The 72,089-nt window shown below is 40.4% G+C and overlaps 2 pseudogenes; one reads left to right on the top strand and one right to left on the bottom strand.

The window, feature by feature from the left end:
• Selenok-ps5 (selenoprotein K, pseudogene 5) lies at nt 17,709-18,378 on the bottom strand (annotated as a pseudogene).
• Nucleotides 18,069-22,524, top strand: Ppp2r2d-ps1 (protein phosphatase 2, regulatory subunit B, delta, pseudogene 1; annotated as a pseudogene).
• The last annotated feature ends 49,565 nt before the right edge of the window (nt 22,525-72,089 follow it).

The following is a 72,089-nucleotide window of genomic DNA, read 5'->3' as shown; positions in this document are numbered from 1 at the left end:
TATATTCCCAAGAGTGGTATTTCTGGATCTTTAGGTAAGTCTATTTTCAATTTTCTGAGGAAACTCCAAATTGATTTCTAGAGTGGTTGTAGCAGTTTGCAATCCCACCAGCAATGGAAGAATGTTCCTCTTTCTCCACATCCTCACCAACATGTGTTGTCACCTAAGATTTTGATTTTAGCCTTTCTGATTGGTATGAGGTGGAATCTCAGGGTCACTAGGGACTTTGAACATTTCTTTAGGTGCTTCTCAGTCATTCAAGATTCCTCTGTTGTAAATTCTTGGTTTAGTACTATACCTCATTTTTTGATTGGGTTGTTTGGTTTTTTATGGTGAGTTTTTTAAAAATATATTTTGAATATTAGCCCTCTACGGGATGTGGGGTTATGAAGATTTTTTTCTCAGTCTGTAGGTTGCCTATTTGTCTTATTGACTATGTTCCTTGCCTTACAGAAGCTTTCCAGTTTCATGAGGTACCATTTATCAATTCTTGATCTGAGGGCGTGAGCCATTGGAATTCTGTTTAGGAAATTTTCCCCTGTGCCAAAGAGTTCAAGTCTCTTTCCAACTTTCTCTTCTATTAGATTGAGTGTGTCTGGCTTTATGTTGAGGTCCTTGATCCACTTGCATTTAAGCTTTGTGCATGGTGACAAATATGGGTCTATTTTCATTTTTCTACATACAGGCAGCCAGTTAGATTAGTACCATTTATTGAAGATGCTTTCTTTTTTCCATTGTATATTTTTGTCTTCTTTGTCAAAGATCAAGTGTGCATAAGTGTGTGGTTTTTTCTGGGTCTTCAATTCTACTCCATCGATCAAACTGTCTGTGTACCAATACTATGCACTTTTTATCACTATTGCTCTGTAGTAGAGCTTAAGGTCAGGATAGTGATTCCCCTAGCCATTCTTTCATTGTTAAGGATTGTTTTTGCTCTTCTGTTTTTATTTTTTATTTTATTTTTTTTGCCTTTCCAGATGAATTTGAGAATTGTTCTTATCATGTTTTTGAAGAATTTTGTTGGAATTTTGATTGGGATTGCATTGAGTCTGTAGATTGCATTTAGTAAGATGACTATTTTTACTATGTTAATTCTGCCAATCCATGAGCATGGAAAATCTCTCCATTTTCTGAGATCTTCTTTGATTTCTTGAGGTTCTTATCATAAAAATCTTTCACTTATTTGGTTAGAGTTACCCCAAGATATTTTATATAATCTGTGACTATTGTGAAGGGAGTTGTTTCCCTAAATTTTTCTTAGACTATTTATCATTTATATAACGGAAAGTTACTGATTTGAGTTAATTTTATATCCGGCCAATTGCTGAAGTTGTTTATCAGCTGGAGAAGTTCTCTGGTAAAATTTTTGGGGTTGCTTATGTAGACTATCATATTATTTGCAAATAGTGGTACCTTTAATTCTTCTTTGCCAACTTGTATCCCCTTGATCTCTTTTTGCTATCTTGTTGTTCTAACTAGCACTCCGAATACTATATTGAACAGATATGGGGACAGTGGGCATCCTTGTTTTGTCTCTGATTTTAGTGGGATTGCTTTAAGTGTCTCTCAATTTAATTTGATATTGGCTGTTGGTTAGCAGTAACTTGCTTTTATTATGTTTAGGCATGGGCCTTGAATTTCTGATCTCTCCAATCCTTTAACATGAAGTGGTATTATATTTTGCTTTTTATACATCTAAGGAAATGACCATGTGATTTTTTTCTTTGAGTTTGTTTATATGGTTGATTGTGTTAATGGATTTTCATTTATTGAAACAACCTTGCATCCCTGGGATAAAGCTTACTTGATGGTGGTGTTCTTGGATTCTGTTTGCAAGAATTTTATTGAGAATTTTTGCATTGATATTCATAAGTGAGATTGGTCTGAAGTTCTCTTTTTTTTGGTAGGACTCTTGGGCGGTTGAAGTATTAGAGTAATTGTGGCTTCATAGGATAAATTATGTAGTGTTCCTTATGTTTCTATTTTATGGGATAGTTTGAGAAATATCTTTGAAGGTCTGGCAGAATTCTGAACTAAATCCATCTGGCCCTGGGCTTTTTTTTTTGCTGGGAGGTTTTTAATGACTTCTATTTCCTTATGGGATATGGGCCTGTTTAGAAAGTTACCTGATCTTGGTTTAACTTTGGTATGTTGTTTCTATCTAAAAAAAAAAATCCATCTCACCTAGATTTTCCAGTTTTGTTGAGTATTGGCTTTTGTAGTAGGATCTGATGATTTTTGAATTTCTTCCATTTATGTTACCCTTTTCTTTTCTGATTTTGTTAATTTGGATGCTGCCTCTTGGCCTTTTAGTATTTGTTGATTCTCTCAAAGAACCAGCTTTTGGTTTTGCCGATTCTTTGTACTGTTCTCTTTGTTTCTATTTGGTTGATTTTACCCCTGATTTTGACTAATTCCTGTTGTCTACTCCCCTTGGGTGAGTTTGCTTCTTTTTGTTCTAGAACTCTTAGGTGTGCTGTTAAGTTGCTAGTGTAAGATCTCTTTAGTTTCTTTACCAGGGCACTTAGTGCTATGATTTTTCCTCTTAGCACGGCTCTCATTGTGTCCCATAAGTTTGGGTATGATATGTCAACATTTTCTTTAATTTTCAGGAAGTCTTTAATTTCTTTATTTCATCCATGACCAAATTATCACTGGGTAGAGAGTTATTTAGTTTCCACGTGTATGTGGGTTTTCTGTTGCTTTTGCTGTTATTGAGGACCAGCTTTAGGCCATTGTGGTCTGATAGGATGCATGGGATTATCCCAATTTTCTTGTATTGGTTGAGGGTTGTTTTGTAGAAGGTACCACGAGGTGCTGAAAAAAAGGTGTATTCTTTTGTTTTAGGGTGAAATGTTCTGTAGATATCTGTTAAATCCATTTGGTTCATAACCTCTACTAGTTTTACTATGTCTTTGTTTAGTTTCTGTTTCAATGACCTGCCCATTGGTGAGAATGGGGTGTTGAAGTCTCCCACTATTATTGTGTGGGGTTCAATGTGTGTTTTGAGCTTTAGTAAAGTTTTCTTTATGAATGTAGCTGCCCTTGCACTTGGGGTATAGATGTTCAGAATTGAGACTTTCTCTTGGTGGATTTTCCCTTTGATGAATATGAAGTGAAGTGCCTTTCCTCATTACACTTGGTAACTTTTGGTTGAAAGTCTATTTTATTGGATTTTAGAATGGCAACTTTAGCCTGTTTCTTGGACTATTTGCTTGGAAGACATTTATTCATCCTTTTACTCTGAGATAGTATCTGTCTTTGTTATTGAGTGTGTTCTTATATGCAGCAAAATGCTGGATCTTGTTTGCGTATCCACTCTGTTAGTTTATGTCTTTTTAATAGGTGAATTGAGTCCATTAATATGGAGAGATATTAAAGACAGATGACTCTTGGTTCCTGTTATATTGGTTTTTCATAGGTAGCTTTATGTGCTTGTGGTTTTCTCCTTTTGGCTTTGTTGTGAGATATTTAATATTTTGTCTTTTCTTTGGTATAGGTATCTTCCTTGAATTGGAGTCTTCCTTCTAGGATCTTCTGTAGGGCTGGATTGGTAGATAGATACTGTTTGAATTTAGTTTTGTCCTGGATTATTTTGGTTTCTTCATCTATGTTGATTGAGAGTTTTGCTGAACATACTAGCCTGGGCTAGCATTTGTGTTCTCTTAGAGTCTGCATGACCTCTGACCAGGCTCTTCTGGCTTTTATAGTTTCTGTAGAGAAGCCTGGTGTGATTCTGATAGGTCTGCCTTTGTATGTTTCTTGGCCCCTTTCCCTTGCAGCTTTTAATATTCTTCCTTTGTTCTGTGTGTTTAGTGTTTTGAGTATTATGTGATGAGAGGATTTTCTTTTCTGGTCTCATTTCTTTGGTGTTCTGTAGGCTTCTTTTATGGTCATCTCTTTCTTTAGGTTGGGGAAGTTTTCTTCTATGATTTTGTTGAAGATATTTTCAAGTCCTTTGAGCTGGGAATCTTCAATATCCTCTATTCCAATTATTCTTAGATTTGGTCTTTTCATTTTGTCTTGAATTTCTTGGATGTTTTGGGTTAGGAGTTTCTTTTTGTTTTGAATTTTCTTTGAGCATTGTATCAATCTCTTCTATACCTGAGATTCTCTCTTCTATCTCTTGTATTCTGTTGGTGATACATCTGTCATTCTTTTTTTTTTTTTTTTTTTCCGGAGCTGGGGACCGAACCCAGGGCCTTGCGCTTCCTAGGCAAGCGCTCTACCACTGAGCTAAATCCCCAACCCCACATCTGTCATTCTTGACCTCTTTCCTAGGTTTTCCATTTCCAGGTTTGCTTCCATTTGTGTTTTCTTTATTGTTTCTATTTCCACTTTTAGGTCTTGGACTGCTTTATGCAATCCCTTCACCTGTTTGATTGTGTTTTCTTGTATTTCTTTAAGGGATTTATTTGTTTCCTCTTTAAAGGCTTCTACCCATTTACCCTTGTTTTCCTGTATTTCTTTCAGTGAATTATTTTTATCCTCCTTAAAGGACTCTATTATATTCATGAAATAGGATTTAGGTCCGCTTCCTGATTTTCAGGTATGTTGGTGTATTCAGGGATTGCTGTGGTGGGAGAACTGGGTTCTGATGATGGCCATGTATATTGGCTTCTGTTGCTTATGGTCTTGCACTTGTCTCTTGCCATCTGGTTATTTATTCCTAGTGTTTGCTGGTCTGAGTGACTCTGTTTGGAGTCTGCCTCTTTTGTCCCTGGGTTGCAACAGGTCTCCTGGTAGGCCTGTGGTCCTGGCTGTAGCAGTCCTCCTGTGGGGTCTTCCAACTGGAGGGTCTTCAGAGGGGCAGAGAAGCTGCTGATTTGTTGCCCTGGCTGCAATAGATCTTCTGGGAGGCCTTCAGACTGTTGGGTCTTTAGAGGATGAGTCAAACTGTTGTCCTGTGTGAAGCCATTCTCAGGGGTGGGGGTGGGGTGTCAATAGACTGTGGTTTCTGTTTCCTTGTGTGCAGCCATACTCCAAGGAGGCTTTCAGTCTTTTGGCTCAGTTGGCCTGCATGCCACAGAGCCTCTAGGAGGTCTTCAGACTATAGTGTCACTTGCCCAGTTGTCCTGTATACAGAGGAACTCCTGGGACACCTTCAAGCTGTGGTGTCCTGGGTGCAGTAGATCTCCTGGGATGTTTCTGGTTGTGGTGTCAGATGCCCTGGGTGTAGCAGATCTCCTAGGATGCCTCAGGATATGGTATCAAATGTAGTGGTTCTTCTGGTATGCTTCAGGATATGATGTCAAGTGTTCTGAGTTCAAATCTTCAAATGCTGAGTGTAGAGGATCCTCTGGTAAGTCTCAGGATATAGCCTCTTCCAAGAAGTAGACTAGCTAGCAGTCTGTCCCAGTACAAAGGACCAGGAGGAAGGGGATTGATATTTGGAGGTTGGGGGAATTGGGGAGATGGTGGGTCTCTGAGTCCACTGAACCTTAGCAGCTGCTGTGGGACTTGGGGGTGGGGGATTCTTACCAAATGCTGAGTGTAGCGGATCCTCTGATATTTCTCAGGATATAGCCTCTTCTGGGGAGCAGACTAGCTAGCAGTCAAGTGCTGAGTGCAGCAGATCCTCTGGTATAGTTAGACATTCTTTTAGTTTGTCAACTAATGAGCCACTACCTTTAATACATATGCCCAGTACTACTGTTAGTATAATCTGCTGAGTGCTACTAGGCATATGGCTTTATAACTTAGCTTATCCTGAGTCTTAGTATCCCACTGGCAAAATTGAGAGAGGAGAGGGGAGAAAAGATCAGTAACAGGAAATGATGTGATGATTGTGGGGTAGAGGTTACACCACACACAGAGTAATCTTTTGTAACTGTGGTTGTTTTATTGGGGAAGGTGTGATTATTTTTTTCATGCATACAATAAAAGTCACATTTCTTCATTTTTCTTTCAAATACCTTTTATTTATTAGTGTACATGTATGTGCATGCGTGTGTGTGTATGTGTGTGTGTGTGTGTGTGTATGGTGTTTATGCATGAGTAATAGACACACATGAGGAAATCAGCAAATAAGTTGTGGGAATTGATTCTGTCCTCCATTGTGGGTTCTAGGGATTGAACTCAGGTAGTCAGGATTTAATGGCAACCACTTTTATCAAATGAACTACCTTGCTGGCTTCTTCATTTGTTCTGACTGATGTTCTCCTTTGACCATCTGTATTCCTTAGGGTAGTATTCAGTTTCTGTGATATTCTAGAAGCCACAGGACTTCCCAATGAATGGTGAGAGCTCTGTGATTCTTATGCAGCTCTTAAAATTTGGAAAAGGCTCTCCGGACTCCAGTCCACACAGACATCTCAAGGAACACTTCCAAGGCTTTTTTGGGCCCTGATGGTAGATGTTTCTGCATCTTTGCAGCTCAAGTTGGGTTTGAGATTCTTCAGCTGGGTTTGGAGGAATTAAATGGCCATACTCCCCACTCTTCTAGGGCTGAGGAAGTTTCCATTCTCTCTGTTTGGATTTTTAATCTCCCATCTACAAAAGACTGGTTTGGGCTTTCTTCTAGGAAACTGAAGGCTTCTGCTTTTGTTTAGTTGTTAGCAATTCCTTCTAAAAACTTTGCCGTGTAAAAGCTTTTAGTGTCTTAAAATCATCCACAGCATCCTGACCGTGACAAACCAATTGATGTCTTTTCGGCTCCTAAATGTAGATTTCACCCCAAGGCTTTGTGTTGGCACTTCTCTTCATACAGCACATTCCCACCCGCTCACAATTTGGTTCTTTCTTGTCACATCTTAGCTGAAATGTTACTTCTTCACAGAGATCTTTCTAGAATGCCAGTTCTAAAACAGATTATTTCCAACCTCATCCTCCTGTTTGTTCTTCAGCACCCTATTTGTTATGATTGTTAACCTCCTTTGTGTGATAGAGTGCTTCATTCACCATTGTGTCCTTAGCATTGTACCTGATGTGTGTCAGGTAGGAAAACTAAAACAAAACAAACAAGCAACAACAAAACAACAGCAACAGCAACAAAACAGCAACAGCAACAAAACAACAACAGCAACAAAACAATAGCAACAGCAACAAAACAACAATAATAACAAAACAACAACAATAATAACAAAACAACAACAGCAACAATACAACAACAGCAACAATACAACAACAATAACAAAACAATAACAATAATAACAAAACAACAACAGCAACAAAACAACAAAAACAACAACAATAAGAAAACAACAATAGCAACAGTAACAAAACAACAACAAAACAACAACAGCAACAAAACAACAGCAACAAAACAACAACAATAACAAAACAACAACAGCAACAAAACAAAACCAACAAAACAGTTCTTGAATAAAAGAAAGAATGATTTTTCCAAAACTGGGATGCTCTTGGCGGCAACGATACCCGTGTAGGAAATATGCCACAACCCATCTTATGATTACTTAAATGATTAATTACTATTCAAGACCTAGTTTGAAGACAAACCCAAGAGTTGGAATAGTAGGTTAAAGTACTTTATAAAATATGTAAGTGTATATTACACACAGAAATGTATATAAAATAGACATGACAATATAGTTTGAAGAACTCTTAAAAAGTTCAAATGATATATTAAGAAAAGTAAAGATTGATGAAAATTTTTTTAACATTTATAAAGAGAAGATGTGGATTTAAAAAAATGTAGAAATATTAATTTAAGGTCTAGACTGAGTGAGTTCAGCATTGACCCCATCAGCATTAGCAGGCGTTCAAGGACCTCACCAGAGGGAGGGATTCTGACTGAATTGGGAAAAAGACTAACTGGGTGATTCTGCTTTGTAACTAAATTTGGGGGTGAGTGATTATTTCAAACACAGTGGATTTAAAAATAAAGAGATCTATGAGTAACACAGAGCTTCTCAGAGAGGACAGATCTCCAAAGAGCCACTCTGGAGCTCAGTGGTGAATTTTTAATACAATCATAAAGTTTCATCAATCCTGATGTTATAATGCATAATTCTTTTCAGACCTTAAGATGAATGGTCATTCTCAAGTTTTCCTTTATTCTGGTTTCATTTAAACACAATCTTTTTTCTAATGAGACATTTTACACATACAGGAGTAGGATAGCATAACAAATCCCCGTGTGCCAAGCAATGTGCTTACTTCATCTGCATCTCCATTCACTGCCACACTGTCTTCATGTTATTTTGATGACTCTCAAAGACATGGCATCATTAGTTGGGCAATTATTTCAATATGTGAAAGTGGGAGCTTGCTTTAGTTATGGCTAGCTATGAAGAAGCATCATGACCAAAAGCAATGTAGGGAGAAAAGGGTTTATTTGTTTTACATTCCCACATCTGTAGTCCACCGTTGAAGGAAGTCAGGACAGGAACTCCAACAGGGCAGGAACCTGGAGGCAGTAGCTGATGCAGAGGCCATAGAGTTGTCTTGCTGACTGTCTTGCTTAGTCTGCTTTCTTATAGAACCCAGGCCCACCAGCCCATTGGTGGCACCATTCACAGTGGGGGAGAGAGGAAGAACCTTCCTCTAATGGATCGCTAATTTAAAAATTCACTACAAGTTTGTCTGTTTACAGAAGCATTTTTCTCTTTTGTGGGGCTCCTAGTTTTCAGATGGCTTGTGTCAAGCTGACATAGAATTAGTCATCACAGAACTCTTTTAAAAATACAGTCAACCAGCATAATATAAAACAATGATTTAAAGTTCTCGGGTATCAATCTTAGTCTTTACACTTCCTCAGATGCTGTAGAAATGCTTTTTGAAAATTGCTTTGACTTATGATTAGAATAGCACCCATTCATTTTAATTTTATACGTCTCCTAAGCCTCCTTTGATCTATATATTTTTTCTTAGTCTCCTTGAAACTTAATTGTTGTGAAAAAAAACCTTCATTTTACTTTATTTTTGGAAGGGGTTTTCTCAGAGTCTGTATTTTGATGATCCACCCCCCTCCCCATCACTAAGTGTATTTGTTGGACATCTCTGTTTTGCATGATACAAGAAGCAGATTTAAAGGCTTGGTCACACTGAGGTTTTTGTTTGTTTGTTTGTTTGTTTGGTTTTTTTTTTTTTTGGCATTCTGTAGATGGTGATGATTATTTACACCTGGAAACACTCGGGTGCTCTGTTACGCTGGGCTATGTAGGAGTGCTGCCATCAGTGTTTGTTGCCCAGAACCCTTTAACTCAGGGTGGCAGAAACCGTGGCCGTCTAAATTTATCTTTGCTTCTCATTTATTCTGGGAAGCACTCCTATTGTAGATAGCAGGGTCACCGGTTGCTCCCTTCTTTCTTTTTACTTGCTAATTGGTATTCCTCAAAAACTGAACAATAGGCTCGTGGCCTCCCCCATCCCAGTCCAATTTAGCATGTCTATCGTTGCTGGGTTTGTTCAGCTCCGGTTTCCATAGTCATGCTGGTGAGACTTTATGGGTGTAGGATTACATTATAATCTCAAAAAAAAAAAAAAAAAAAAAGAACTAAGCAGGGCTGAATGGGGATTACAGAGACTGAACTGACAAGCTGGGAGCCTGCCTGGGTCTGCATTGGTCTTCTGCATTTATATGAGGGTTGTGTAGCTTGGTGTTCCTCTGGGACTCCTAACAGGGAACAGAGAACTCTCTGACTCTTTAACCTGCTCTTGGGACCCATTTCCTCCTACTGGGCTACCTAGTCCAGCCTCGATTGGAGGGTTTGTGCCCAGTCTTATTTTAACTTGTTTTGTTGCTTTTGGTTGATATCCCTGGGAAGCCTGCTTTTGTCTGAAGGGAAACAGAAGGAATGAATCTGGGAGCGACAGGAGAGGGTAGGGATGGACTGAGGCTAGTGGAGAGAGGGGTAACAGGGAAACAGGGAAGGGTGTATTGTATGAGATGAAAATGAAAAAAGAAAAAGAAGTATTTCTTTTAAAAGTGGCCAACAGGTTGTTTTATTATTGTTTCTTTAATATCATCACAAACTAAAGTGTTATTCTTCATTCCATTACAGGTATTCTTCTCTCTCTCTGTCTCTCTCTCTGTCTCTCTCTCTGTCTCTCTCTGTTTCTCTCTGCCTTTGTCTCTGTCTCTCTGTCTCTGTCTCTCTCTGTTTCTCTCTGCCTTTGTCTCTGTCTCTCTGTCTCTGTTTCTGTCTCTGTCTCTCTCTGTCTGTCTCTCTCTCTCTCAATACCTTTTCCTCTTCCTGGTTGATGCTGGAAAATGTAGACCCCTGGGCATGCTTGCTAGTCACACACCCTATCACTGAGCTATATCCATCCTCTAATATATTCACATTGATTCATATTTAGAATTCATCAAATATTTTCTCCAAAGAATCAAAAAATAACATATATGCCATTTTTTGAAACAACTCTTTTTAAAAAAAGTTATCTTGCAAGCTGCATAAACAGGTAGGATCCGTCTCACCAGCTACAGTGTGGGCACCCCTGAGCTTATGTCAATTTGAGTCTATTTGAGTTTTGCAGATTTACGGATATAACTTCTGCCACACTGAACCCACTTTACCACCTATCGTTTGCTATTTTTTAACAATTGGAATGGAGTTCTAGAAGTGAGCTTTCTCAAAGGGCCAATGAGTATTAATTTTGCTTGATACTATCAATTTTTTTCTTAAGCCTTTGTTCCATTTTGTACTAGCAATATAGGAGAATGCTTATTTCCTAGGGCCTTGCTTGTAGATTATTGGTCTTTTAGACTCTTCTAATGCTGAGTGAGTAACAAATATAGTCTTGTTTTGTATTTCTCTTTTTGTAGGGAGAGGAGCCATTTCCATTTCTTTCTCACAAACTCTGATTATATTCCTTGACTTGTTTTTCTAAATTATTGGTTTATTTCTTTTTTTTGTTATAAAATATTCATTTGTTATCAATACAAATACTAAATGTTTTTCTCTGGGTGGTCATTTTTTTAAATTATAGAGTTTTTTTAATTTGGTAGTTTTTAGTGTTAAATTTATATCAAACTTATTAAATTCTTTCTTCATTACACTAGATTTTTTTGGAGACAGTGTCTCATTATGTACATCTGGTTAGCCTCATGTTAAATTCAGAGACCCACTTCTCTGTCTCCTGAACATGAATTTATGGTGTTCATCATCATACCCAATTTTTGAATCACAGGAGTGTTTCCCCACTCTCAGGTTTAAAGGGAGGTACCTCTAGTCTTCCAATACCGATTGGATATCTGACCTATTTAGAGTTTATATTTGGTCCATAGAGGAGAAATGGATCCAATTTTCTTTTGTTTTTTCCATGATACTAAGTATTCCCCAGACACTTATTAAAACATCTATCTTTCCCCAACTCATTTAGATGCTGAATTTGAATTAAACAATCATATTAACTTTAATTATTAAAATTCAAATGTTCTTGTACAATTAGATATGCCTTCACATTTTCTATTTGATTTGTCTTTTGCCTGTTCTTATGCCATTGCACATTTGTAGTGTTGAGACCGTTTACACTTAACCGATAGGAAAGAGAGGATTGGCTCTAAATACCTCTTTCATCTATGCCATTGTATGAATGTGTGCACTTATTCACATGTGTGTGTGCCCGTGTGTGTGCGTGTGTGCGCATGCAATATTTCACTATTTGCTTTATTTGCTTTTCTTCCTCTTTTCTTTTTGATCTATCTATTTATCAATACATCCATACATCCATCCATTTGTCTATACTTCGTTTCTTTTTGTCTTTTTCTTTTAGTTTTTCCAAGACCGGATTTCTCCATGTAGCCCTGGCTGACCTAGAACTTGCTCTGTAGACAAGGCTGGGCTTGAACTCATAAAAGATCTGCTTCTGGAGTGCTGCAATTAAAGGTGTGAGCCACCGCTGCCTACATGGTGTGTGTGTGTGTGTGTGTGTGTGTGTGTGTGTGTATTATCATTGAGAAAAATCTGGTATATGTATTGAAGAAAATCTGGATTTTCAGTCTAATGGTTACATTTATGTAATTGATTTAATGTGTTTGCTTCTCTACAAAGAACAAGATAGAGATTGTTTAGTAATTCCACCTCCACCCCCAAACTTCTAACATATTCATAAGCTGTACTGCTGAAGCATCTCCTTTTCTTCCTGTGAGTCCCCACGAGGCAATCACTAGCTGAATGTTCTTTGTTCTTCCTATGTGGCAGCATGTTTCCTGTCTTTACAGCTCATCTTTTGTCTTTTCCACAGGACCCATCAATGGGGAAATGAGACCAAAGTAAAATATTTTTCTGGTTTTATTTTTGAAATTGCAATATAGTTACCACATTTTCCTTTTCCTCCATCTGGCCCTTCTCATGCACCCCTGCCTCTGCTTTCTCTCAAATTCCTGGCCTCTACTTTAATTTTCACATATATGCATATATATGCATATGTATGTATAAATATATGTATATTTCTAAATATGTAAATACAACCTGCTCTGCTCACTCAGTATAATTTTACTTATATGTATATTATTTAATGCTGACCACTTGGTGCTCAAAACACTTTGAGGGCCCATTCCTGGGAAGGACTATTTCTCCCACTCAGCATTCCTTCATTGCCTATAGTTCTTTGTCCAGGGCTAAGGCCCCATGAGATTTTCCCCCCCATGTTAGTGCTTCTGTTGATGTCATCTGTATTCTCTCATGCCCTGTTAAGGCAGCCATATTGGTGAGACTTCGTAAGTATACCTTCTCTGCTATCTCTGCTAACACAGTTTTGCTGAAGGTATTTAACAGGTCCATTGTTTTTGTCCCTTTTTGGGAATTTATGTTTTGGTGGCAGTTTTCATTCTTTCCTTGCCAGGTATTAAATAAATAACTATAAAAATTGTGTAATGAAAGCAGGAGGGGCAGTTGGTTATGGAGTTCAGGAAGTTAGATATATTCACTCATATTTTGCCTCTTCTCCATATCCAGACAAGGAGCATACTGCATATCCAAAGATTTGTTCCCTGGGAGGAACAATGCTATGACCTAGTTTAGTTGTATGGGTTACTTGGGCTTATTTATTATAATATGTGAGCCTGAGTTGAGGTTTTAAAATATACTTTATCTTCATTCTTTTTAAAAATGTTTTTTAATTGAAATAGAATTATATCATTTCCCTCTGCCTCCTTCCTCCAGCCCCTCTCAGATACCCTCCCTTGAACTCCTAGAAATGGCTGCATAAACAAGATCAGGACCCTAACATTATCAGCGGCCATGGTTATGTGGAAGGGGGGGAAATTTTGTAGGGTCTCATGTCTAGACAAGGAGACCAGGTTTTGACAGGCCAAAGAGAAGGATTGCAGTCAGCTGTTTTTAGTAATGTTTTTAGTGAATGAATATCAGATGATGAATTGTCAGCTCTAAGACAAATAAACCCTTTCCTCTATAAGTTGGATTTGGCCAGTATTTCCTCAGAGTGGAAAAGGTATTAATATAGATGGTACCAGTCTAGTGGTTTGTTTGTTTATTGGTATGTGTGTATTGCTTGGGGCCTTGATGATTTGGGATGAGGTAAAATTTAATGGAGTATCTAGTTTTTAATTTTATTTTACAGGGTCAGTAATTGAAATCAAGGCTGGTACCTTCTTCCACCATATAGTCTCTTTTCCAATTCATATAGTCTGTTACCTGAAGAAGGAGGAAGAAGAGAGTGTGTGTGTGTGTGTGTGTGTGTGTGTGTGTGTGAGAGAGAGAGAGAGAGAGAGAGAGAGAGAGAGAGAGAGAGAGAGAATATGAAAATGAAATATGGACGAGGAAACACGCTCTTGTTACTTGAGACCTTTCCCCCTGTTGGGAATTCTGAACATTTGCTTGAAAAGATTTCTTGGGCCAAAGCTGCTTTTAGATTTGGCCTTTTGAGATTCATCCTGTTGCTGCCAGCACTGGTAATAGGAAATGCCAGTTCTCCAAGAGGAGCAAAGGTAATGTTAACAACTAAAGTAAAAAAAAATCTCAGGTTGCATCTCTCCAGACATGGTGAAGTGTGAGAGTCCCTGATCCCTCTTCACTTTCTTGGCTGCTGAAGACAATGATGATGAGGATTGCATTGAGCACTGTGTTCCTTGCTATGCAGCTCAGCTGCTGCTCTCTTTCTCTCTCTTTCAGGTCCAGCATGGAGAATAGACAACACATCAAAGCTTTGTCCTGAGAAAGAATGAGAACCTGTGAGGGTTTCGGTGGGAGACATACTCTGCTTGATTATTGATGTCTGCTGCGCCCGTAAATTACTGGTGAATGGTTTGTCTGCCATGGACTCTGCACAATGCTTGGGACATATTCTCCTTGATTCTTTTTGTCACATACAACCAGGCTGACAGAGAAGACAGCTATGATCTGCAAACCTTCAGCATTCTCCACCATAGCATCAAATAATAAAAAAGCAGAAAGGAGTGAATTAATGAACAGAATAAAGATTTGCAAGAGGGAAATCCAATCCAGTAGTGGGCTTTAGATGCCCTCAAAATTGATATAGATTTCAGAGATGTATTTGATCTCAAAGTTTCATGGTGGCCCTGAGTTCAATGTTGTTTAATGAGGCTCAAAAAGCCAAACACTCCTTGTGATTTTTCCATATCAACACCACATCTACTGCCTGAAATCTGGATAGCAATAGTTTCTAACCTTGTCTACCTCAAGTCATTCTACGGCTTTATTTAAAATTTGGCTCTGTATGAAGACAACTTTTCTGCGAAGAACATTTCCGTAGTTATGGGAATTGGGTTTGTTAATAATAGCTTCCATTTCTGGGCTAAATGTTTTGCATACATTATCTTACTGAATACCATAAAAATGTTCTGAGAGTAGAGTTGTTACTCTTACTGCAGAAGCAACTGACTCTCAGGAAGGTTATGTAAGCAACTCGGCTGGTTTGTGTTTCATATATAAAGTTTCCACTACTACTGATTGCCACCTTTAGGCTCTCAGTCATACACTACTCCAGTTTATTCCCTCACTTTCTTATTTGTTCTTTGCAGCGCACTTTAAGGAATTGAGAAAAGTACAGCTGTTGTCTTGCTCCAGCTGCTGACATGCATGGATCACAAAAAGATCTTAGAAAATATTCCCACTTCTTATAATCTTTCCTTCTCCTTCCCTCTCTATTTTTCTTTCTCCCTTTCTTCCTCTTTTTCTACCTCCTCCTCCTTTCGCTCCTTTCCTCCATCCCTCTCTCTATGTGCAGAGAGGAAAATGGAGAGGAAGAGGGAAAGGAAGGGGAAGGGGGAGAGAGAGGGGGAGAGGGAGGGGAGAGGGAAAGAGGTCTTAGGAGAAGAAGGGAGTAGAAAAAGTGGTGTTGTTAGTGCAGAGACAAGGTATTATGCTGGAGGGAAAGGCAGGAGAGACACTGTATCCTCAGACTATGTTCAGGGTTTTAGCCTTCATCCCTATAACAATGGTTGGTACAGAAGGATTTTAAGTGGGTAAACAGCATGAATAAACTCAAACTCTATATTGATCATCTGAGAACCAGTGGGAAACAGAGCAGAACACTAAAAAGGTGAAAGTTGTTTAGATTTGTGGCAACTGCAGTGGAATCTTTATCCAAGTACAATGATTGGCTCTCAAGAGGATGAATTAATAGCAGTATTAGAATTCTGGGTTGGTATCCCTGAGATATCGTTATCTGACCTGTGAGATAAATCTACTACACAGTTAAGTAAACTAGTGAACAATGCTTCTTTTGGGCACAACTGTGGTTGCCATTTACTGATATACTGGCTGCTACAATCACTGCTGTATACTTGCTGCCAACACTTGATCTGCCTCTTTTCCTCCCTTAAAGATTGGTTCATGTCAAATAACCTTAGTTTACTAATTTAAAGTGTTACTGTGCATCATGAGGCTGGAATAGTCTAAGGGTAATTCCATGGTTTCCAAAGTAGTTGATTTAGCAATACATGTTGATGATGAAGGGTGCTAAGGAGTATGGGACTGTACTCCTGAAGAGAGTTTCTGTCTCATAAAAGAACTTTCTAGGAAGTAAAGCTGGATATGAAGCCAGGAGCTAGCAGCATCTGTGGGTAGTGCAGTTGGGAGATTGGAAGGAATTTTGGACCTGATTTTAACAGCACCATTAAGCCACCAGTCAACTAAATCAATCACTTTCAGGTCTCACTGTCTCTGGCTTCTTGTTACATGGGATGGTCAAAGCCTTAGTTTGAACTTAGGTATCTTCCATTCATAGGCAAAAATTTTGAAACTAAATAAGTCAGGTGCTCAGGCTTGGGAAAGCTGATTGTTGCCTTTGAATCACTTTTCGTATCTATAATGTGGATGATAGTTATATTTGCTGCATTGAAACTTAGTTGTTAGGTTTATATCATGTAATATAGCTTGTGTGCTTAGTCTAGTACCTAAAATGAATTCTTTAAGTCTGCTGTTGCTATGGAGATGGTTTTAGTCCTTTCTTATATTGGAGTCAGTGACAATGGCCAATTGTCCAATTACACATGGCTCCATGTCTATAGGACGTTCACCATCTAAGTGTTTGGAAATAAAGTGACTGCTATTTTTTTATACCTAGATTTATCTTAATTTTTAGTTTTATCCGAATGTATGCCTGGGACTGCCTGGTATGCCTCTCTCTCTCTCTCTCTCTCTCTCTCTCTCTCTCCTTTTCTTTCCCTCTCTCCTTTCTCTCTCTTTCTCCATCTTCCTCCATTGTTATCTTGATAATACATTTTAATTAGATTAGATTGATTTTTCTGATGATTCAATTTGATTCTTAGGTTGTCAGAACCACCACCTGGGTAATCCCAGAGCTAGAACTTTCCCTTGGCTGTAGTCTTCCTGTCTTTGAGAAGGACTTCCACATGATTGGCACTGTGTAAGATTTGTCTTGTCAACTCTTACTCACTCATTCTGTCAGGGAATAATGAGTCAAGCACCTTGTTATTTCTTGAATGTCCAGATCAACAGCTCAGTTTTTTCCTTAAATCCTAATAGGATGTTTGGACCAATGGCAATAGTTTAGAAGTTGTGACATCCAAGATGAATTTATGTAATTAAAGTCCCAAATTATTTATTTCCTTAGAATACTAAGACTGAAAGAAAGTATCATCTGTTCAATCCCTCTCCCACTCCTTCTTTCCAGGATGGATGCCTACAGGAAGAAAGGTGACATTTGAGTGTGACATGTGGTACCGGGGACTGATCTGATGTTACTACCTCCATGAAGCAGACGCAGACCTAGAATCAGATGCAGTAACACACCTAAGTTACTAGTTGGCAACTAGTAGAGGTGGACTTTAAAATAAGGCTTGCTTCACTACCAACCCATTTTCTGGCAAAACAGAATTATGTAGCAAAAAGATGTGGTCAAAAGCATGACCTTCCCTTGGTATTAGGTGTTAGGTGAGTTTGTCTAAAGTGGTCCTATCACTTACTAAGGTGCAGTTCTTAGCATGTTGATGAGCCCTGGGCCTAATTGTCCTCTCATGTGTAACATGAGTAATAGTGCCAGCATTAAAGACTTATTGTGGGGGATGGAACACCCAGAGGCTTCCTGGGATATTATAGCTACCAAAGGTGCATCTTTATTTTTTTAAACATTGATTTATTTATTTTATGTATATGAGTACACTTTTGCTGTCTTCAGATATACTAGAAGAGAGGATTGGATCCCATTACAGATGGTTGTGAACCACATGGTTGCTCAGAATTGAACCCAGGACCTCTGGAAGAGCAGTCAGTGCTCTTAACCACTGAGCCTCTCTCCAGCTCTAATTGTGCATCTTAAATGAAGTAGTATAACATGTTCTTTTCTTTTCTTTTTTTTCCAGGACTAACTACATGGCCTTTATTTCTTCCAGATCAAAGATTTTGGGTATAATCATATAAAGATGAAGAATCAAGTTTTGCAACCTAAAAATATTTACTTCTTAAATCTATATTAACTTTAGTAAACTATACAAAACAGATAAGGAGACACACATGTACATTTATAGAACTGCACATCAGTCAGGCCAGATCCTGCAGAGGGAGTTCCCAGCATGACCTCATTCTTCTGTGAGGACACAGAGCAGTCCTTGTTTGGACATACACCATCTTCTCCTCATGAGCCGCTCCTCACCTCTTGATGGTTCCCTTCTACGTGTGTATGTCTAGTTGTCTGCTTCTCAGAGCAGACGTTTACCTTCCTCATCCACAGACCATTGGAGGAGGGCTGGGGTCACGAAGGTGACTGATCCGACCCATTCTTCATGGAGGGTTTCCTGGTGGCCCTCTTCTATCATTGTATCTGAGGATGTATCAGAGGAGCCCCCATAGCCTCTTCTTTTCTTCACATCTTGCTGAAGCAGAGTTTTGAAAAAAAAGCCACAAATTCTGCTATTCCTCAGAAGAAATCTGTTATGAAAGACAATCTCCAGGGGGACTGACTCTGGCTGTCCAACACCTGACCATTTGAGATGTAAACCATCTTTCCTCCGGTTGCCCGCTTCCTAGCCAACATGTTCTTTTCTTTTCTTTTTCTTCTTTTTTTCGGAGCTAGGGACCGAACCCAGGGCCTTGTGCTTGCTAGGCAAGCACTCTACCACTGAGCTAAATCCCCAACCCCATGTTCTTTTCTATTAGGTATATGTTTCTGGGTTGCTCATTTCCACTTGGAAATTGCCTTTCCTACACATAAGTCATCACACTTTGTTCTTTTTTTTTTTTTTTTTTTGTTCTTTTTTTCGGAGCTGGGGACTGAACCCAGGGCCTTGCGCTTCCTAGGTAAGCGCTCTACCACTGAGCTAAATCCCCAGCCCCTGTTCTTTTCCCTTCTCACATGGCTCTCTCCCATCAGGCCTCCTCTTCTTTTGCTGGTCACCAAAACTGCCCCCACTTCTGTTTTTGGGACACTGTGTGTTTTGTTACTTTCTCTTGTTACCCCATATTCTCCTTCAGAAGGTTCCAAGTCCACAACTTTCAAAGTCCTATTTACTGAGTCTTTGAAACTACAATATCTGTGTGTTTTCTACTATATCAAGCACAGAAAGAGACATTTCTAAAGATGCAGAGGGAAAATCTCACTGAAGATGTTAAGTAAAAAGTCAACATCTCTACAAGCTTCTTAGACATCTCAAGGATTAGCTGTGAGTTTCTAGGGCTTTACTTTTCATGTAAGGCTTAAACATTTAAGTATAATTTCAATCCAAATAACATGCACACATGCACACATACATGAGCATGTACTCTCACACATAGTTACACACATGCATACAATTTTCATCCCTTTTTCTTCTTTTATCTATTAGCGGAGCCTACCTTTTCCTTTTCCTTTTACTGCCCTCATGTTTTATCTCTGTGGTAGCTTTACTATTTTCAGTTGGTTGCGTATAAGCAATTATGTAATGAGTGAATTGGTTTGAATCAATGCTGTTAATAAACCTCTGAACTAAGATACATTTCATCAGAAAGTAAACAATATACATAGAACACTCCACATAAGTTCCCTTCTCTGCCTGTCAAGCAGGGACCGGAGAAATGCTTGTCTCTGCAAGCAATATAAGACTCATAAATGGCTTCATAGAATGAGGAAATATTCCATAAACACACAAAATTAATAAACATGTTCTCTGGGGCTGATGAAGGCCTTCACACTTCCACCCTTGTCCTTTTAGAATTCTGCCCTGGGCACCACCGAGCAGTAGTATGGGTTCAGATTCAAATAAAAATGTAAACTGGAAGGTTTCACTTTGTGTATATATGCATTTGATATTCTTCATGCTTAGAATTGATTCCTTATTTTTCCTTCCAAGGACAAGTCCAACTCTCCTTTATAGAATCTACTCTGTCCCAGCAGCACACAGTTGAGTTCTTCAGGGATCTGACTTAACAGGAACCTGACTCATCAGAACATTGCATGCACATGATTGGTCCAGCCATTATGATGCAATTCTGTGCCTCCTGTTGGAACTAAAGGGAAAGAACACTCCGTAAACCTGCATCTAGGTGACTACCAAGGGTGACTTGCCTGCTTGGAAAAGAGTTGATGAGTTATAGAAATGAAGGAGACAGCTAGGAAGACATCATTAGAGCATTCTGATTTACTGCTTGGTGTCTCTATGCCCCAACCTTTCACTAATATGCAGTAATAAGGAGTTCAATTGTTTTTAGTTTTTCCTTAGTTAATTTTGTTTTTATGATTTCTAACAAAAGGTCTTCACTAATTAATTAAACTGAGGTACAAAACATATAATACTTGTGTGAGTAAGAGACCTTAGGGACCTAAGATGGACAGAGTAGGAACTTGAATTGACATTGAAGGATGCATGAAATTTCACAAGGGAAGTAAGGTGAGAAAAGGCATGCCAGGGAGGAACAATGCCATGTGAGAACAGGGTGAGGGATTTAGGGCAAGTCAGGCTGTAGTGGGAAATGATGAGAAAAGACTCCAGAGATAGGCTGGAACACAGATGTCTTGGGATTTATACAACACACTAAGGAACCATCGAAAGCTGGTATGATGGGTCATGAATATTAGATTACTAATTATGGAGAACGACAAGGCATATTTTGCTCCAGAAGCCATGATAAGAAGATGTACTTGAAGGTTGTAGCAAAAACACGTGTGAGCAGTAGAAGGTTCGCTGAGTCTTTTGGAAACATTGACGCACTTTTTTTGCGATTGCATCTAAGACAGGTGTTGCTGGCTGACTGGTGGCTCCTCTTCCCGTTTATATTCTCAAAATCATGTTCCACAGAGCCAGTGTGATTATTAGTTAATATTGACACTCTGTTTGAAACCCGCCTGCCCATCCAGGCTTTTCAGTAAGCAGTTAACATGGGTTGGCTCTTGCTTTAGGGTCCTGGGATACATGTGGGATTCCATCTCTTTAAAACAATAAGTATGTGTGTGTGTGCATGTGTGTGTGTGTGTGTGTGTGTGCATGCATGTGTGTGCACGCTTATGTGTGCACGCGTGTGTGTGTGGTGGGGGATGCTGTGTCTGAGACCTCAGGAACGTAAGAGAGGCTAACTTTTCTTCTGTCAGTGCAAACAGCTTTGACGGGGCAGCCAGAGCAAAACCGATTGGACTCTGAGGCTGGCACACTGAGTTCTGTGTAACGGGATGTGAGGCATGTTGTGTTTCTTTTAGGTCACAGCTTTAAATCTGACCCATGGTTGCAAGAATCGCTGTCTGACAGCTCCTTGGTGGCTGCTGTGAAGTGAATTATGCATCTCAGGGCCATTTCCAGTAGCACAGAATTATTGCTGGGAGATGTGGTGAATAATAGAGACAAGGCTTTTTTTGTTCTCCTCCCACAGGCTTTCTTGCAGCCATTGCGGGGCTGGGAGGTGGGCAGCACTGGGTTAAAGGCTACAATGAGAGCTTTCATTAGAGGAGGATGCCGGACGCTGTCCAGGGTTCTGAACTCGTCCACCAGCTCAGTCATACAGTTGTAAAGAGTAGGAGTTAGAATGGCTTTCATGAAACATATCTCTCTGCAGATGATCTGAGAATTAACCTATGGCATTTAGAAATCACAGATAGAAGCTTCACCTGCTAACATGGAGGAGCTGACAGAAGTCATCACTGCCGCGGAGTTCCACCCACACCAGTGCAATGTATTCGTCTACAGCAGCAGCAAGGGGACCATCAGGCTGTGTGACATGCGTTCTTCTGCCCTCTGTGATAGGCATGCCAAGTTTTTTGAAGAGCCAGAAGATCCCAGCAGTAGATCCTTTTCCTCAGAAATAATCTCATCTATATCTGATGTCAAGTTCAGCCACAGTGGTCGATACATGATGACCAGAGACTATCTGTCGGTGAAGGTATGGGACCTCAACATGGAGGGCAGGCCTGTCGAGACCCACCAGGTACATGAGTACCTATGAAGCAAGCTCTGCTCCTTGTATGAGAATGACTGCATCTTTGACAAGTTCGAGTGCTGCTGGAATGGTTCAGACAGTGCCATTATGACGGGGTCCTACAACAACTTCTTTAGAATGTTTGATAGAAACACTCGGAGGGATGTTACACTGGAAACCTCAAGAGAGAACAGCAAGCCCCGAGCCAGCCTGAAGCCCCGGAAAGTGTGTTCAGGGGGTAAGAGGAAGAAGGATGAGATTAGCATGGACAGTTTGGACTTCAATAAGAAGATCCTTCACACAGCCTGGCACCCCATGGAGAGCATTATTGCTGTAGCTGCCACCAATAACTTGTATATATTCCAGGACAAAATTAATTAAGGAACTGACTGGAGGACCAAGTGTTGTCTTGCATACATACATAAGCCGGTCGTTTTCCTGTCCAAAAAAGGCATTGTCCTCTCCATTGAGAATAGTGACGCACTTTTACTTCCCTCATAGACACAGGAGAAGAAGGGGTCTCAGCTGGAGTCTTGGGAGAGATGAGTGCTGCTGCTGAAGGGAAAACCTACTTGAAGCTGAATTGGTGGACTCTGCTCAATAAAGGCCATTTCTCAAATGTAAAAAAAAAAAAAAAAAAAAAGAATGGCTTTGTAGTTGAAAATGGCCACCTTCTTTCCTCTAGAAGAGAGAAACTGTCTCCTCCAGATCTATCAGATAAAAGAATATTTAGAATAGCATCAAATTTACACTCCAATTAAGAGAAATTCCATATTAAAAGGCTACTTGGAAGGGATCTGGTTTGATATTTTCTGAAAGTCTCCTCAGTGCCATCTTGTTTTTGCTCAAGTGAGAAGGACTACACACAATTACGTTTTATAGTGAAGCAAAGTGGATCTAAAATAGAGGAATGTTTGGGGTTTTCACATTTCAAATGCCTATTAGTATCTGCATTTTCAGAAAACTGGAAAAGAAAAGTGTGATAAAATACCATCTGTAAAAAGAATAGCCACCTCTTAAGCAACAACCACCAGCAATAGTTTATATCACCCCACCACAAGGGCCACTTAGGCTGATTCCCTCGTCTATGAAGGAAGTGAGAGTCTAGTGGAATAGCTGGCCCGGAATAGTGGAATAGCTGAATTGACAAAGCCTGATTCCATCCCTTGTCAGTCTGATTGTTAGGACAACATTGTTTTTCCTTGCCTTATTCCTTCTTGGTTAGTTTTGCTTTTTAAATCACTCTGAAACATCCACAGCTCATGTATGTCTCTCTTCCTATATGAAGCTCCTATGAATCCTAACAGCCCTACTCTCTGTACCACAAAGCGAGACATCTTATCATTTTCCAGCCATGGCTATTATTGTTTCTCTTCAGTGAAGACCAGGGATGGCAAATGCATTTCAAATCAGATATGAACTCTGAAAGATTGAGAGCAGCTATTGAACTGCTGGTTCCAAAGTGTTCTGAGACTTCATATAAGATAAGTAGGAAAGGTCACTATGATCAATTAGTGATGTCTGTCATGAGGCAGGTTGGAATAGAGGAGGTCTATTCACCTCACTTTACTCCTAATTCTGCAAACATGCCCTTCAAGAAAATGATCCCTGGCTTCTTCAGTCACAGTTCTCTCAGTATGCTACTTATTTATAGACCTACTGGTTCTGTTTGTCATCTCCCCTGGAGACTGAATCTGTAATTCCAAGAGAATCAGAAGCCATTGTATTAAATTTCACTGCAGATTATAGGCAGAGTCTGCCCTTCAGGTTTGAAGACAAAATAGCTGCTTTCTAAACAGCAACTGTCCTTTCCTTTCTTCCCATCCTGTAACCCCGCAAGTGTTAAATGCGAGATTTAATACGGTGGCACGAAAGTCAGGGGAGGGAGTGGGTTAGAAACACAGCACCTTTAAGCTGAGATCAATTCTCATGTCAGCACTAGTGAGATCGGTTTTTCCCTTATCCAGTCACATTCGACTATTCCTTTTCTTTGATATAATAGTGTCTGGTTTTCTTTTTGACTCTCTTATTGTCAGAGAGCATCACATTGGATCTGGGGGGAAATGATTGGTAAACAGAGGTTAGTGCCTTAACAAAGCTGTGAGGTCGACATGGTTACAATGCTGCTTCTGTCTCTTTCTCCTGTAGTCGCATGACACCTTTTCCCTTTCCTGCTATGGGATGCTCATGGCCTTCCTTTCTTTTAAGAACAGTATTAAATGTTTCTTAATTACCTCTTTCTTTCTACCTCGCATTCTGGCTTATGTTCCCACAGAGTCTTCACTCTCAGCTTCACTTCAGCTAGAACAGCAGTTGGTAATCAACCTGTGGGTCATGACCCTTTGGCAAACCTCTATCTCCAAAATTATTTACATTACAATTCATAACAGTAGCAAAATTACAGTTATGAAGTAATAATGAAAGTAATTTTATGGTTAAGAGTCACCACAAGATGAAGAACTGTATTAAAAGGTCACAGCATTAGGAAGGTTGAGAACCACTGGTCTAGAATAAGTTAGACAGCCAATGCATTGCCTCCTTTCTTGTCTTAGTTTTCTGTTACTGCGATAAAACACCATGAACAAAAGCAATTTACCAAAGAAAGAGTTTATTTTGGTTTATGACTCCACAGAGGTAAATGTCCATTATAGCTGGGGAACACAGAAGCAAGTGATAGGCATAGTGGCCAGAGCAGGACACTGAGAGTTCATGACATTCACCACAAGCACAAAACAGAGAAAGGAAACTGAAGTAGGCTGAGAGTATACATTGCTAAAGCCCACACTAGTGACACAGCAATCCTCACCTACTAAGTTTCACCAAACATCACCACCAAATTAGAACCAACTGTTGAACTATGGAAGCTTATGGGTGACATTTCTCATTCAAACTACCACAATATCTTTTTCTACCGCACTTAATTTTGTAGGGGTGGTAACGTGGTGAGACAGGGGAATATGAAATATCCCTGGAAGTTGGGATTCTTCTGTTCAACCTCTTGAGTGCTGGAAATACAAGTGGGCACTACTGACCATCCTGTATTTTCCCTTCAAAGTACTAAGCTCAAATCGTTGATTTGGGTGGTTTGTATAATTTTTAATGTCTTGGCATGATTTCCATAGGTGTGACTCTCAGGCAGTGTGAGAGGACAGAGGAAGGTATGTTTATGGTCCTAGCAATTTCCTGTGAATCTCACAATGCTATAATCTTCTAGCTGTGGTCCAGCAGTAATGGTGTGTGAGTTTACATTTGCCGTGTCAGAGTCCATGTGGCTGAAATCACTTTTGTTGGAATGAGAGTGAGGTAGGTCATTCAGTGCTGTCTCGGATTGGGTGAGATGTAGTGCAAATGAAAGACATCTAGTGTGATGTGTTGTGGTGGTTCGAATACGCTTGGCACAGGGGGTGGTACTATTAGGAGGCATAAGTAGGTGTGGCTGTGTTGGAGAAAGTATGTCACTGTGGGGGTGAAATTGCAGCCCTCCCTCCTAGCTACCTGAGAGTCTTCTCCTGTTTGCCTTCAGAACAAGACAGAATTCTCAGCAGCTCCAGCACAATGCCTGCCTAGAAGCTGCCATGCTTCTCACCGTGATGATAATGGACTGAACCTCTGAACCTGTAAACCAGTCCCAACTGACAGCTGTGTTTTATAAGAGTTGTCTTGGTCATGGGGTCTCTTCGTAGCAATGGAAATCTTAACTAAAACATGTGCCAAGGGAGACTCCATCCTTACTGAAACATAAAGGCAGGCAGACTTTGTATACAAATCCTAAAGGCAAAGTTAAATAAACAAATGCTAGACCTGAAAATCACTGTTTGAGACTGTGTTGTCCCACATCCTGTTTCTGGAATGCAGTTTGATGCGTAGCATAGGAACATTCTCAAGACTATTCACAATTTACAGAATAGGACTTAAGTTTCTATTGCTTACCCTCCCATGCCCAGCACATGGAAGATTTGAACCAAGTAATCCTGTATCTTCCCCACAAAGAAATGTTTTTCAAAGGTTTATAAAATATTTTTATTGATAATTTCATACATTTATGTAATATGTTTTGATTGCATCTATCCCTGCCCCCATTCCATCTACCCCTTTTGTCATCCACAGTTCTTTTTAAATAATCCCTCTGAGTTTACTTAGTGTGGTCTCTACGTGTTTGGGTATAGGAATATCTTAGCCCTACTGAAATATTTTTAAAACTCTAATTAGATAGTATGTTTCAATACCCAGATGAAAATAGTTGCTGACCTATAATGAACATTCATTTGATTTATCACACAGACACTTGTAATTTCAGTCACATATTAATTTAAAATGCTGATCTCCATTTTAAAAATCTTGAGACAATTTTCCTCAAACTATCCATGTGTATTTTGGAAACTTAGTCTCATTGACATTCTCCCCCTTCTCTTGATCCTATTTCTTCTTTAGATTTAGCTGGTTCAAAAGAAACTTAGGCTGTTGCCCAAAGATATTTCAAAGTTGACAGTGTCACACTAAATTATGCAGAGCCCCATTGGCAGCAGTCAGCCCGATGCTGGTTCTGGCACCCATTAAGTCTCTTCAAGGGGCCTTTTGGTGGCTTAGACAACTTGAATACTGCTCTTTGTGCTGTGCTGGGGCCAATAGGTGAGCACAAAAGCCCTGGAATATGGCAATATGCTTTCTTCTTGGGTTTACTTTGAGGTTTATTCAGAGTAGAAAATTATGGGAAGGACTGGGAACTGATGCAGGGGAATCAGAATGGGAAAGAAAGACACAGTGGTTCTTGCCCTGGGCTAGAACTGTGAAGCCTTTGGAGCACCAGGCTAGAAAGGCCTGTGGAGAGGATTGAATACAAGCCTTCATAGTTCAGAAAAGAAATGGGCAAACAGTTTTGATTAAGTATGTTTTTTTCCAGGATGTCTCTTTCTTTGACTGTGGAACCAAACTCTTATTTTTCTTTTAAATTGGATATTTTATTTACTTACATTGAAACTTTATCCCTAGTTTCCCCTCTGCAAATTCCCTTGCTTCTATGAGGATACTCCCCCACCCACCCACCCACTCCTGCCTTAGTGTAGATCATTTCTCTATACTGGGGCATCAAACAGGACCAAGGGCCTCCCCTCCCACTGATGCCAGATAAGGATCCTTCAGCTCTTTCAGTCCTTTACCCAGCTCCTCCATTGGGGTCCCTGTGAACAGTCCAAATGGCTTTGAACATCCGCATCTGTATTGGTCAGGACATGGCAGAGCCTCTCAGGAGACAGCTATATCAGACTCCTGTCGGAAAGCACTTCCTGTATCAGCAATAGTATCTGGGTTTGGTGTCTGCATGTGCTATGGATTCCCAGGTGGGGCAGTCTCTGGATGGTCCTTCCTTCAGTCACTGCTCCACTCTTTGTCCCTATATTTCTTTTAGATAGGAGCAATTCTGGGTTAAAATTTTGGAGATGGGTGGGTGGCCCCACTCCTCAAAAGGGGAGAAGGCATGCCTAACCTCTGGATATGATCTGGACAGATTATCCCTCCATTTTGCAGTACATTCCAACTAATGTCATCCCTGCGGGGTCCTGGGAGGCTCTTCCTTTCCTGGCATCTGAGACTTTCTGGTTGTGACTTCTAGTTTCACATCCCTCATCACTACACACACCTGTTCAATTTCCTGATCCTCTGTACCTTTCCTCTCATACTTGATTCTGTCCCCCCTTTTCTCCTCGCTCACCTCTCTTCTTCCCAAGTCCCACCCACACTCTACTTCTCTTGACTATTTTGTTCTACCTTCTAAGTGGGACTGAAGCATCCACTTTTTGGTCTTCCTTTGTCTTGAGCTTCATGTGGTCTGTGAGTTAAATTGTGGGAATTACAAACTCTTTGCCTGATATCCACTTATCAGTGAGTGCATACCATGTGTGTTTTTTTGTGATTGAGTTACCTCCCTCGGGATGATATTTTATAGATGCATCCATTTACCTGCGAATTTCATGAAGTCTTTGTTTTTGATAGCTGAGTAGTATTCCATTGTGTAAATGTACCCATTTTCTGTATCCATTCCTATGTTGAAGGACATCTGGGTTGTTTCCAGTTTCTGGCTATTATAAATAAGGCTGCTATGAACATAGTAGAGCATGTGTTTTTGTTATATGTTGGGGCATCTTTTAGGTATATGCCCAGGAGAGGTATAGCTGGGTCCTCCGGTATTAATATGTTCAGTTTTCTGAGGAACCATCAGACTGATTTCCAGAGTGGTTGTACCAGCTTCGATTCCCACCAACAATAGAGGAGTGTTCCTCTTTCTCCACATCTTTGTCAGCATCTGTTGTCACTTGAGTTTTTGATCTTAGCCATTCTGACTGGTGTGAGGTGGAATCTCAGGGTTGTTTTGATTTGCATTTCCCTGATGACTAAGGATGTTGAACATTTCTTTAGGTGCTTCTTCACCATTCAAGTTTCCTCAGTTGAGAATTCTCTGTTTAGCTCTGTTCCCCATTTTTAAATAGGGTTATTTATCTCTTTAAAGGCTACCTTTATTTTATTTTATTTTTTCTTTTACTTTCTTTTTTTTAACACTCTAAATTTTATTCCCCTCCCTGTCCCTCTTCTGACTGTTCTGTATCTCATACTTCCTCTCCACCCCTCCCCCTGTCTCCACAAGGATGTCCCCATCCCTCCAGACCTCTAAACTCCCTGGAGCCCCCAGTCTCTTGAGGGTTAGATGAATCTTTTCTGAATGAACCCAGATCCAACAGTCCTCTCCTGTATATGCGTTGAGGGCCTCATATCAGCTGCTGTATGCTGCCTGGTTTGTGATCCAGTGTCTGAGCTATCTTGAGAGTCAAGGTTAATTGAGACTGCTAGTCCTCCTATAGGGTCACCCTCTTCCTCAGCTTCTTCCAGTTTTTCCCTAATTCAACCACAGGGGTCAGTTGCTTTTGTCCATTGGTTGGGTGCAAATATCTGCATCTGACTCTTTTAGCTGCTTGTTGGGTCTTTCAAAGGGCAGTCATGATAGGTCCCTTTTTGTGAGTTCTCTATAGCCTCAGTAATAGTGTCAGGCCTTGGTGCCTCCCCTTGAGTTGGATTCCACTTTGGGCCTGTCCTTGGCCTTTTCCACAGGCTCTTCTCCATTTCCATCCCTTCATTTCTTTCAGACAGGAAGAATCATGGGTCAGAGTTTTGACTGTGGGATAGCACTCCCATCCCTCACTTGATGTCCTGTCTTTCTGCTGGAGTTGGGCTCTACAAGTTCCCTCTCTCCACTGTAGGGCATTACTTCTAGGGTCCCTTCCTAGGAGTCCTGAGAGTCTCTCACATCCCAGTTCTCTGGCACATTCTGTAGTATTTTCCCAACCTCCTACCTTCCTAGGTTGCTTGTTTCCATTCTTTCTGCTGATCCTCAGGGCTTCAGTGCTTTTCACCCATCCAATACCAGATCATGTCACCCCTCATCCCCTGCCGTCCCCTTTCCCTCCTTCTCCCCTCGTAGTTACTTTCTTCTTCCTCCCAAGTGGGAATGAGACATCCATATCTCTTGTCAGCAAGCACTTCTTGGCATCAGCAATAGTGACTGTGTTTGGTGGCTGCATATGGGATGGGTTTCCAGATGAGGCAGTCTCTGGATGGCCTTTCCTTAGGTCTGTTCCACTCTTTGTCTCCGTTATTCCTTGCTGTGAATATTTTGTTCCCTCTTCTAAGAAGAACTGAAGCATCCACATTTTGGTCTTCCTTCTTCTTGAGCTTTATATGATCTGTGAATTGTTTCTTGGGTATGCTGAGCTTTTGGGTTAATATCCACTTATCAGTGAGTGCATACCATGTTTGTTCTTTTGTGACTGGGTTACCTTACTCAGGATGGTATTTTCTAGTTCCATTCATTTGCCTAAGAATTTCATGAAGCCATTGTTCTTGATAGTTGAGTAGTATTCCATTGTGTAAATGTATCACATTTTCTGTATCCATTCCTATGTTGAAGGATATCTGGGTTGTTTCCAGCTTCTGGCTATTATAAATAAGGTTGTTATGAACATAGTGAAGCATGTGTCCTTGTTATATGTTGGAGATTCTTTTGGGTATATGTCCTAAAGTGGGTCTTCAGGTAGTACTATGTCCAATTTTCTGAGGAACTGTCAGACTGATTTCTAAGTGGTTGTACCAGCTTGCAATCCCACTAGCAACGGAGTAGTGTTCTTATTTCTCCACATCCTTGTTAGCATCTGCTGTCACCTGAATTTTTTATCTTAGTCATTCTGACTGGTATGAGGTGGAATCTAAGGGTTGTTTTGATTTGCATTTCCCTGATGACTAAGGATGTTGATAATTTCTTTAGGTGCTTCTCAGCCATTTGATATTCCTCAGTTGAGAATTCTTTGTTTAACTCTATTCCCCATTTTTTAAATTGGATATTTTTTATTTACATTTCTTTCTTTTTTTTTTTTTTCCAGAGCTGGGGACCAAACCCAGGGTCTTGCGCTTGCCAGGCAAGGCTTTACCACTGAGCTAAATCCCCAACCCCTTATTTACATTTCAAATGTTATTCCTTTCCTTGTTTCCTGGCCATAAGCCCCCTATTCCATCCTCCTCCCCTTCTTCTTTGAGGATATTCCTCCTCCCCAATCAACTCCCTTTCCAATCCCCCTGACTTTCCCCTGCACTGGGGCGGCCAGGCTTAGCAGGATCAAGGGTTTCTCCTCCCATTGTATATCCCATTTTTAATAGGATTTTTTTTGGCTCTCTAGAGTCTAACTTCTTGAGTTCTTTGCAAATATTAGATATTAGCCCTCTATCAGATGTAGGATTGGTAAAGAACTTTTCCAAGTCTGTTGGTTGCCTTTTTGTCCTGTTGACAATGTCCTTTGCCTGACAGAAGCTTTGCAATTTTATGAGATCCCATTTGTTGATTCTTGATCTTAGAGCATAAGCCACTGGTGTTCTGCTCAGGAAAATTTCCCCAGTGCCCATGTGTTCCAGGCTTTCCTCCACTTTCTCTTCTAGATTCACTGTATCTGATTTTATGTGGAGGTTCTTGATCCATTTGGACTTGAGCTTTGTACAGGAGAAGAAGAATGGATAAATTTGTGTTCTTCTACATGCTGACCACCAGTGGAACCAGCACCATTTGTTGAAAATGCTGTTTTTTCCCACCAGATGGTTTTAGCTTCTTTGTCAAAGATCAAATGTCCATAGGTGTGTGGGTTCATTTCTGGGTCTTCAATTCTATTCCATTGATCTATCTGCCCGTCTTTGTATCAATACCATGGCGATTTTATCACTGTTGCTCTGTAGTATAGCTTGAGGTTAGGGATGGCCATTCCCTCAGATGTTCTTTTATTGTTGAGGATAGTTTTTGTTATCCTGGGTTTTTTGTTATTCCAAATGAATTTGAGAATTGTTCTTCCTAACTCTATGAAGAATTGAGTTAGAATTTGGATGGGGATCACATTCAATCTATAGATTGCTTTTGCCAAGATGGCCAGTTTATTCTATTAATCCTGCCAATCCATGAACATGGGAGATCTTTCCATCTTCTGAGATCATCTTTGATTTCTTTCTTCAGAGACATGAAGTTGTTTTTGTAGAGATCTTTCACTTGTTTGGTTAGAGTCATCCCAATATATTTTATATTATTTGTGACTATTTTGAAGGGTGCTGTCTCCATAATTCTTTCTCAGCCTGTTTATTCTTTGAGTAGAGGGAGGGTATTGATTTGTTTGTGTTACTTTTATATCAGCCACTTTGCTGAAGTTGTTTATCAACTGTAAAAGTTATCTGGTGGAATTTTTGTGATCACTTAAGTATACTGTCATATCATCTGCAAATAGTGATATTTTGACTTCTACCTTTTGTATCCTTTTGACCTCCTTTTCTTATCTAATGCTTTCGCTAGACCTTCAAGTACTATATTGAATAGGTAGGGAAGAGAGTGGGCAGCCTTTACAAGTCCATGTTTTTAGTGGGATTATTTCATGTGTCTCTCCATTTAGTTTGATGTTGGGTACTGGTTTGCTGTATAGTGTTCTACTATGTTTAGATATGGACCTTGAATTCCTGATCTTTCCAAGACTTTTTAGATGAAGGAGTGTTGAATTTTTTCAAATTCTTGCTCAGCATCTAATAAAATGATCTCATGGTTTTTTATTTTTTGAATTTGTTTTTGTAGTGGATTATGTTGATGTATTAATCCATATTGAACCATTCCTGCATCCCTGGGATGAAGCCTACTTGATCACGATAGATAAATGTTTTGATGTGTTTTTAGACTCAGTTTGCAAGAATTTTATTGAGTATTTTGCATCGATATTCAAAAGGGAAATTGGTTTGAAGTTTTCTTTCTTTGTTGGGTCTTTGTGTGTTTTAGGTGTAAGCATAATTGTGGCTTCATAGGAGGAATTGGGTAGTGCTCCATCTGTTTCTATTTTGTGGAATAGTTTGAAGAATATTGATATTAGGTCTTCTTTGAAGGTCTGATAGAATTCTGAACTGAACTAAACCCATCTGATCCTGGGCTTTTTTTGGTTGGGAGACTTTTAATGACTGCCTCTATTTCTTTAGGTGTTATAGGACTGTGTAGATGGTTTTCTAATCCTGATTTAACTTCAATACCTGGTATCTTTCTAGAAAATTGTCCATTTCAATCAGATTTTCAGGTTTTGTTGAGCATATGCTTTTATAGTAGATTTGATGATATTTTGAATTTCCTCAGTTTCTGTTGTTATGTTTCCCTTTTCATTTCTGATTTTATTAATTTGTATACTGTCTCTGTGCCCTCTGGTTAGTTTTGCTAAGGGTTTATCTATCTTGTTGGTATTCTCAAAGAACCAACTCCTCATTTTGTTGATTCTTTATAGATCTTTTTGTTTCTACTTGGTTGATTTCATTCCTGAGTTTGATTATTTCTTGCCATCTACTCTTCTTGGGTGTATTTGCTTCTTTTTGTTCTAGAGCTTTCTGGTGTGCTGTTAAGCTGCTAGTATATGCTCTTTCCAGTTTCTTTTTGGAGGCACTCAGAGCCATGCGTTTTCCTTTTGGCAATGCTTTCATTGTGTCCCATAAGTTTGGGTATGTTCTGCCTCCCTTTTCATTAAATTCTAAAAAATCCTTTAATTTCTTTCTTTATTTCTTCCTTGACCAATTTATCATTGAGTAGAGCACTGTTCAACTTCCATGTGCATGTGGGCTTTCTGCTGTTTTTGTTGTTATTGAAGACCAACTCTAGTCTGTGGTGATGTGAGAGAATACATGGGATTATTTCAATGTTCTTGTGTCTGTTGAGGCCTGTTTTGTGACTGATTAGATAGTCAATGGAGAAGGTACCATAAGGTGCTGAGAAGAAGGTATATTCTTTTGTTTTTAGGATGAAATATTCTATAGTTATCTGTTAAATCCATTTGGTTCATAACTTCTGTCGGTTTTACTGTGTCTCTGTTTAGTTTCTCTTTCTATGCTCTCTGCATTGATGAAAATAAGGTGTTGCAGTCTCCCACTGTTATTGTGTGAGGTGGAATGTGTGCTTTGAGTTTTAGTAAAGGTTCTTTTATGAATATGGGTCCACTTGCATTTGGAGCACAGATGTTTAGAATTGAGAGTTCATCTTGGTAGATTTTCCCTTTTATGAGTATGAAGTTTCCTTCCTTATTTTTGATAACTTTTGGTTTAAAGCACATTTTATTTGAAATTAGAATTGCTACTCCAGCTTTTTTTCTTGAAACTATTTGATTGGAATTTTTTTCCAGTCTTTTACTCTGAGGTAGTATCTGTCTTTGTCACTGAAGTGTATTTCCTGTATGCAGGAAAATGCTGGGTCCTGTTTCAGTGTTCTCTTAGTCCATGTCTTTTTATTGGGGAATCGAGTCCATTGATGTTAAGAGATATTAAGGACAGTGATTGTTGCTTCATGTTATTTTTGTTGTTAGATGTGGAATTATGTTTATGTGGCTGTCTTCTTTTGGGTCAGTTGAAAGATTACTTTCTTGCTTTTCTAGGGTGCAATTTCTCTCCTCGTGTTGCAGTTTTCCAGCTATTATCCTTTTGTAGGGCTGGATTTGTGGAAGATATTGTGTACATTTGGTTTTGTCATGGGATATCCTGGTTTCTTCATCTATGGTAACTGAGAGTTTTGCTGGGTATAGTTGCTTGGGCTGGCATCTGTGGGTCAGTTTGTCTAGCTTTTGTAGTCTCTGTTGAGAAGTTTGGTATAATTCTAATAGCTCTGCCTTTATAGGTTTCTTGACATTTTCCCCTTACTGCTTTTAATATCTTTTCTTTGTTTTATGCATTTGGTCTTTTGATTATTATCTGACTGGAGGAATTTCTTTTCTTGCCCAATCTATTTGGAGTTCTGTAGGGTTCTTGAATGTTTATGGGCATCACTTTTTTTTTTAGGTTAGGGAAGTTTTTTTTTTCCATAATTTTGGTGAAGATACTTACTGGCCATTTAAGTTGGGAATCTTCACTCTCTTCTATACCTATTATCCTTAGATTTGATCTCATTGTTTTTTTGGATTTCCTGGATGTTTTGGGTTAGGAGATTTTGCATATTCTTTGACTGTTGTGTCAATGTTTTCTACTATATCTTCTGCCTCTGAGATTCTCTCTTCTGTTTCTTGTATATTGTTGGTGATGCTTGTGTCTATGACTCTTGATCTCTTTCCAAGTTTTCTATCTCCAGGGTTGTCTCCCTTTGTGATTTCTTTAATGTTTCTATTTACATTTTGAGATCCTGAATGGTTTTGTTCAATTTCTTCACCTGTTGAGTTGTGTTTTCCTATAATTCTTTAAGAGATTTTTCTGTTTCCTCTTTAAGGCCTTCTACCTGTGTTGTCCTATATTTCTTTATGGGAGTTATTTATGTCCTTCTTAAAGTCCTGTAACATCATCATGAGAAGTGATTTTAAATCAAAATCTTGGTTTTCATGTGGGCTGGGGTATACAGAACTTGCTGTGGTGGGAGGACTGGGTTATGATGATGCCAAGTGGCCTTGGTTTATGTTGCTTATGTTCTTGTACTTGCCTCTTGCCATCTGGTTTTCTCTGGTGTTAGCTGGTCTTTCTGTCTCTAACTGTGGCTTGTCCTTCCTGTAAGTCTGAGTGTCAGTACTCCTGTGAGACTAGCTCTCTCTGGTCAGAATTGAGTATGGAGAGCTGCTGCATAGTGTCAGCTCTCAGATGCAGATAGAACCTGGAAATATCCTGTCCCAGGCTGCTCCTTGGTTCCTATGTCTTGCCTCAGGATGGGACCCATGGAGCAGAAGTGCTGGTCTCGCCTGTGCTCTCAGGTGTGTCAGCATTCCTGGGAGACCAGCTCTTTTTTGGTGGGATTTGGGTATGGAGAGCTGTGGCACAGGGTCAGCTCCAGGTGTGGATAGGCCCAAATACTTAACTGATCTCTTGCAGAGCAATATTTTTTTTTCAGTTCCCAGTCTTGCTCATTATTAATTACCAATCCTTCAGCAGGAGGCTTATTTAGGTACCTGAGCTTCATCATCTTCAAAGTAGAATAATAATCTCCACAGTGATTTTATCACTAAGATGAAATGCTGTAAATGAGTTCATATGAGTCTCATGCAGGGGCTTCATGTGTGGGGGCTACTATAACTTTGTCTCTACTGGTATCAGAACTTGTAGGTCTTTTGTAGACAGCAAATGCATTCTTGACAGGTTTTCCTATGTTTCCTTCCCTAGACCTCCTATGCTTAGACATAAAACCCCAAATCTAGCAAGAATGCTAGCTGTTATCATTGAAGTTAGATTAGATACTACCAACAGCTCTTAGTTTTCTTTTCCTTATAAAACTCTTATTAACCCTTTGAGTTCAGATCAAAGATTTTCTGTCCAGCATCCTTCTCTTTTCACACTGAGATGATGATGCTCTGAAGGTAAAAACATGCACTGGGGTTCAAGTGCTCATAAATGGTTACAGATTTAAACATAGCAAATAGCATGAGGTTCAACCCAAATGATATTGCCATTGGACAGTCTGAGTTGAAACAAAGTGATAGTCCAAAGCCACAAGTCTATTATTAACCCATCTTATTTGAGAGGATGAGCCCAGTTCCTGACAGAAACACTAAATTGGATATTGATGAGAACTTGTCATTAAAGTCCTAATTAACAAATGTCTCATTTCTGCTTCCCCAGTGCATCTAATGGATAAGAAATGCTTTCAGAGTCCCGGAGGCATCAGCTCAGCATAGTCTAAAAATATATCAATTGTCATTTTCCTTTCTTACCATAACTGAAGCACATGATTTCAAAACATCTTTTTTTCTTTGTTTTTATTTGAATTGCCAGATCTAGAAAAATCAAAAGTGTATTTGGCTTGAAGCTGAGTGACCAGAGGCTACATTCTGAAATTCTTATCTCTGGACCCAAAGGTTAAAAGTCATTGCAAAGGATGCTCAGAGAAATTTCTAGAACAGGTCAAGGAAGGCATGCTAATGGCTTTTCCCCCACCATACCTCCCCTATCCAAATTCAAGCTAGGAGATTCATTTTCCTTTTGACTCCTGGTAGACTGCAGATTTAAATATGCCAGCATTCATCACGCAGGTTTACTTTGGTTTTGCTAATTAACCTACTTAATATTTCTCTATCACATAATATGCCCCCGGTGGTGGTTTGTATGGGTTCTCCTTTAAGCAGAAGTATAGCATAATATGGTGGGAAAGTCCAGGGGACAAATGAAAGGGTGAAAGGGACTAGATACAAAGTTCCAGTTAGGGTGAGTGAGTCAATGCACTGAGATTAGTTCAGCTTTAGAACCTGGATGTTGGTGAGCACTGTCTGGGGTTTAGGGACTAACTATATGGTTTTTTTCCAGTTAGAAAGTGAATTGTGTACTAATTTGCTAATCTCTGAGGCTGATTCTTTTTTTTTTTTCCTAGTTATCAAGCTTATTGTGCTGTTCTCACGTTCCAAACCCAGCTCCCTCCCACCAGGGACAGCAGGAGGACTTTCACAGTACCTGTGTGTCTCCTTACCAAATTTCCCCTCTAACACCCTTAGCCCAACCATGGTCCATTTAAGTGCAGCTAGGAACAAAGGCTGAGGAGAAGCAGGAAATCTTCTGAGAAGAGGAGGAAGGGCCTAGAGAATTTGACATTCCCCCTTCCCATGCCCTAGGAGGACAGAGTCAGCAAACAGTCCATGCCATCCAGCACAGCAGGCTGGGAGAGGAAGCTGATGGAATTGCAGCACAGTTGGGCTTGCTCTGAGGCTGATTCTTAATGTCACCTCTTCCCTGGTCAGCTGGCATTGCCTAAGTGCAGCCTCAGCTAAAGTAGGCCTCCTTACTCGCTAGTGGCTGCAATCCGCAGGCGTAGTTCCCCTATACTTCTTTGCTTTTTTTGTTTTTAACTGTGATCTCAACTTATAGACCACAGGCTTCTTCTTCTTATTGTTGTTGCTGTTGTTGTTCTTAATAAAGGTTTGGAAGGGAGAACATATCATCTAAATGACTTCTCTCCCAGGACATTTTTAATCTTGTAATTCTGATTCAGTTTATTTATTTTTTTCTTAACTCCTAACCTGTAAGCATCTTGCTGCTTTTTAAAACTTAGGTGTTCTGTCCCCTCCTACAAAAGTGAATGTGAGTGATAAAACTGAGTACACTTAGTAGAGATGTCAGGGCTGATAGTCAGTGGGTGGTAACTTGTCAATTATCCTCTGGCCACCATTCCCACTGAATTCGCTATTTTCCTTTGATCTTTCTGTATATTCACATCTTCCCCCTAAGTGCCACTGGTTGTCACATTGGCATATCATGGTAACAGGGGCAGTTTCTGTCCTGTTCCTTCCTTGGCTGATCTTTTCTGCAGGGGCCTGTATTGCTTTCAACTGTAACCTCTGTGCCTGCCACATGGCTAGCACAGGCGTTGCTCACTGAAGCCCACTGCATTGTCCACCATGCGTGAACTCTGTGACTTGTTAGAAACCTTGTGACTGTAAACAGTAGTTTATTGGCTTGCAGGATATGAGAGGAGGTGTGGGAATAATTTCATATCTATTACCAAAACGCATAGGGGCTGCAGAAAGATGGTGAATTGAGACAGCTTAATACACTCTGGACATTAGCAGGGAAAATTCACAAGAAAGCATAGCTATATGCTCTCTCTTCCTTTTGAAGAAGTAACCTTGGCCATTCTGTCCTGGAGGCAAAGCAACATTTGAGGAGCCTATGCATCTGTCAGCAAATGGGAGCTCATTTCCCTTTCAGCTAATGTCTCCTTGATGAGGCCAACGGGTGGAGCCATCCAGTAAATGCCTGATCAAGCAAATGCCTGGTCTCAGTTTGTTTTTTTTTTTTTTTAACTTAAAAGTTTCCTTCCACACTAATTCCCTATTTTAAAGAAAATTCACAATTGAATCTAATTTAAGGGAAAGAACATCATAGTCACAGGCCAGAAAGCCCCAAACCAATATTATATCCTTGTATGCACGCTGTGAAGTCTATTGCACCAGTTATTATTATTGTCATTGGAGCCTCTCTTTCTAGCAGGTCTAGAGACAACCTTTGAACAAAAGGAAGGATGACAAATATTCCATTGCTTCCAGTTATTATTAAGCTGATATTTATTGAGGACTGATTACAGACCAGCCATTGTGCTTGGCATTTTGCTTATATGTTCTGTCCAATCTCTTGTGCAAAGAAAAAATCTGTGAAAAAGGTAGAGTGCTTTAGGATGTATGTTTTGCATGTCAGGTGATAGAGAACAAAGAGTTTGTGCCATTTTCAAGGAATGGATTCCAAGGAAGGTAAAACTGCTCGTTGACAATGGAAACCTTTCGGTCTCCTCCTGTTCTCCCTGGCGCTAAGCTTGGAATAACTGAGGGTCAGTCGCTGCACGCAAAGCATCTCGTCAGGAACTTTCCTTCTGTGCATACCGAAAGCTGCTTCTGAAGCTTTGCAGCCTGAAGGCCAGCGGGGTTTTCATTGCAGAGACTCCTTCCCCAGTTGGGGTGCATTTTGGTGACTAGTATCTAAGCAAAGAGGTGTTATCTGAAGTGCTTGAGTGTGGAGGAAACTGGTGGAGTACTGAAAGCTCTTACTGGAGGATTCATCTCCCTGCTTTTAGCTCACGCTCAGAATTTTTTTTTTTATTGGCTATTTTCTTTACTTACATTTCAAATCTTATCCCCTTTCTTAATTTCCCCTCTGGAGTCCCCCTATCCCTTCTCCCTCCCTTTGCCTCTATGAGAGTGCTCCCCCACCCTACCCACTCCCTCCCATCTCCCTGCTCTGGCTTTTCCTCACACGGGGCCATTGAGCCTTCACAGGGCGAAGGGCCTCTCCTCTCATTGATGTCCAATAAGGCCATCCTCTGCTACATATGTGACTGGAGCCATGGGTCCCTCCATTCATGCTCAGAATTTAACAGTGAGAAACAGGAGGCTGAGAGGATTGCCTACAGGTCCTAAGCTTTAGAGTTTTCTGTCTTGTAAGCAGGAAAACCACACAGCAGAAAGTAAGCTGTGTCAATGGAGTAACCCATTGACCTCTAGCTCTGGGCTGTCAATCTCCACACACATGGTGTTAATTGTTTCAGGAAAAAACTACAAAAGAGGCAGCTGTAGAGTTGGGGTCATCTGTTGCCATCTGACTGTGGGTCATCACTCCAAAGTTATCGTATGCCTTATGAAAGATAGAATGGAACTGATCACCAAGTCCTTTACCACACAAGCCTCCTGTCGCCACAGTGCCTCAGCGTGCCTGGGTCTAGCTTTCTCTCAAGCCACAGCCGGCTGGTATAGCACCAGGGACTGTGCGACTGTGTCTATAAGTTTCCTGATTTCCTATTCCTTGTTACCAGACCACCGGTGAGACTCAGTCTTTAATAGTAGGTTCCCTTTGAAGATGATTCTTGGCCATACCCCTGTAAGTCGGGGACCTTCTCTCTTGGGGAACTGTCTTACTAGAACCCTAAACTAGATTTGTGGCTTGAAAGACCTGTAAGCTTGTTCTGTGGGGAGGGTTGCCAGGCTTTTTGCTAAGACTTTGGATCATCTAAATGCGACATCTGCTTCCCTGTCCCTCTCCATGGATCTGCATGACTGGAGCCCTGTGCTGCTCGCCCCTTGTTGCTGTGTTGTCCTTCTATTTCCATACTCTTGCCACTGACCACTCCCCTGCCCCAGCCGTGCAATTTGTGATGCTCTTCAGTTCTCCCTCTTTGTTATCTTGAATTCACATTCTCTGTGTCATGTGGAGGCAGCTTCCAATCTGCTATCTTCCACAGGAAGTCACTGGTTTAGTTCTTGCATATTTTGCTTTTTATTTCACTATTTGTCTTTTGAAAAGTATACTTCTAAGACCAAACAGTGCCTGAAATGTGAAACACAGTTTTAGCTTGGTGGTCGACATATGGGCACCCAGGCTGGCACAGACTTTTATAGCAAGAATCTGGAGGTGTGAGCAGTGTCTACATTAGTTTTCATCAGAACACACACAGGGACAAGAGGTCAAGGCTTTCTCCTTTCTGATTGCTAGGAGTTTACAGACAGATAGCTTGCCATCCATAAGCTTTACTTATTAAAACTTACAAACGCAAAGCTCACATTATGGTAAATTGTAAAACTGTAGAAGCTTTTCCCCACATTTTTTTGTTGTTGTTATAGAATCCATCTTGCCACAAAGTCCTTCTTTTAAAAAGCTTTTAAAAATTATATTTGTGCATGTGTGTATGTAGGTGAGTGTGTAGTAGAGATCAGAGGATAATTCGAGGGAGTTGGTTTTCTTCTTGGAATATGTGGGTCTCCCAGATTGAATTCAGGTCATCAGGCTTTGGTAGCAAACATCTTTATCCGCTGAGCCATCTCAGCAGCCCCTGTAGAGACGCTCTAAAGGAAACATGAAACAATGTATTTGAACTGATTCCTTTCACCCAATACAATCTTCCTTCATACAGTCACGGAACAGTGAAAAGACTCTAGAGAGTATAATGGCCACTGTAACAAACACGATTCATTCTCCCCAGATCTTATGTTACATAGCAAGTGGCGTTGTAGGAGAATAAGAAAAACATCTGAGTAAATAGACCAGGAAGTGATTTTAAATAGTGTCAAGTGACAGAGAATTCAACAAAGGGATGGGGCAGAGAGTGTCTATGTGACAGTGAAGTTGTGTCTTAGGACAAAAGCTGTGTTGTCTCCCATGGTTACATGAATGGCGTCTCGGTGCCAGTGTGTATTAAACCGTTTGTAACTCTTAAGCCTAGTATTGCACAGACCACGTGACAATCACAATAGTTGTTCTCTTGGTTTGCATGATAAATCGTGGACCTGCTGATGATGCAGAATCTCTGGAGATGCTTCTCACATTTGTACTGATTGAGAAGAGCGAGACTAAACAAGTTGCTTTCCCGAGGTTCCTGTGTACTCAGAGATTGGGGCAGACGATCTTGACGGTCCTTTTCATAAGGAAATAATGTTGACTGCTCTGGTCTTTATGTGCCTTCTCTTCCTTAGACTTCTCTTCCAATTGATTGTTCATGATTCAGTTCACCTTCAGATAGCTTTCTTCTCCCAGTTCAGTGTATGATTCAATTCTGAGAACTGCTTTCTCAAGCAGACAGTCTCCTGAGAAGACCTGGAGGCTTGCCTAAGACGAAAACACAATAATGAAAATGTCTGGACATAGTGCAGTAAAGAAATGAAGGATCACAATTTTGAATCTGGGAAACCTAGATTGGAGTCCTGGCAATTATTCAGGGGGCTTGGCACAAGTAGGCAGCCCTTCTGCAATCCTGTTTGCTCTCCTATAAAATGGGAACATTGGTAATATGTACTTCATTGGATTTTTATTAGGTATCGAAGAAGCAGTGCACATAAAATATTTGGTGTATGCTGTCCCCAAAATGTTACCTGCTGTTATTATTTAGGTACACCCAAAACCCTTTAGAATGAATTGACTTTTCATGGTCACTTTCTGATCTGGATTGAATATGACTGATCTCCTGTGTGAGGTCTTTGGACTTTACTTGGCTCCAACAAAGACCAGAAGTGCATTCTCTGCCTGACAGCTTCCTGCTGCTGGCAGTTCACTTCCTCTTTCTGATGATAGAGCAGTTTTGATGGAAAGATAGAGTTTGAAAATAGTGAAAATAGCTTGCAAAGGGAGGAAGAGAGATATTTTACCTCCAAAAGAATTACTTGCTTTAAAAGAAAACCCTTGTAATTCGGTTATGATCTTTCCAAGGCAATGGCTTGATCTCTAGGTCAGTCTTTTTACATGTGCAAGACGTCAGAGTTTGGAATCTTTTGTGCCCCCAAAAACTCCCAGGCAATTTTCTGTAGTTTTAAAGTCCTGAAACTAGAAGGAATATTTCATCCCCCTTAGATATGGATCTCCTTCTTCTGGTGATAGAAACAGCTGTTTAATGGCTGCCTAGCAACATGCTCAGTGGCTGAGGACAGACTGTGAGGTGGTCCATGTAGTTGAACACCCAAGGGCAATTAGAAAGACAATGTAATTACACAAGTTGGAAATAGGTCAGGATTTGGGACAAGCACCCAGATGCCTGGGAAAGTGGCTCTGGGATTTGAAAAGCCCCTGGAGTGAGCAGTTATTTGGGTTGCTGTGCCTGGGGGTGGGGAGGGACTTCTTTGTTTTGTTCTAAGCACTTAAACAGAAAGAGTACGGTTCAAAGCACACTCCTTGGAGTGAGGCTGTGCAGGGCTCATCAAGGTAGGTGTCTAGGTATCTGAATGCTGGAAGATGAATGTGTGAATTATGGAGGTAGACAAGCACTGTGTTTGGTAACTGCTCCCCTCCTTAGGTAAACAAGGCAATATTGTTTAACTTCTCTGTTGTGAGTTCATTCTTATGTTGGATACACAACAGAAGTTATCATACGCAGTCATGAGGATTAAGTAGGATGATAAAAATAGTGTTTAGCAAAGTGTGAGGCAGTTGGCAAACAACTTAGCAGGGTGTGACACAACTTGAAGTCTGGGCCTCAACTGTTATTGCCTTCTACAATTCTTTTCCATGTGTACACTTTTCCTTGTAGAGATCTGATATTCCCTGGTCAGTCATCACAAGGGCAGAATATTTGTTCACCACAGATGCCTAGACTCTGAAGTGTATAGGCTGAGTGTTGAGCATGTGCATATTGGAGTTGCCCGGCTTATGGGAGTCACCCAAAGACGTAAGACTGTTGGTGACTTGTGATCTGGAAACCAGAGCAGGCATGACTCTGATTCCAGAAAAAGCTTTATGAAACTGCCTCATTTCAAGAACCAAGGGGTTTTAAGAAAAAATAAAACCTGACTTCATTCAGGTGAGCTGGGGAAATGATGTGATTGTTCCAAGCCAGGTTGAGCAAAGAGCGTCAGTGGAAAGTCTCAGGCTAGGGCCAGACCGGCTCACCACCACAGTTCAAATGTTGGGTTTTCAAATGTATGATCTTCGACAACTTTTGCCAATCAATTTTCAGTTTTCTCATCTACATTGAAGAGATACCACATCTATTCTGTAATTTTGAATACATTGAAGGTAATGAATATAGAGTATTAAATGGAAGCTTGGTGCATGATGTACAGTTAATACAGTTAACATGTTTCTTAAAAATTAATATTTTCACTGTTGTATCTTTTAGTCTAAGATCACGTTAAAGTACATAGTTAACTTGCGCACAGTGACTTCTATATTATTTAGTGATGTAAATATTTATTGGTTCTGCGATAACATTATTGTTTTCCTTAAGGAATTTACGTTTCAATTGAAGGAGCAGACATAGAACCAATCCAAGACAGAAGACCTCCAGGGCACTAAACAGAAGGCTCAAGCATCCTCCTGCAAGGAGGGAAACAAATAATTCCACATCACTTGATCTGAACAGAATCTGTTGACGAAATGTATTGATTGGCAGATCTCTGAGTGTGGGCATCCTTCTGGAGGTCACAGAGGCTGGAGGGCTGGGACATGTGGCACACAACCAGGAAATAATGAATGCTCAGTCTGACTGAGTGCTGTAGAAGAACATTATGTAAGAGATTGAAAAATTATGTAGGCCTCCACGCTAGAGATCTTGAATATGTAAATTAAAAATATCTTCTAAGACAACGATTTCATCCACAAATCCTCTCTAACCAGTCTTCACTTAGTGCCTGCTACTGCCAGATCATATTTTGGTAGTAAACTAATGAAGTAGAGTGTGATTTAGCCACGGAGAGAGACCAAGCACATAATTCCATTAGAATGTACTGGGAACATCAGTAGTCAATACATCAGGTGACCCAGCACAAACTAGGGCAGTAAGAGAGCGTGGTTTGTGTGGGGTAGCTTTAAGCTGAGATCTAAGGTAATGACTGAAGGCGAATGAGCTAAAGTGATGAAGGGAGAATATTTTGAGTAGAAATCTATCACGATTTATAGCTTAGTCATAAGATCAGTCATGAAGGTCTCAGGAATTGCAAATGAGTCAAGTATTGGTACAGTGTCACGTACAGGGAGTTAGAGTTTGGAGGGGCAAGAAGATTAAAAACCATGCACCATATTGTGGAGATACTGGATATTATATAGAAATCTGGGGAGACTTGAAATTCTGCTTGCTTTCAATGTAGGGAGTTAGAGAGGATGACCAAATTTCATTCGAATTTCAGAAAGATAAGGCTGTCAACAGATTGAAATGTGAAAACTGGCAGCAAGGAGTCCATCCATCAAGCCACTATGGTCACTCAGTCACGTGCCACAAAATGTACCAAAATATAAGTTTTGTGGATCACCCCTCCAAATCTTGCTAGTATCATGTACAATAAAGTTGGTTGTAATGGTGTGTGTGTGTGTGTGTGTGTGTGTGTGTGTGTGTCTGCGTGTGTGTGCATGCACGCGCATATGTTGGCTCTGGGTTTCTGAGATTAGTCAATGTTTCTAGCCATTGGTGTGTGTGTGGGAAGGTGATGGAGAAGGTGCTATTCGGGATTCTGCACTTTTCCAATGGGAAGAGGAAGGAAGAGGTCCTTTCTTTGGGATATATTAGAAACATGACTTTAGTCATGCAGTGTTTGCTGGATATTGGGAATGATCTTTAAAAATTACTGTAAAAGTGGTTGCTTCTCTTCCTAAGAGTCCTCAGTTTGCCTATGGAGATGGTGAGTACTGTCCATTGGCTCTAATGAACAGCAGCAGCTGTTGGAGAGAGACGTAAGCAGGGTGCTGATTTGAGAGTAATTGCATGCACTTCTGAAGTTCTTCCTTTTCCCCTTAGGAAATCAGAGCAGCAAGCAGCTTGGCATCAGAGTGGATGTACAAAGCTCCCAGACTTGGGCTTGTTGATTGGAGTGGTCATGTACTTTCATGGAAGATGACTGAAGAGGATTTCCTTGGTTCAGCGGACATGCAGCCTATCTTCTCTATGGCTGGCTGGTTACCTCTGCTGTTGTTAAGACGAAGGGAAGAGCAAATGTGAATTAGCGTCCCTGTTCATGCTAAACCTGATGTTAGAGCTGGGGAACCAGAATAGATCATGAAACAAATTGGACTTGAAAATTAGTCTCCAGGTAGTGAGGACCTTGGTTCCAGAACAGGCTTTGCCCCTTTATCTATCTATATCTATCTATCTATCTATCTATCTATCTATCTATCTATCTATCTATCTATCTATCTATCATCTATCTATCTATCTATCTATCTATTTATTTATATTTAAAAATTGTTATCACAACATAAGTTTCTATATGTTTAGTGGCTGACCTGAAACAATATGAATTTATGATCTGAAGTATGCGTATGATTCAAGAGTCTAAGTATGTGTTAACTCTGACCTCTTTTGAAGCTTGACTTGAAGAAGAACCACTTGTAATCCCCCTCAAAATTGCTCTCAAAATTAATTATATATGGATATAGTGCTGAATTTCCTGCCTTATAAATGGACTTTATAGTAGACGCAGGTCTTAAAACTCAGAGGCTACCTGTCATGTCTCACCACATGGCCCTGTCCCCACCGTGGCAATTCCTCTCTTTTTTGTTCTGTAGCAAAGTTTCTCTGTCACTTTGAGTCTCTTAATTTGCTTTTAAGGGCCTTTCTGGTTAGGCCAGGCCCATGCACGAAAAACAAGAGTAAATTGATCAGGGGTCTCAGTTCTTTCAGAAGCATCCCTTCTACCACTCAGAGCACCATAACTACAGAGTGGGAGCTGAGCTTGTTTACAACTTTGTTCAAACCGGAGGGGGAAGTGATTATAGAGGTGCCTGCCAGGGTATGCAATGCCTGAGAACTCTTTTAGGATTTTGGTTCGAGCACTACCAACTGGGTTTTTCCAGAGGCACAAGCTATAACCTTACTGGAGAGTTCCTCCTACTTTGAAAAGGGAGTATAATCTCAGTCTTGCCTACCCCTGTGCAAATAGTGTCAAAAGAAAATCTGTAAACCAAGCTTTCTGTGTATGTGAGGGATGGCAGATTTTGATACCAGGCTTTCTACATATGTGAGGGACAGCACCCATTTGTATACATTTTGCACGTGAATTCGTCTTTGGCTCTTAGAAACAGTACAGAAACAAGCATCTCTGGTTTGCAGCCTTTGAGTAGACCCAAGAGTGATGCAATAGGGTCATAAGCTCTATTTTTATTTTTGAAACATTGATATTTATTTCTGTAGTAAATACAAAGGTTTAAATTTTCACTGGCAGTTTATAATAGTTCTTTTTCTCTCCACATTTAGCCAGTGTTAGTTGCTTTTTTTTCTCTCCTCTCCTCTCCTCTCCTCTCCTCTCCTCTCCTCTCCTCTCCTCTCCTCTCCTCTCCTCTCCTCTCCTCTCCTCTCCTCTCCTCTCCTCTCCTCTCCTCTCCTCTCCTCTCCTCTCCTCTCCTTTCTCCTCTCTCCTCTCCTTTCTTTGCCCTTCCCCCATTCCCACCTCCTTCCCTCCCTCCCTCCTTTGTACTTTTCCTTTCTTTATTTGTTTGTTTGTTTTTGTTTGTTTGTTTGTTTGGGAGAAGACTTTTCTGTGTTCCTCTGATTGTCCTGGAACTTACTCTATGTACCAGGCTGGCCTCTAACTTAGAGATCCACCCGAATGCTAGTCTTTTCTTGATCATAATCATTCTGATTGCAGTGAGAATCACATTCTGATTATTGAATATTTAAGTATTTGTGATGCTTTATTATTACAATTAATGGGATAATAGGCCATGAACACTTTTATATTTTTAATCCTTGTGTGTGTATGTGCGGGCATGAGTGTCCACATAAATCTCAGAACTTAACCTCAGCTGTTGGCCCTTGCCTCTCATTTTGTTTGTGACAGGGTTGTCTCTTTTTTTATGACTATAAGCCAGGCTAACTAGCCTGTGAGCTTCTGGAGAGTCTACTGTTTCTGCCTCTCATCTCCTGTGGGAACACTGGCATTACAGATGTATGCCACCACTTCAGCTTTCCGTGGGTTCTTGAACTCATGTCTTGCTTGCATGACAAGCACTTTACTCACTGAGCCATCTCCCAAGTCCAAACATAAGGAGTTTTAAAGCTTATCTATTAGGTATAAGTAACTTCTCCTCCAGGAACAGTGCTGATGGTTGTTAAGTCTAACTGTCCAAAATTAAATGGGAGAAAGGATCACGTCTAAGGCCCAGGGTTATTCAAAGACGAGAGGACATTTTCTCAGTATTGTTTGATAGAGACAAGGGATTTGGAGAGTTATTCTTAAAATGCCTGCATAAGTACAATTCATGTATATGCACATGTTAGCAGTTTCTAATTTCTTTTAACCTCACATTCTTCTCATTGTTGGATTAGATATTATTTGTAAACAGTTAAATTAATTAGTTCAGAAAATATCTAAAGAAAAAATTATCAAAGGCTGAAACTCTCTGTTTGCAGAAATAATGTTCACCATGGAGCCTGGGATGTTTTGTATATTTAAGAGGAAAATTGCACTCTAATGTGTAATGTATACTGAAGGCCTAAATTACACACAAATGTCCACATACCCAGCATGGACACACGGAGCTTTAGATACTCAAATTTACACGAATGTTTGGGAGAGTAATACTGGTGACAATGTGGAATTCTCGTGCTTGAATTATTCATTGATTTGTGAATGTATATTACATGCCTACTGTGTGCTAGGTAGTATTCTTAGTGCTAGTGTATGTCAGTGAATAAAATAGTACTGTTCCCTGCTTTATAGTACTTGCATTTCTACAGGAAGAGGCAAAGTATATGATAAGGTGAATCTTTATTCTTTAGTGTTTGGTGTGCACCTGTATGTGTATGTATGTGCATATACTTGTATGTACGTGAATATAGTGTCAGTGAACAAGCATATGAAGATTAGAGTTTGCTGTCTGTTGTCTTCCTCAATCATCCTGCACCTTATTTCCTGAGATAGGGTCTCAGAACCAAAACACACTCACTGTTTCATCTAGACTAGATGGCCAGAAGGCCGTAGTATCTTCCTGTCTTTGCCTCCACTCACTGAGAGTATTAGTATGTGTCATCATGTCTGGCTTTTCTGTGGATGTTGGGGAGCAGAACTCAGGTTTTCATGCTTATGTAGTGTGGTGATTTGAATGAGATATTCCTTATTGTCTCATGGGTTTGAATATTTGATTATCAGTTGGTGTCACTGTTTGGGGAGCCTTGGGAGGCCTTGTTGGTGGAGGAGGCTGGCTTTGACAATTTAAAGGCTTGCTGCATTTCCACTTGATTTTCTCTGCTTTGGGTTTGTGGTCTAAGATGTGAACTCTAGGTATTCTGTTTCTGCTGCCCTGCTTCACTCTATCATGGACTCGAATCCTCTGGAACCATAATTCTAAGTAAAATGTTTTTCTGTAAGTTATCTTGCTCATGGTGTTATTTCATGCATTAGAAAAGTAAGTAATATACACTGCAAGACTTTGCCAAGTGAAACATTTCTCTCGCTTCCATCTCCAGTCTTTCTGAGATACCTTATGGACCTATGCACTGCAGTCCTATAGCATAAGAAAGGGGAGCATCATTAACCCCATTTTATAATTGTGAGGCTGAGTATCATCCCAGGTCATATAGCTCAAGGATACCCCTGAGTAGAGTATTTTTGGGAATTAGGCAGCACAGGGCCTAACATGTTCTGGGATTTCTAGGAGGAACTGGATGATATTCTGAAACACTGACTTACCACCTCATAAAGTTGGTGCCTTAACTCCTTCAAATAGGTTTTGCTGTCTGATGACACTTACTCCATAGATATCAGGCATGGGAAAAAGAGCAGTAGAGTGAGACTCCTGGAGAAGTACTTCAGAGAGGTCTGGGTACACACCAAGAAATGGAGAGTTGTATCTTTGCCTTGGTATGGAAAACTTCGGTTAAATGGTACACCAGAAACTTTCACTCTCTTCAAGGATCTGGATTAGAAATAAGTTGAGTTGGTTCAAATTATATGGCAATCAGTATCAAGAGATGTGATAATGCACAGGTAAGATCAGAGAGATCATGTCATCTGTTTATAATCTGTTTTCTCACTGAAAACCCACTGGAATTGAGAATTCTAGTAGCCTTAGGTATGATGAGATTATGCACACACACACTATGTATTCCATGTACTGTTGGTCTAAAGCACTAGATATCTTTGCAGTTCTAGATATATCTTTAAACGAGGCCACCAATGATAGATATCTGCTGATACCTTCCCTTTGTCTCATGGTGGAGTTGGGGTAGAGTGAATCTCAATTGTTCAGTCTTGTTCCAGAAAATCTTACCTGTTGAGGTTTATGTGGAGCCCAGATCTCTCAGCTAGGCTAACAAACAGGCCACTGGAAGGTAGATTACTAAGGAAGTGAAAGTAGCCTTTAAGGGACATGGGGTGTTGTTGGCTTATGCAATCTTCCCAGAACTGTGAAATGAGAGGATGCGTCTTTTGTGTTTTGCCTTGCCCTTTCATATACTCTTAAAGTAAGTAGTTTGGAGTAGGCAGGTCATGTCCAAAGACACAAAGTGAAGGGTACAAAAGGGTATCAATGAAACAGGGATGGGTTGTCCTGGTTATTTTCCATTCACTTGATTACTCTCCCCATGGCAGCAAATACTGTTTCTCCAAGTTGGAAATGACCCCAGTTTTCTCCTCCATTGCCTTTAACTGCTCATGGAATCTGTCTTTTAAGAGGGTGATTCATAATTCACCCCCTCTCTTTGTCTCTTTCTTTCTCCCTCCTTCCCTCCCTTTTTTCTTTCTTCTATCTGCAACCATTTCTGTTTGAATATTTACTTGATGTCTTGTGCTGTGTTAGACATGCCGAAAGTCATGTCTTAACTCTGAAGAGAAGAACACCTCATTTTACTCATGTGTAAATTCAGAATGAGAATGAATAGTGCAATATGTATTGCAGGTTGTTTCCTTTTTGTTTGTAACATTTTATTAGTATATGTTTATTATACATAATGAGTTTCATTTTGATGTTTTCATACACATAATGTATTTTGTTCATGAAGCTTTTAATGGGACTCCAACTTAGGTGCTTCCTCTACAGAATTTAGAAAAGTGGCTGCCATGCCACCTGCCTGAATAATCATTACGGCCACTATTGGCCTCAGTGGTGCTCACATGTTGGTCCTCAGATCAGCTGTTTTTAGTCTGCATATTAAGTGACCTTCTCTGCTTATACATTTCCATGCCTCGGCACTGCCCTCATATCAGAGATACATACACAAAGCAAGGTCTAGATCCAGAATTTCTTACCTGTCATTAAGTAGAAACTGCCAGCATCAACCAAATGCCAAAATGCCAACTGAAAGATAAAAGACTTGAATCTTCAAGCTTGTCTTTGGGCTGAAAAAAAATTAGATGGCACACTGGACTTCCCATGCCCTTCTCATAAAAGGAGACCTTCATGCCCTGGCAGCTCTTCTTGACACTTGTTTTAAGAACCAGGGCGCTTAATCACTGCTCTTCTTGGAGCCTCTGTGCCAAGAGAGCAGGTGTTAGGAGCTGCTCTGCTGTCTGTGTGAGCAGCTAGGGCTATCACTGCCTGGCTGACTTGGCAGTTCTGCTAGATTAGACCTGAGAGCTGTAATTTGTACTCTACTGGGACTAGGAGTAAATTCTAGCTCCCACAAGCAGAGGAAATTTCCAAGCTACTTTCCTTGCGCTCTATGCTCATTTGCTTTCTAACTTCTTGTATGCATTGCAAGGTGTGCGAGTCCAAGAGCATACTTAATCTTGCTTTCTGGAAAGAGAATTCATTCGTTGTCCAACCATTTTACACAAGGAATGATATTGTGCTTTAATATCATTTTAATTGAGAGACCAGGTCATGACTTAAATCAGGTTCTCCTGTCTTCACTTTCCATTTTCTGCCCATAAAATGTTCAGTTAATAGCCAGAAATCACAGTCCTTTCTGAAAGGATAGGAGGAGCTGGCTGTGATGAAGGAGTTTTTGCTTCACGTTCAGGTAATCATTCAAAATCTCATTAAGAATACATTTCCTCAGGCTCTTTCCGAGAGCTGGAGGACGAATATTTAATAAAGAAAACACAGGTCTTTGAAGTAGAGTTGCTGGATTGGAATAGATAACCTGACAGAGATGATAGGATGAGTGCTTGCAAGAACATCTGCAGCTCGCCTCTTGTCACTCTGAGAGACTCATGTGGGCACTGGAGCTGTGCTGGGCAGTGCACGTTCTCAAAATTCTCCAAACACCACTGCAGAGGAGTTTGTGACCTGAGTGGAGTGAGTGTCAGAAAATGAAACTAAGGTGTAACCTGGGACCACAGCACATAGGATGTGAGTTTTATTCTATTTGGGAGGGGAGTAGCAGCTACAGCATCTTATTTTCCTACAAACTGTACACCAGGGCTCTCATCGTGTCTCTATCTCTTTGCTTCTACCTGTTATTATTATTCCTGATGTGCTAATATTTTGTCAACTTGATACAAGCTAGAGTCATCAGGGAAGTGGGAATGCCAGTTGGAGAATCGCCTTCATTAGCTTGGCCCACCCATAGGCTTTTATTGCTTGATGAGGAAGAACCAGCCCACGATGGGTGGAGCCACCCCTGGGCAGTGCTCCTGAGTGATTTAAAAAGCAAACTGAGCAAGCAATGGAGAACAATTTAGTAAGCAGAATTCCTCCATGGTCTTGAATTCAGTTCCTGCCTCTAGGCTCTTGCCTCAAGTTCCTTGTCTGACTTCCCTTTGGGATGGATTGTAAGCTGTTGTAAGAAATAAATCCTTTTTGGCCCATGTTGCTCTTGATCATGGTGTTTAATCACAGCAATAGAAAAAAGTAGAAAAGCCACGTTGTTCACTGTAACACATTTGATTTGCTTTTTCTTATTGTTTCCTGTGTTTACTAGCCATAGGTATATTTACTTTGTGGCTCTTTGCTACTTTGCTAAACTTTTACATTGGTTTAACTGTCTTTTTTTAAAAAAAATAACTTATAAGAATTCTTTGTATATACTGAATAAACACTATGAGATACCTTATTTTTTAAGAATTCATATTTTTAATTATCATCCTAGTTAATTAATAAAATGAAAAGGACATACACACGCATAATCATTTTAGTGTTTTCTAAGACTACCGTTTATGGAAACTGTTTAATATAATATTAAGTGAAAACATGCAAATATGCTCTCTAAAATTATAAAAACAAAATATTAATGGAAATGGACATGTCAAAACTAAAATTTTCAAAAATAAAACCAATTATGCTAAATCAACGTGAAGGAAGATACTTAACTTTATAAATTTAAATGTTATACAATGTTTTGACATATTTTTATATTTATAAGAAGGAATTATGTTGGAAATGTAATTAGGTGTCATATCTACTCTAGAAAACAGATGTATCTCTTTTTTCTTTTTTTTTAAATTGGATTTTTAAATTTACATTTCAAATATTAACCTCTTTCCCAATTTCGCACACATAAACCCCCATCCCATCTCCCCTACCCCTTCTTCTCTAAGGGTGTTTCCCCCACCCAACCACCCACTCCTTCCTGCCTACACGCCCTGACATTCACCTACACTGTGGGGCCAAGCCTTGGCAGGACCAAGGACGTCTCCTCTGATTGGTGCCCAAGAAGGCCATCCTCTGCCACATATGCAGCTGGAGCCATGGGTCTGTCCATGTGTACTCTTTGGGTGGTGATTTAGTCCCTAGGAGCTCTGGTTGGTTGGTATTGTTGTTCTTATGGGGTTGCAAGCCCCTTCAGTTCCTTCAATCCTTTCTCTAACTCCCCCAATGGGGACCCCATTCTCAGTTCAATGGTTGGCTGCAAGCATTCTCGTCTGTATTTGTCATTCTCTGGAAGAGCCTCTCAGGAGACAGCTATATCAAGCTCCTTTCAGCATGCACTTCTTGGCATCAGCAATACTATCTGGGTTTGGTGGCTGTAGGTATATGGGCTGGATCCCTAGGTGGGGCAGGCTCTGAATGACCATTTCTTCAGTCTCTGTTCCACACTTTGTCTCCTTATCTCTTCCTATGAATATTTTTGTTCCCCCTTTTAAGAAGGACTGAAGCTTCTGCACTTTGGTCATCCTTCTTCTTGCGGTTCATGTGGTCTGTGGATTGTATCTTGGGTAATTTGAGCTTTTGGGCTAATATCCACTTATCAGTGAGTGCATACCATTTATGTTTTTTGTGATTGGTTTACCTCACTCAGGATGATATTTTCTAGTTCCATCCATTTGCCTATGAAATTCATGAAATCATTGTTTTTTTTTTGTTTTTGTTTTTTTTTTGAGTCTAATGTAATTTATGAACTTTGTGTTCAAAGTGATAACTTTGTAGTTTCTAATTTGTTTTTATTTCACTGATATGTGTGACAGGAAGAGAGACAGAGAAAGGGGGGAGGAGCAAGGGTGGGCAATCAAAGGACAACTTGCAGAGTGAGTTTTTCTTCTACCATTGGGGTTCTGGGGATCAAGCTCAGGATACAAGGCCACCCCCTCCAACTTCATTGTTTTTAAAGTGAAGACATTTCACTCTATGATCTCAGAGGTCATTCTCTTGTTGCAGGTTTTGTTTTTTTGTTTTTGTTTTTTTTTTTTATTAACTTGAGTGTTTCTTATTTACATTTCGAGTGTTATTACCTTTCCCGGTTTCCAGGCAAACATCCCCCTAATCCCTCCCCCTCCCCTTCTTTATGGGTGTTCCCCTCCCCACCCTCCCCCCATTACTGCCCTCCCCCCAACAATCACGTTCACTGGGGGTTCAGTCTTAGCAGGACCAAGGGCTTCCCCTTCCACTGGTGATCTTACTAGAATATTCATTGCTACCTATGAGGTCAGAGTCCAGGGTCAGTCCATGTATAGTCTTTAGGTAGTGGCTTAGTCCCTGGAAGCTCTGGTTGCTTGACATTGTTGTTCATAAGGGGTATCGAGCTCCTTCAAGCTCTTCGAGTTCTTTCTCTGATTCCTTCAACGGGGGTCCCGTTCTCAGTTCAGTGGTTTGCTGCTGGCATTCGCCCCTGTATTTGCTGTATTCTGGCTGTGTCTCTCAAGAGCGATATACATCCGGCTCCTGTCGGCCTGCACTTCTTTGCTGCATTCATCTTGTCTAATTGGATGGCTGTATATGTATGGGCCAATTGTGGGGCAGGCTCTGAATGGTGTTCCTTCTGTGTCTGTTTTAATCTTTGCCTCTCTATTCCCTGCCAAGGGTATTCTTGTTCCCCTTTTAAAGAAGAAGTGAAGCATTCACATTTTGATCATCTGTCTTGAGTTTCATTTGTTCTAGGCATTTAGGGTAATTCAAGCATTTGGGCTAATAGCCACTTATCAGTGAGTGCATACCATGTATGTCTTTCTGTGTTTGGGTTAGCTCACTCAGGATGATATTTTCCAGTTCCAACCATTTGCCTACGAATTTCATAAAGTCGTTGTTTTTGATAGCTGAGTAATATTCCATTGTGTAGATGTACCACATTTTCTGTGTCCATTCCTCTGTTGAAGGGCATCTGGGTTCTTTCCAGCTTCTGGCTATTATAAATAAGGCTGCAGTGAACATAGTGGAGCACGTGTCTTTTTTATATGTTGGGGCATCTTTTGGGTATATGCCCAAGAGAGGTATAGCTGGATCCTCAGGCAGTTCAATGTCCAATTTTCTGAGGATCCTCCAGACTGATTTCCACAATGGTTGTACCAGTTTGCAATCCCACCAACAATGGAGGAGTGTTCCTCTTTCTCCACATCCTCGCCAGCATCTGTTGTCCCCTGAGTTTTGAAATCATTGTTTTTAAAAGCTGTGTAGTACTCCATTGTGTGGATATACCACATTTTCTGTATCCATTTCTCTATTGAAGGACATCTGGGTTCTTTCCAGCTTCTGTCTGTTATAAATAAGGCTGCTGTGAATAGAATGGAGCATATGTCCTTGTTATATGTTGGAGCATCCTTTGAGTGTATGCCCAGGAGTGGTATAGCTGGGTCCTCAGGTAGTACTATGTTCAATTTTTTGAGGAACCTCCAGGCTGATTTCCAGAGTGCTTGTACCAGCTTGCAATCCCACCAATAATGGAGGAGCATTCATTTTTCTCCACATCCAAGCCAGCATCAGTTGTCACCTGAGTTTTTGATCTTAGACATTCTAACTGGTATGAGGTGGAATCTCAGGGATGTTTGATTTGCATTTCCCCGATGACTAAGGATGTTGAACATTTCTTTAGGTACTTCTCAACCATTTGAATTCTTGAGCTGAGAATTCTTTGTTTAGCTCTGTGCCTCATTTTTAAATAGGGTTATTTGATTCTCTAAAGTCTAATTTCTTGAGTTCTATATTGGACATTAGCCCTGTATTGGATGTAGGGTTGGTAAAGAAGTTTTTCCAATCTGTTGGTTTCCATTTTGTCCTAATGGCAGTGTCATTTGCCTTCCAGAAGCTTTGCAATTTTATGAGGTCCCATTTGTCGATTCTTGATCTTAGAGCATAAGCTATTGGTGTTCTATTCAGGAAAATTTCCCCGGTGCCCATGTGTTCGAGGTTCTTCCCCACTTTTTCTTCTATTAGTTTGAGTGTATCTGGTTTTATGTGGAGGTCCTTAATCCACTTGGACTTGAGCTTTGTACGCAGTGATAAGAATAGCTCGATTTACATTCTTCTCCATGCTGACCTCCAGTTGAACCAGCAGCATTTCTTGAAAATGCTATCTTTTCCCCACTGTATGGTTTTAGTTTCTTTGTCAAAATCAAGTGACCATAGTTGTGTGGGTTCATTTCTGGGTCTTCTCTTCACCATTGATTTACCTGCCTCTTTCTGTAACAATACCACACAGTTTTATCACTATTGCTCTGTAATGTAGCTTGAGGTCAGGGATAGTGCTTCCTCTAGAAGTTCTTTTATTGTTGAGGATAGTTTTAACTATCCTGGGTTTTTGTTATTCCAAATGAATTTGTAAATTGCCCTTTCTAACTCTATGAAGGATTTGAGTTGGAATTTTGGTGGGGATTGCACTGAATCTGTAGATTGCTTTTGGCAAGGTGGACATTTTTACTATATTAATCCTGCCAATCCATGAGCATGGGAGGTCTTTCCATCTTCTAAGAGCTTCTTCAATTTCTTTCTTCAGAGACTTGAAGTTATTGTCATACAGATCTTTTACTTGCTAGGTTCAAGTAACAACAAAATATTTTATATTATTTAGGACTACTATGAAGGATGTCATTTTACTGATTTCTTTCTCAGCCTGTTTATCCTTTGAGTAGAGGAAGGCTATTGATTTGTTTGAGTAGAGGAAGGCCACCCTGGCACTCTGATGAAGTTGTTTATAAGGTTTAGTAGTTCTCTGGTGGAACTTTTGGGGTCAGTTAAGTATACTATCATATCATCTGCAAGTAGTGATATTTTGACTTCTTCCTTTACAATTTGTATCCCTTTGACCTCCTTTTGTGTTCTGATTGCTCTGAAGAGGACTTTGAGTACTATATTGAATAAGTAAAGAGAGAGTGGGCAGCCTTGTCTATTCCCTGATTTTAGTGGGATTGCTTCAAGTTTCTCTCCATTTAGTTTAATGCTGTCTACTGGTTTGCTGCATATTGCATTTACTATGTTTACATATGGGATTTGAATTTCCAATCTTTCCAAGACTTTAACATGAAGGGGTGTTGAATTTTGTCAAATGCTTTCTCAGCATCTAATGAGATAGTCATGTGTTTTTTTTTTTTCCTTTGAGTTTGTTTACGTAGTGGATTACATTGATGGATTTCCATATTTCGAAACATCCCTGCATTCCTGGGATGATGCCTACTTGATTGTGTTGGATGATCATTTTGATGTATTCTTGGATTTGGTTTGCAAGAATTTTATTGAGTATTTTTGCATCAATATTCATAAGGGAAATCGGTCTGAAGTACTCTTTCTTTGTTGGGTCTTTGTGTGGTTTAGGTATAAGAGTAATTGTGGCTTCATAGAAGGACTTGGGTAGTGCTCCTTCTGTTTCTATTTTGTGGAATAGTTTGAACAGTGTTGGTATTAGGTCTTCTATGAAGGTCTGATAGAATTCTGCATTAGACCCATCTGTTCCTGGGGGTTTTTTGGTTGGGAGACTTTTAATAACTGCTTTTATTTATTTAAGACTTAAGGGACTGTTTAGATGGTTATTCTGATCCTGATTTAACTATGCTACCTGGTATCTGTCTAGAAAATTTTCCATTTCATCCAGATTTTCCAGTTTTTTAAGTATAGGCTTTTGTGGTAGTATCTGATGATTTTTTTTGAATTTCCTCCATTTATGGAGTTAAGCCTCCCTTTTCCTTTCTGATTTTGTTAATTTGGATACTCTCTCTGCGCCCTCTCTTTAGTCTGGCTAAGGGTTTATCTATCTTGTGGTTTTCTCAAAGGACCAGCTCCTGGTTTTGTTGATTCTTTGTTTAGTTCTTTTTGTTTCTACGTGGTAGATTTAAGCCCTGAGTTTGAATATTTCCTGCTGTCTACTCCTCTTGGGTATATTTGCTTCTTTTTGTTCTAGAACTTTTAGATGTGCTATCAAGCTGCTAGTGTATGCTCTCTCCAGTTTCATTTTGGAGGCGCTCAGAGCTATGAGTTTTCCTCTTAGCACAGTTTTCATTGTGTCCCATAAATTTGGGTATGCTGTGCCTTCATTTTCATTAAATTCTAAGAAGTCTTTAATTTCTTTATTTCTTCCTTGAACAAGTTATCATGGAGTAGGACATTGTTCAGCTTATTTATGTGGGCTTTATTTCCTTTTTTGTTTTTATTGAAGACAAGCCTTTGTCTGTGGTGATCTGATAGGATGCATGGGATTATTTCAATGTTCTTGTATCTGTTGAGGACTGTTTTGTGACCACATATATGGTCAATTTTGAGACGGTACCATGAAGTGCTGGGAAGAAGGTATTTTTTTTTGTTTTATGTTAAAATGTTCTATAGATGTCTGTTAAATCCATTTGGTTCATAACTTCTGTTTACTTTCACTGTGTCTTCATTTAGTTCCTGTGTCCATGATCTATCTATTGTTGAGAGTGGGGTGTTGAAGTCTCCCACTCTTAATGTGTGAGGTACAATGCGTGCCTTGTGCTTTAGTAAGGTGTCATTTAACAATGTAGGTGCCATAACATTTGGAGTATAGATATTCAGGATTGAGAGTTCAGCTAGGTAGATTCTTTTCCTTTGATGAATATGAAGTGTCCTTCCTTATCTCTTTTGATAACTATTGGTTGAAAGTCGATTTTATTCAATGTTAAAATGGCTACTCCAACTTGTTCCTTGGTATCATTTGCTTGGAAAATTGTTTTCCAGCTTTTTACTCTGTGGTAGTGTCTGCCTTTCTTACTGAGGTGTGTTTCCTGTATGCAGCAAAATTCTGGGTCCTTTTTACTTATCCAGTCTGCTCATCTATGTATTTTTATTGGGGAATTGAGTCCATTAATGTTAAGAGGTATTAAAGAATAGTGTCTTAGGGTTTCTATTCCTGCAGAAACATCATGGCCAAAAAGTAAGTTGGGGAGAAAAGGGTTATTCAGCTCACACTTCCATGTTGCTGTTCATCACCAAAGGAAGTCAAGACTGGAACTCAAGCAGGTCAGGAAGCAGGAGCTGATGCAGAGGCCATGGAAGGATGTTACTTACTGGCTTGCTTCTCCTGGCTTGCTCAGCTTGCTCTTTTATAGAACTCAAAATGCTCAGGAATGGCATCACCCACAATGGGCTGGGCCATCCCCCCTTGATCACTAGTTGAGAATATGCCTTACATCTGGGTTTCATGGAGGCATTTTTTGCAATTGAGCCTCCTTTCTCTGTGATAACTCCAACTTGTGTCAAGTTGACATACAAAACTAGCCAGTACAAATAGTGATTGTTGTTTCCTGTTATTTTTGTTGTTAGAGGTGGAATTATGTTTGTGAGACTCTCTTCTTTTGGGTTTGTTGCAAGAAGATTAATTTCTTCCTTTTTATGGGGCGTAGTTTCCCTCCTTGTCTTGAAATTTTCCATCTATTATCCTTTGTAGGACTACATTTGTGGAAAGATATGTAAATTGGTTTTTGTCATGGAATATCTTGGTTTTTCCATCATGGTAATTGAGAGTTTTGCTGAATATAGTAGCCTGGGCTGGCATTTGTGTTCTCTTAGGGTCTGTATGACATCAGCCCAGGATCTTCTGGTTTTTATAGTCTCTGGTGAGAAGTCTGGTGTAATTCTGATAGGTCTGCCTTTATATGTTACTTGACCTTTTCCCCCTTCTGCTTTTAATATTCTTTCTTTGTTTTGTGTGTTTGGTGTTTTGACTATTATATGACTGGAGGAATTTCTTTTCTGGTCCAATCTATTTGGAGTTCTGTAGGCTTCTTGTATGTTTATGGGCATCTCTTTCTTAAGGTTAGGAAAGTTTTCTTCTATAATTTTGTTGAAGATGTACACTGGCCCTTTAAGTTGGTAGTCTTCTCTTTCTTCTATACCTATTATCCTTAGGTTTGATCTTTTCATTGTGTCCTGGATTTCCTGGATGTTTTGGGTTAGGGCCTTTGTGCTTTACATTATCTTTGATGGTTGCATCAATGTTTTCTATGGTTTCTTCTGCCCCTGAGATTCTCTCTTCTATCTCTTGTATTCTGTTGGTGATGCTCGCATCTATGATTCCTGATCTCTTTCCTAGGTTTTTTTTTTTGTTGTTTTTTGTTTTTTGTTTTTGTTTTTATCTCCAGTGTCACTGCCTTTGTGCTTTCTTTATTGTTTCTATTTCCATTTTCAGATCCTAGGTTGTTTTGTTCAATTCCTTCACCTGTTTGGTTGTGTTTTCCTGTAATTCTTTAAGGGCTTTTTGGTTTACTCTTTAAGGGCTTCTACCTGTGTTTACCTGTGTTGTCCTGTATTTCTTTAAGGGTGTTATTTATGTCCTTCTTAAAGTCCTCTATCATCATCATGAGATGTGATTTTAAATCCAAATCTTGCTTTTCAGGTGTGTTGGAATATATAGTATTTGCTTTGTGGGAGAACTGGGCTCTGATATTGCCAAGTAGTCTTGGTTTCTGTTGCTTATGTTCCTGTACTTGCCTCTCACCATCTGGTTGTCTCTGGTGTTAGTTGGTCTTACTGTCTCTGACAGTGCCTTGACTTTCCTGTAAGCCTGTGTTTTAGCATTCCTAGAGACTGGCTTTCTCCCAGTGGGATCTGGGTACAAATAGCTGTGTCACAGGGTCAGTTCTGGGTGTAAGAAGAAGCTGGAAAGCTCCTGTCCCAGGTTGCTCCTGGGTTCGTGTGTCCTGAGGGCTCCACGTTGGTCCCTCGGAGCAGAAGTGTTGGTCTTACCTCTGCTCTAAGGTGTGTCAGAACTCCTGGAGACTGGCTTTCAGCTCTGGGTGCAGGCAGGATCCTCTCCCTGACTACTCCTAGGTTCCTGTGTCCAGAGAGCTCTAGGTAGGTTCCTCTTGGGCCAGAAGTGTGAGCAGAAGTGTTGGTCTCCCCTAAGCTCTCAGGATTGTCCTCAGTTCTGAGAGTCCAGATCTCTCCCCCATGGGATTTGAGTATAGAGAGCTGTGGGACAGGGTCAGCTCCGAATTCAGGTAGAAACCAGAAGTGAGCTATCTTATTTTTAACATAATGTTTTTATTGATTATTTGGGAATTTCACTTAATGACCCCGATCACCCTTACTTCCAAGACTCCTAGGTCCACTACGCTACTTTCATTGCCTCCCACTTTCTCCCTCTCCCTCTACCTCTCCCTCTCTCTCTCTCCCTCTCCCCCTCTTGTGTGTGTGTGTGTGTGTGTGTGTGTGTGTGTGTGTGTGTGTGTGTGTAACTCTCATTGGCCAACAACTTAAATAAAAGTGAGTCCTTCCTCAGTCTTAACCCCATTAATAGCCATCTATTGTGGAGAGTCACTCTTCGAGCATCTTTCTTACAATTTCTAAGGGTTCTCTTCTGTGGCTTACTGTCTAGGCTGTTAATTTTTGCAGGTGTAGAAAGGGGTGGGATGGGGTAAGATGGGATGGGTGGGTTGTTACAGAGGCCATCTATGTCTCTTGTTTTCAATTGTGAATCTGCAGTCATTGATATCCCTGCATAAGAAGTTTCTTTGTTCTTTATAGACTATAGGAGCATGGATAATGGAGTTCCACATAGTATCTGGGGACAGCATGGACCACACATCCACCTGGCCTCTAACATCAGGCCACAAAATGGTCTCCAGTGGCAGTGTGGGTCATGGACACTAACATGGTCCCCAGCAGCTGACCCATAGACATCAATATGGCTTCTGGTAGTAGCAGCACAGACAATGGACATCTTCAATGGTAAAACAGGCCACAGACATCAACCTGCCTCCAGCAGGACCAAGGGCCTAGACATGGCCTCCAATAGCAGCACATGGACTATGGACATCATTTTGGCCTCAGGTGGCAGCACAGACCACTCACATCCTCATGTTGTTTAGTAGTAACAAGGGTCACTGAAAGATATGGTTCAGCTCCTCTCCACTGTGTAAGCACTGCTGTGTTCCTCCACCTTTCCACTCCTCCAACAAAAATTCATTCACCACAGAGGCATTGGAAATTGCAAGCATCATTCTGTATAATTTCTGCTTACACAGCTTTATATGCAAATACTTACTGCAATGGGTCATAGTCTCTGAAATACCATAAATTCTCAACCATTGCCTAGACTTTGTCCATAACAGCCATACTTCAGATTTTCATCTCTGGTGTCCATGATGTGCTTCCGGATCTGGTTCTTCAGCATCTGTTCCTCCTCACAGTCCAGAAGCTCATAAATGGAGTAGGTGTTGGGCTTGACTTATTCAAAGCACTGGATCTGGGCCCAGATGGCTGCCTAGTTGGTCAGACTATCCCACACTGTGTGGGGCTCTTCCAGGTAGCTGCCCCAAGGTGCTGAGATATCTTATTTTTACAAATTATTCTAGATTAATAACTATGTTCTAAATACTTTGAGTAGACAAATTAAATTTCTTCTGGCTTTTATTGATATATTTGAAAAATCAAATGCCAATTTTTTTTAAATTTAGAGAATACTTTATTAGTTTTTGTAATCAAACCCATGTAGATAAGACCTTACATATTTAATACAGTGTGTTACCCCTGTACAAATGGAAAAAACTTAAGTTCAACATTTCTAGACCAATATGGCTGTTAATTTCTGTACAGTGCCAACTCAACACAGTAAACGGGGATACTTTTTTCCAAAGTTGACAGCACAGCTAAAGTTTCAAAAAATTCAAATTATATATCTGTATATATATATTTATATTTATATAAAAAGACCAATAATAGCAGTGTGTTATGCATCAACAGCAGCAACAGCTTTTCCAGGTTCTGCAGTCATCTGAACAAAACTGTAGAGACATCCAGCACACTCCATTAAAAAAAAAAAAAGTAAAAAAACAAAACCCGAGAAAACAGCACAGTTCTGTTACTCTTGTGGTACCTGGCACCATTTTTTTTTTTAAATTAGCTTCTCAATCATCATCTGGAAAGAAAACATTCTGAGCAACATCATTAAAAACAGCTCTGATAAAGCACAGTCACTACTACGTATCATAAAGCAGGTACAAGCTATTTTACATCCACAGAGGTATGATACAGTACTGTCCTACATCTATAATACTAGAGAATACAATTTAAAAGGCCAAATGCCAATTTAAATGTAATTATTTTGTAAATATTGTTCCTCTGGCCATCTTTAATTTTTCCATGTATGTATGTATGTATGTATGTATGTATGTATGTATGTATGGGAAGGGTTGTAGTAACACAGTGAAAATGTAGAGGTTAGAGGACATCTTCTTCCAGAGATAAACTTCAGGTCTCCAGGCTTAGTACCTATTGTCTTTACCTGCTGAGCTCATCACTGATTTCATTCTTTAATTTTTTTAGACTTTGATTTTTAGAGCAATCTAAGGTTCATAGCAAGGTACAGAGATTTCTCATAACTGAGTTCCCAAACAGACATAGCCTCCTAAAATTTTGATGCTATTCTAGTAGTAGTGCACCTTTTAGAGTGGGCCTATAGTGTCACATTGTTATTTCCTAGAGACCACATTGTCCATTGGGCTTTACTCTTGGGTAATACTCCTCAGAACTGAGTACATGTATAATACTAACTATGCTTGTATTTTATAATCTTGGCTTGAGTTTGGGGTCAGGCCAGTGTTGTGTTTTGACATGTGCCAGGACACTTCTGTGTTGGTTCCTTTCTATGTATCCTGGTGAATATCACTTGTCCACCTCTCTGTGGACTGTAGGAATTTAGGGCTACTACACATAAATAACATGATGTCCATATGCACTTAAACTAGAAACTTTGTCATAAACAAAGTCAGAATACAATACCTTTGACAAGTGTTTTCAAATTTACCAGGCTTCTTCAGGGTTAAAGGGAGGAAATCTTGGAGGTAAGGGGAGGAGACTTAGAGAGGGAGCAATGGAAGTGAACATCTGGTGTCTTCCTCCTCTGTAGCTTTATAACTTGTTTCTGAAAACAAGGTCTCTCACTGAACTAGAGTTCATTGATTGGCTAGACTTGGTTGGCCAATGGGATCCCCCACGGCTTGCCCATCTCTGCCACACCAAACTGAGATTATAGAAGCCATTTCTGACTTTTTATTTGGTGCTAGTGAACCAACCTCAGGTCCTTTTGCTTGTGCCACAAACATTTAACCCACAGAGCCATCTCCCCAACTTCAATGATAGAACAGTTATCCCTTCATTTACAAACTTGGCATCTGTATTTCTTCTGTCTCTCTGCACAGTCTGGGTTCTTCTGCTTGTTGATGATTACATTTGATGAGCAGAGTTTCCTGTTTCTTTCTGATTTCAAAGGAAAGAAAGATTTCTTCACTTTTTTTAATTTATTCTCATTGATCCTGGTGTTATCTTCACATTTTGCAACTCATTAGGTATAAGAAGACCTAATGACAGTCTTTTTATTCAAATTATGTCAATCTGAAGAAAATAGGTTAGAAAATATTCATGTTAAAGGCAAAATAGCTACTACCTTCAGTTTTGTATTCCTGCCTTTGTCATGCATTTGAAGGTTTTTTTTCCCATGTTAGTTCTCTGGATCTAGGTATGAATTTATGTCTTAAACAGAATCTAATAAAAAATATGACAGTGGCTATCATTTGCTCATGCATTGACTAGGGGCCTCTGTTTTAGTCTGTGACTCTGTGTCTTGTATTCTAGATAAATCTTTTAAATTGCTTTCTTTTAATTTTTGAAATTTAATCTGATAACTTTCTTTCCTTCCCATCTTTCCCACTTGCCCTCTTTCTTCCTGCTGATTAACACTCCCCTCCAAATCCTGTGCAAAATCCCATGCATGCTAGATAAGCATACTAGTACAGTGTTACACCTGAAACCCTTGACAGTCCATTCTTTTGAATTAATGGTATTGAATTAATTTCCAGTTTGATTGGTGATATCTCAAATTTATAACATCTTTTCACTAATTTATTTTTGTTGACTGAATATTTGTTATTTATTTTTTCTATTTCTTACCCTCTAGCTGATTGGAAATCACTCTATCTTTAAGGCTTATTTTAGGAATTATAACTTGTAGGTTTTTTTTTTTATTGTGACAACATTGGTTGTCAAATTGACAGAATCTAGAATCACCTGAGAAACTAGCATCAGGACATGCCTGTGATGGAATATCTTGATTAAGTTCAATGATCTGGAAAGAGTACATGTACTTGTCATCTCTGCTTCCTGACTTTAGATGTAATGTGACCAGTTCCTTCAAGGTATGCTTCTGTGACTTTCCTGCCATGCACTGGGCTGTAGCCCTGTCCTGCTTAAGTGCAGTGTCACGATTTTTTTCTTATTACAGCAATAAGAAAAGAAACTAATACGCCTAATGAGAACATTTTAATTGTTGACACTTTTCTGTTCTCAAGATTAGTCTACCTTAGAGCACAAGTTTCATTAACCAAGTTCTCAAAGCAAATCAATGAGTATAACTTAGATATTTCTGTGTAAGTGTGTGTGTGTATGTCAAAGCTCATGTCAGTTTTTTTTTTTTTTTTGTCAACAGTTCTTTAGGCGTTGCTGCTTTCATGTTTTATTTTCCCTTCTCAGAGCATACACTGCACTTGAATGTGCTTACTATTCCCCTCTGTGAGATCAGAACACATTTTTTTTTTTTTTTTTTTTGTAATGAGGAAAGGCGAGGTTTATTACGGAGATCTATTACACGGATCTCCGGGTCTACATGTATCCTGCGCAGGAGACAGAGGTGTCGACCCCGAAGCTCAAAAGTGGGTTTATATAAGGAAGGCTAGGGTGTTTGGCGCAGTTACACACAATTGGCTAATTTCTGGCGCGGCTATAGGTGATTGGCTCATTTAAACATGGCAGTGAGATTACAGCACAGCAGGAGAGTATGTATTGAATGGAGCGTACAGGATTTTAGAAGCTAGGGGCGTATCAGGGTTTGAAGGACATCTGGTTAAGGTGTGACTCTGAGTAAGCTGGGGGAGGTGCCCTTCTGCCAGACGGTTTGAGTCAGTCCTGATAACTCGGGCTGGTTCCTGCATTCCTTTTCTTTATCTTTATGGTCTGTTAGTCCTAGCTGCAGGGCAGGGCTGCCTGGACTTGCTTTTCACAGTGTTTAGCCCTGAGTCTGTGAATTTTGAAAGTTACTCTTTTAACTTCATATTTTTAAACCTTAAATCTGTATAATTTTCCTTTCATTCCCCTCTTCTTCTACTAAGTAATTCTAATCTTAGAATTTTGATATCAAGTCTCATATTTGGTCTCACCAGTTGTCCTAACTGACTGGTACTGTTGTCTCAGAACCATCAACCGCACAGCACCCACTCGATTTTTAACAAAAGCAATTAACCTGTTTGTCACACAGGGTCCAAAAACTAAAACCAAGAAAATTATTAGTAATGGCCCAGCCATATAGCAGAGAGTAGGGTAGTCATCCAGGGAGACCGAGTGAACCAAGACTCAAACCAACCTTGTTGAGCGTCTCTATCTTTTTGTAGGCGTCAAACCTATTAACTAGTTTCTTTAACACACATGGACCTATAATCTGAAGCAGAAGCAAAACTAAGAAGGGTCCCATAAGGGAAGATATCAGAGTAGTCATCCAAGGAGATCTACTAAACCAGCTCTCGAACCATCCCTGATGCGCTTCTCTGTCTGTCTTTTGTCTAACCTTTCTCTAAGTTTATTCATGGAGTCTTTAATTACTCCTGAATGGTCTGCATAGAAGCAACATTCTTCTTTCAGTGTAGCACACAGACTCCTTTAAGGAATATCAGGTCTAATCTTCTCCTATTCTGAAGGACTACCTCTGAGAGGGAGGTTAGGTATTCTTGGAGGTCAGCTAAAAAGTCTTTCACTCTTTTTATATCTGAGTCAATGGCAGTTCTGAATTCTCCATAAGCCTTGCATTGCAGGGCAATGGCAGATGTCCTTGTGCTGCCCTTGCAGCACCTAGATAGTCTTAAGTAATTCTCAACTCTTTTTTTGTCTTACTAAGTCTTTAGCAACAGGATTCCAATCTGGACACTATCTAAACCTACACACCAAGGTCATGACTAGCTTTTAGAACTTCTAAACTTATACAGATTGTGATCCCCAAGGCACAGTCCCAAGAAGTGTTAGGAGTACTAACATATGCAATGTTACATCATTTGTAATAGAAATCAAGCCTATCCCCACACCTATCTTGATAGAACCCAGGGCAAACATGAAATTAAGTCTAGGGAGCTTTTTGAAGATCTGTGTTTCCCTCTAGGTCCCAGCTCTCAGCCCCAACAGCTAGTACACAGCTGGTGAGGGCTGAGAATTGATGACTGTCAGGGTGGTCAGCAGCACCAGGTATGGTCCTTTCCAGTGAGGCTTGAGTATCTGGGTTCGGTGCCATCGTATGTAGCCGAATCTCCGACCTGGAACTGATGAGATGTCTCGGGGGTCCCCAGGGCATAGACTGCTGCCAGCTCTGAGCAGATTTCTTTCTGTATCACCTGTAGGTCTTTTAGCCTGGCATACAAATCATTATTACTATGACATGTTGGTTCAGTAACATCATCTAATACAGTCAGAGGAGCTGAGGCCCCATATAAGATCTCAAAGGGGGTAAGGCTGAATCTGGAAGGGGTATTTCTTGCTCTGAAGAGAGCAAGAGGGAAGTAGTGCCACCCAGTCTGCGCCAGTCTCCATGGTCAATTTGGTCAGGGTCTCTTTTAGAGTTTTATTTATTTACTCTACCTGTCCTGAACTTTGAGGTCTGTAAATACAATGTAATTTCTAATCGACCTCTAAATACTTGGCCACACCCTGGCTTACCTTGGCAACAAAAGTAGGGCCGTACTGCCTCTCTGGCTAAAATCTTAAAGTCTATTACATACACTTAACTACTTGGACAAACTTTTTATCTCCTAAATGAGTCCATTTCTGTATTTGGCAAAGTGAGTCTTTTCCTTGTTCTCTGAGGAATATAGTTTTCCCTCAAGTGTGCCATTGTCTTTTTTTTTTTTTTGTTTATGCAATTTGGGCCTTGTCTACTGTTGTACATTCTAAGTGAGGCCATCCCTTAGTCCAATCCCAGTTCCCAGTGGCTATCTCTTGCAGGCCTGTAACCAGGATAGGCTCCTGCATAGCCATTTCCCGAGCCACTTTATCTGCTTTGTTACTGCCCCATGCAACTGAATCTCTTCCCTCCTGATATCCTGACCAATGAATAGTACTTATAATTGTTGGCTTCACCAGGGCATCCAAGAGATGGCAAAGGCATGTGCGGCACTGATATGCTGGGGGATGAGGTTCAGCCATCCCATGGGGGGTGTTGTACACCATGGCAGCACCCACTTATCTCTGACCTTCACGAAGAGAACTGTTCCCGTCTGTAGACAAGGTAGCCTCGGCTTTCAGCAGGGGTCAACCAGTCGCAGAGGTCTTTCCTCCACGCATGGGCTTCTGCCAGTGCTTGACACTCATGTTGCAGTGGCTCCAGGTCAGGATTGGGCAGCAAGGTGACCAGATTGTCCCCAACCAGTGGAGAATCTAGTCCATCGCAGCTGACCAGTGGTCCCATCTTTTGGGACGTTCTATTCAAAGGCAAAGCATCAGCCACTCTATTACAGTTTAAGTCCTGGATTGGGTGACAATTGTCAGTGCCCGGCTGGCAGGAACGGTGTGTTCCAGGCAGAACGGCACTAAGCCACACATCTCCCAGCATCAGGTACTGGTGCACTGAGACAGGTCTTAAGCTCCACATACACAGTCTGCAGACATGCATACACATGGCCTCATCCAGCCATTTCAGCCCACGCAAGCCATTTTGGAGAGCAAATTTCTCATGAACAAGGGATAGGGGCAACCAGGGATGACCATGAACTAGTGGGTTACCTGGCCCACGCCAAGGTCCACTGTTCTTCGGGCAGTCCATAAGTACTGTTTGTTGTCAGTAGCCCCTTGTACTCAAGGTCTTTGGATATACTGGCCCACTGGGGCATAGGAGCACAGAGCGTTGGGTCCCTGTATCCACAAAACAACTTGGTGGGCTTCCCTTCTGTCTTTGTACATAGCCAGCACTCTAGGACCGAGAGGCTCTCCAGTGGCTCCTCTTGTTCTTTCTGGGGCAGTCCCTGACCCAGTGTCTTTTTTCTTTGCATTAGGCACACTGATCTTTAGCCAGGAATTCTCTTCTGTTGCCAGGTACTGTCTTCCTAGGTTCCCTAACTACTGTGCCAGTATATGTTCCTCTCTTGTCTTTTATCCCTCTTTAGCTCTCTAACTTCCTCTTCTTTTTTTTGTCTCTTTGTTCAACCTTACTTTCTCTGTAACTTATACTAACTCTCAGCAACTTAGCTTAACCCTTCAAATTTCTGTAACTTTCTCTTCATATCCTTTCCTTATCTTAGCCAGATTGGTGGGGCATTTTACAGCCCCTAAGTGACCCTGGGGGCAGACCCGGAGCACTCCCTACCTTCAGGGGTATTGAAGTCAACAGTCAGGAGTGAGGGCCTTCCATCCATGTCTGGAACATTCTTTCTGGCCTCTAGTAGGATTCTGTCTTTCCTCAGTGGTAAAGAAGACCTGTAACAGTTACTAACAAGCATCTCACGTGGGATGGTGAGAAAACAAGAAGGGAATCTAGAGGAGAGAGGTCCACTGAAGAGGACAAATAGCATTTAGTCACACAGCTAAACCAGGAGGCCTTTTTTGGACAAAAAGGCCATTGTAAAAATAAGCACAAGCACTAAAAATAAGCACTAAGTCTCTGGACTTAGATTTTCCCTTAAGGAGTACCTCTCGGGGTTGGGGATTTAGCTCAGTGGTAGAGCGCTTGCCTAGCAAGCACAAGGCCCTGGGTTCGGTCCCCAGCTCCGAAAAAAAGAAAAAAAAAAAGAAAAAAGAAAAAGGAGGACCTCTCTTCAGTATCAGCTTGGTGGCTTTGCCTCTCAAGAGAACCAGCCTCCAAATGACACTAGGCTTCTAGTAACAACTAATAACAAAAGGATGGAGAGATGGTTAGACCCTAGGTGCTAGATACTAAGCGGCTGAGAAAAGAATTGTAACCAGTTCACCTGGGGCTATCAGGACTTTAGTAGCAGCCCTTTACCAACTGTCTCAGTGGGCTAAAGGCCCATGGAAAAGAAAACATTAATCCTGACCTTGGCCACAGCCAAACCCTGAATTCTAAATTTTGACTGGCAAAACAAAAAAGTTTTTCACAGTTTGTTGTAGATTCTTTTTGACACTATTTTAGGGGCTTCTCTGCCCCCCAACCTGGGGCATCTCTCCTTGGGGAGGAGGCTCAAGAGAGAAAGATAAAACTCCTGGCAGAAAACAATTTCTCTCAAGCAAATTATTTTCAACTTTTAACTTAAGCACCAAGAGGACCAAGTAAAACTCCTTGACAAACAAAGCAAACAGTTTTATGATTTTAAACACAGTCGTCAGTCCAAGATTTCAAACACAGTCGTCAGTCCAAATTCAAAAATGAAACAAAAGCCAAAAAAAAAAACAAAACACTCGACAATACCACAGAAAACAAATCAGACAAACAAGACCAAGACAAAGCATCCTATAACCAATTTCCACAGATGTCTGGTACCTTCAGTACCTTGCCCAAACTGCAGCTTAACCTTAGCTGCTTCTGGGATGAGATGGACCATCTGATTCCACCTCCCAACAGGATTCCAGAGTGTCCTTTTGCCCTAATGTCCGCCCGATGGTCCACCGTCAAAGACAAAGGGGTTGTCACAGTCTGCCCCATGGCAAAGAAAAAGAACACCAAACACAGAAACAGAATACAGACAATAGACACTAACACGTCCAAGCACACTTGTCTGAGCCTATACTTAAATAGGCAGCCAAACTCGACCTCTGATGGAGTTGGATTCCTCGTTCACTCCCGCCTAGGTAAAAGGAGCACTCCGTCTCCTTTGTTCCAGAAAACCACAGTCAGGTCCTCCTGACTGCCCACAGCCTGGCTCTCCTGACTGTTCTCTGCCCGTGGAACTTCTTCCAGGGGCTGCAGCTTGTGGGCTCTGGGTGTCCCCCCTTCCGCAGCCAGAGGATCCTTACGGATCGCAAAGGCAGCTGCACAGAGTGGGATTCCACATCCACTCTCCTCTCCTACAGAGTGGGATTCCACATCCACTCTCAACGCTGACTGGTACTAAGACACACATATATACACACACGGTGGAACCAAAACAGAGACAGACACAGACTGACAAATGCGGCGCCACTCACACAGAAACACTCAGACAAACATCCAACTCACCTCCAATGGGTCTTCGGAGTCTGGGGTAGTCGTGAATATCTCGGACGAGCCCCCAAATGAAAGAACCTAGCTCGAGTCTCAGGATGGTGCACCCCAGGAAACACCGATCCCGGATAAGCCCCCAGATGAAAGATCCCCGAAGAGAGACCCTTTCTAAACTCGCGGGAAATCGCGGACCCCAGACACAGAGAGACCATTTTGGATGTAATAAGCAAAGGCGAGGTTTATTATGGAGATCTATTACGGGGTCGACACGTATCCTACGCAGGAGACAGAGGTGTCAACCCAAAACACATTCTTATTGGAAAATTTCCTCCTTTTCCAAAATTTTAACAGTGCAAAAAAAAAAAGGTGAGATATTACCATACTGTATACTATAAATATGCACAACTATTGCATATCAATTAAAAAGTAAAAACCCTGAGATTTCAGTCCATGCATAATGCAAAGTAGAAATTTTTAGTGTCTTTGGAGACTCAGTTGTGTCATGTGATGTTTTTCTGGAAATTGACTTATCAGATGTTTTTGCTGAAGCAGATACATAACAGGATGTTTTTCTGAGAATGGACACGTGGTACTTTTCAGGAAGCTGCCTGAAAAAAGAGCATGTGATGTTTTCCTAGTGGATGCTTGAGAGAATATGTTATGTCTGGAAAGGATATAAATGTAACCCAATAGGCAATGGATGATGCTGGGTGGTATTGGTTTGCCTTGCCAGTTTTTACTGGTCATCGTTGGGCCTTGCTGATCCTGGTCTACTCTGATGATGCTGTGGCATTGGTTCACCTTGTCTTCTTTGCTGATCATCGTTTGTCATGACTTCACAGAGAGAAATATACCAAAGAACTTCTGGTGGTATTCCAGTGGTTTCTTGCTGCTTCTATGGACTCAGGCTAATTGGAAGAGCCTTGAGGTTTCTTCTAGATTGAATTGGCATTGCTGATTCATGAATGGTGTTTGTGAGTGGATCAAGTTGCCACTGCTGATTCGTATGAGCTGAGCTGCTGATATCCTGATAACGAAAAATGGATTTACTCCAAACAACTATTCATAGACAGGTCCACATCCCCCTTTTCTGTATTAACCTTTCCTTTCCACTACTTTTGGTATGTGGTAAAAGAGAGGTAAAAGCATTTAAAAATCCTTATTAAGAGTAGACTTTGAAAAGTCTAAACCTACAACAATGCCTCGGAACAAGCAGAGACTCCATTGTAAAATATGAATTCTAATGTGTGGGTTGAAAGTGT

This window comes from Rattus norvegicus, chromosome 18 (genome assembly GCF_036323735.1).
Source record: "Rattus norvegicus strain BN/NHsdMcwi chromosome 18, GRCr8, whole genome shotgun sequence".
Classification (NCBI taxonomy): Eukaryota; Metazoa; Chordata; class Mammalia; order Rodentia; family Muridae; genus Rattus; species Rattus norvegicus.
This window is presented reverse-complemented; position numbering and strand designations above follow the sequence as displayed.